Source organism: Lithobates pipiens, unplaced genomic scaffold, assembly GCF_037356315.1.
Source record: "Lithobates pipiens isolate NorthernLeopardFrog02 unplaced genomic scaffold, aLitPip1_a1.2 Scaffold_19, whole genome shotgun sequence".
In the NCBI taxonomy this organism is placed as follows: Eukaryota; Metazoa; Chordata; class Amphibia; order Anura; family Ranidae; genus Lithobates; species Lithobates pipiens.
The window spans coordinates 154,503,652-154,575,740 of NW_027507764.1; the positions used below are offsets into that span (position 1 = coordinate 154,503,652).

Here is a 72,089-nt window from a genome sequence, read left to right on the forward strand (position 1 = left end):
ATAATTGTTCCTACCAAGTAGGAACAAGAATATGTCTCCTCATCCAGTCAGTCCTATCCCCTTACAGTTAGAACACACCTAGGGATACACATTTAACCCCTTGATCGCCCCTTAGTGTTAACTTCCCTACTAGTGTCATTTACACAGTAATCAGTGCATTTTTATAGCACTGATTGCTGTATAAATGTCAATGGTTCCAAAAATGTGTCAAAGATGTCTGCTCTGTCCATCACAATGTCGGAATACCGCTAAAAATTGCAGATCACCTACATTACTACTAAAAAAATTCAAAAAATAGTAAAAATGCCATACAAATGCCATAAATCTTTCCCATAGATGCTATAAATTTTGCGCAAACAAATAAATATACGCTTATTGCTATTTTTTTACCAAAAATATGTAGAAGAATATATATTGGACTAAACTGATGAAGAAATTTGTTTTTCAAAAACATTTTTGGGGGTATTTATTATAGCAAATATGAAAACAAAAAAGTTTTTTTTTCAAAATGTACGCTTTTTTGTGTATAGAGCAAAAAATAAAAACCACAGAGGTGTTCAAATAGCACCAAAGAAACCTCTATTTGTGGGGCAAAAAGGATGCAAATTTGTTTGGGTACAGCATTGTATGACTGCACAATTACCAGTTAAATTTACCGTATATACTCGAGTATAGGCCGACCCGAATATAAGCCGAGGCCCCCAATTTACCCCCAAAAAACTGGAAAACTTATTGACTCGTGTATAAGCCGAGGGTGAGACATGGCTGTCCATCCCTGTGTGTGTGTCCGTCCATCCCTGTGTGTCCATCCATCCCTGTGTGTGTGTCCGTCCATCCATCCCTGTGTGTGTATCCATCCATCCATCCATCCATCCCTGTGTGTGTGTGTGTGTGTGTGTGTATTCATCCATCCATCCATCCCTGTGTGTGTGTGTGTGTGTGTGTGTGTGTGTGTGTATCCATCCATCCATCCATCCCTGTGTGTGTGTGTGTGTATCCATCCATCCATCCCTGTGTGTGTGTGTGTGTGTGTGTGTGTGTGTGTGTCCGTGCAGCCTTGTGTGTGTGTGTGTGTGTGTGTGTGTGTGTGTGTGTGTGTGTGTGTGTGTGTCCGTGCAGCCTTGTGTGTGTGTCCAGCCTACCTGTGTCCCAAGCCTCCGTCCCGAGCCGCCGTCGTCCCGAGCCTCCTCCGACCCGTGCCGTGCCTCCTCCGTCCCGTGCCTCCTCCGTCCCGTGCCGTGCCTCCTCCTTCCCGTGCCTCCTCCGTCCCGTGCCGTGCCTCCTCCGTCCCGTGCCTCCTCCGTCCCGTGCCGTGCCGATGGATCGCCGCTCTTCTCGGCGGCCATTCTACAATTCAAAATTCCGCCTCCGCCTGTGATAGGCGGAACACTCAATTTCCCAGCAGCCTGTGTTCCGCCTATCACGGACATCCTCTCATACTCGTCCGTAGTATGAGAATGAGCGGATGTCCGTGATAGGTGGAACACTGACTGCTGGGAAATTCAGTGTTCCGCCTATCACAGGCGGAGGCGGAGAAGGAGGCGCGGCTTTTAAATTTTAATGTCCGCCGTCTGTCTGCTCGATACGCTGATCGAGCAGTCAGACGGCGATGACTCGAGTATAAGCCGAGGGGGCACTTTCAGCCTCAAAAAAGAGGCTGAAAATCTCGGCTTATACTCGAGTATATACGGTACGCAGTGCCAAATTGTAAAAAGTGCTCTGGTCAGAATGGGGGTGAAACCTTAACCCGGCTGAAGTGGTTAATGTAGGCCTATAATGCAAGAAAGTCATAACACTTAGCATACAGATGTAGCCTAAATCTCTTAGACATAACATCAAACGTATTTTTCTCTTTCTAATTTTAGAACATTCGATATGAGCAACTGCACAAGTAACTAAAAGGAAGAGTAGCTGCCTTTGTAATTTATGAGCAGCCTGGTCTACTGAAACAGAAGGTCTGGTCAACTTTTCTATTGCTCATATTATAATTATTATTACCATTACTCAGGATTTGCACTTTGATTTTTAATATAAAGGGAGACAGAACAGTTACAATACAATGCAAGAAGGTTAGGAGTGCCCTGTGTCAGTACTAGAATCCCTTTAGGACCCAGCACAACTCACCTGACACAGCCTGTGTCTGGGAAACAACAGTGATTGGCCTGCTCACGTTTAAATCACCTGTATCAGCATTCAGTCAGGGCTCGTGTTAGAGTTCACTCGTGTTTGATCCAGCTGATATTTGCTCTGTGACTTTCGTGTTTGACCCGGCTTGTTTGACCCTCCGTACTTGCTTCTGATTCTGTACCGTTTGGATTCTGATCTACCTGTGTATGACCCAGCTTGCCTAGACTACGCTTTGCCTGATTCTACTAGTACCCTCATCTGCAGCAGTGAACCACAAGGTCCAGCAATCATCTATCCTCATCTACAGCAGTGAACTACAAGGTCCAGCAATCATCTATCCTCACCTACAGCAGTGAACTACAAGGTCCAGCAATCATCTACCTTCGTCTGCAGCGGTGTACTACAAGTCTCAGCTGACCTGCTCTGCTTAGACCTGCTCATGGTATGTGCTTTGAACTCTTTGTATAATCAGCACACCTGAACTGTTACTTGTTATCTGCACCTAGCCTGACATTAACACGAGCCAATACATAAAGGGAAACCTATCATGAATCCTGAACAGGCTCAGTTGTTTACACAAGAACTTTGCCGTTTATCACATCAAGTTCAGGAAATGGCCACAGAGCTCACCAAGGTGCAATCTCCTTCTACTACCACCATTACTAAAACTCCATCTGAACCTAAAATTCCTTTGCCCGACCGGTTTTCTGGTGACCGTAAAGCGTTTTGCAACTTTAAAAACAGCTGCAAATTATATTTCAAGTTGAGGCCATCCTCGTCTGGCCATGAAACTCAGAGGGTTCAAATCATTATCTCTCTGCTACAGGGTGACCCCCAGGCTTGGGCCTTTAACCTGGAACCTAACCATCCAGCCTTACTAACAGTAGATGCCTTCTTTGAAGCCCTTGGGTTGCTATATGATGATCCAGATCGTGCTGCTACTGCAGAATCGACCCTGCGTAACTTAAAACAAGGAACTACCACAGCTGAAATGTATTGCTCAGAGTTTCGCAGGTGGGCCCCGGAATCTGGCTGGAATGATGCAGCTCTCCGCAGCCAGTTTAGAATTGGCCTTTCAGATGCGATTAAAGACGCTCTGGTCAACTTCTCCTACCCAGCCTCACTGGAGGAGGCTATGTGTCTAGCTATTAGAATTGACCGCCGCCAGCGAGAGAGGAGGCGAGAACAAACAATGGCTGTGGCAAACTGTATACCTTCCTTACCACCTGATTATTCCATCTCCAGTGCCAAATCTGAGGAAGAACCTATGCAGTTAGGCTCCACCCGGTTATCTGCCCAGGAACACAAACGCAGGCGTAATATGGGACTCTGCTTATACTGTGGCCTCAAGGGTCATATGCTCCGTTCGTGCCCTACACGTCCGGGAAACGCCAGGACCTAGGTGATTGCGGGGAGGTCACCTTAGGTCTACTCTCATCTCCCCAGGGGGACAATCGTATACTTTTACCCGCTGTCATTCACTTTGGGACAGGGGCTCATGAACTGCTGGCCTTGGTGGATTCTGGAGCAGCTGAGAATTTTATTGATAGAACTCTGATCACCTCTTTGTCCCTGGAAACTCATGCTCTAGATTGTCCAGTCCGCCTGATCTCTGTGGATAATCGGCCTCTCTCACAAGACCTGGTGCTCAAATCCACCAACCCTTTCCAGTTACAAGTAGGGGCTTTGCATTGGGAGAAGATTTCTTGTCTTGTCATTGACTCTCCATCCACTCCTTTGATCCTAGGCCTTCCTTGGCTTCAGAAGCACAATCCTGTAATTGACTGGCCAACAAGAGATATTCTGGCTTGGTCCAATCAGTGTAAAAAGAGCTGCATCCAACACCTTGTTCGACTTGATACCTGTCAAGTGGGAATAGAACAGATTCCACTTTGTTATAAGGACTTTCGGGATGTGTTTTCTAAAGGAATTGCTGACACTTTACCTCCTCATCGCAGTTATGATTGTCCCATTGACCTCTTGCCTGACACTACACCTCCTCGAGGGAGAGTCTTTCCACTGTCTGAACCAGAGAATCTTGCTTTGCAAGAATACATCCAGGAAAACCTAGCTAAGGGTTTCATCCGTCCCTCCACTTCTCCCGCAGGAGCAGGATGCTTCTTTGTCCCGAAGAAGGATGGAGGACTGCGACTTTGTGTTGATTACAGAGGTCTAAATAAAATAACCATTCCCAATCGGTATCCTCTCCCTCTCATCACAGAGTTGTTCTCTCAAATCCAGGGAGCCAAAATCTTCTCCAAACTGGATTTAAGGGGAGCCTATAATCTGGTGCGAATCCGTGCAGGCGATGAATGGAAGACGGCCTTTAACACCAAGGATGGTCATTACGAATGTCTTGTCATGCCTTTCGGCCTCAGGAATGCACCAGCCATCTTTCAGAACTTCATGAATGACATTTTCCGTGACATGATGGGTCGCTTCATGCTTGTTTATTTAGACGATATTTTGATTTACTCTCCCAATCTTGAAACACATCAGAAGCATGTCTGCTCGGTATTAGCCCGACTAAAGACTCACTCCCTTTTTGTAAAGCCTGAAAAATGTATTTTCCATGTTAAACAAGTACCTTTCCTGGGCTACCTAATTTCTGACACAGGCCTCACCATGGACCCAGCCAAAGTTCAAGCCATTCTAGACTGGGCACCACCTTCAGACCTGAAGGCAGTTCAACGCTTCCTGGGCTTTGCAAATTTCTATCGAAAATTCATTAAGAACTTTGCCACCATTGCACATCCCATCACCTCTCTCACCAGGAAGACTCCTAGTACATTTAAATGGACTACTGAAGCCCAGGCAGCCTTCACCCAGTTAAAGAAAGCCTTTACCTCTGCACCAATTCTACGCCATCCTGTTCCTGAGCTACCTTTTATTGTAGAGGTAGATGCATCTGAAGTAGGAGTGGGGGCGCTTTTGTCACAAAAAGATCCTGTAAGCGCTGCCATCCACCCTTGTGCCTTCTTGTCCCGTAAATATTCCCCAGCAGAACGCAATTACGATATAGGCAACAGAGAACTTTTAGCCATAAAGCTAGCTTTAGAGGAGTGGAGACATTGGCTGGAGGGAGCTCGCTATCCATTCATAGTTCTGACTGACCACAAAAACCTTGAATATATCCGTTCTGCTAGAAGACTGAACTCGCGTCAAGCCAGGTGGTCATTGTTCTTCTCCAGATTTGACTTTACAATTTCTTATTTACCAGGTCCAAAAAACATTAAGGCCGATGCCTTGTCTCGTAGTTTTTTATCAGAGTCTCCTCCTCCGCTTCCTCCTCAACCCATTATCTCTGAGGATAGGATTTTGGCTTTTACCCAGACTGACATCTCTGAGGCATTGTTACCAGCACAGGCTGAAGCCCCTCCCTCCACTCCCCCTGGTATGCTCTTTGTGCCCCTGGCTCTTCGTTTGCAGGTATTGCAACAAGTACATGCATCAAAACCCGCAGCACATCCAGGGTTTAGACAAACTTTTGAGATTGTCTCTCGCAACCTCTGGTGGCCATCGCTTAGGCAGGATGTGTTAGCCTTCGTCCAGGCCTGTGAAGTTTGCGCCAGAAGCAAGAGCAGTACCTCTAAGCCCCCCGGTCTCCTTCGTCCTCTACCAATACCTACCTGTCCCTGGACCCATTTATCTATGGACTTTATCACAGACTTGCCTCTGTCCCAGGGATGTTCCACGATCTGGGTGGTGGTAGACAGGTTCAGTAAGATGGCCCACTTTGTTCCGCTTCCGAAGCTTCCATCTGCTAAAGAACTGGCATCTTTATTCATTAAGCACATTTTCAGGCTCCATGGGGCACCAGTTAACATTGTCTCTGACCGTGGCTCTCAGTTCATAGCCCAGTTTTGGAAGGCCCTTTGCTCTCAGCTGGGGATTAAATTATCATATTCTTCAGCATATCATCCTGAGACTAATGGCCAAACAGAAAGGACTAATCAGACTCTAGAGAAGATGGTACGTTGTCTGATGGCCAAAGATGAGGTGGAGTGGGTCAACATCCTTCCATGGGCAGAGTTTGCCTTTAATAATTGTGCCAGCACATCTACAGGGACCTCTCCTTTCTTTTGTGTTTACGGGTTGCATCCTCGTGTGTGCTCCTTTGATCTTCCGCCCTCTGATGTTCCAGATGCCAACACCACTATTGAACATTTCTCCAAAATCTGGTCCGATGTAAATCATGCTATTTCCCGCTCTGTGCAGGCTTTTAAGAAAACTGCTGACAAGAAGCGCTTAAAGGCTCCAGAATATAAAGTTGGTGACAAAGTGTGGTTATCATCTCGGAATCTGTCCCTGCATGTTCCATCTAAAAAGCTTGGCCCAAAATTCATCGGGCCTTATGAAATCTCGGAGATTGTTAATCCTGTGTCCTACAGATTAAAACTTCCCCCATCCATGCGCATTCCAAATGTCTTTCATGTTTCATTGTTGAAACCTGTTCATTCCAGCCTCCTAGTAAATGAACCAGAACCTGTGGATATGTTGGACAGTCAAGAATATGAAGTGGCATTTATTCTTGATTCCAGACGAGTGCGCAATTCCTTACAATATCTTGTTCATTGGAAAGGGTTCGGTCCAGAGGATCGATCTTGGGTACCAGCTCGTGATCTTCATGCTGACCGACTTAAGAAGAAGTTCCATCTCCGTTATCCAAGTAAGCCTGGGGGTGCAGGAGCAACCCCTCGAGAAAGGGGGGGTACTGTCAGTACTAGAATCCCTTTAGGACCCAGCACAACTCACCTGACACAGCCTGTGTCTGGGAAACAACAGTGATTGGCCTGCTCACGTTTAAATCACCTGTATCAGCATTCAGTCAGGGCTCGTGTTAGAGTTCACTCGTGTTTGATCCAGCTGATATTTGCTCTGTGACTTTCGTGTTTGACCCGGCTTGTTTGACCCTCCGTACTTGCTTCTGATTCTGTACCGTTTGGATTCTGATCTACCTGTGTATGACCCAGCTTGCCTAGACTACGCTTTGCCTGATTCTACTAGTACCCTCATCTGCAGCAGTGAACCACAAGGTCCAGCAATCATCTATCCTCATCTACAGCAGTGAACTACAAGGTCCAGCAATCATCTATCCTCACCTACAGCAGTGAACTACAAGGTTCAGCAATCATCTACCTTCGTCTGCAGCGGTGTACTACAAGTCTCAGCTGACCTGCTCTGCTTAGACCTGCTCATGGTATGTGCTTTGAACTCTTTGTATAATCAGCACACCTGAACTGTTACTTGTTATCTGCACCTAGCCTGACACCCTGCTCTTGAAAACGTACAATCTAATAGTTACACAATCCAGAAATTTGTTTTGAATGCAAAACTTCTGAGTAGTAAAGAAATGACCTTACATATGTTGGCTAATCTTTGTCACTAATAATTACAAACACAAAAAAATCCCCTAGTGATGTAGGGGTCAGCAGGAGAAAAAGTGTGTTGACAGTTGTAGGCATTGAACAAACCCAGAAGTGTGTTGAATGGGAAGATTCTTTGGTTGGCTTTGCTCAGCAACAGACTAAAGATTCCAAGAATTGAGCAATCCCACTGTATCCTCCCAGCTAGTTTATTTTCAAACTTCTCAATTTTTGTGGTCGTGATCTAATACTGTGTGAGACACGCACTCAAGTGGAACTGTGGTATGAAAGATTCCAAGAATGGCTACCAGGACAGGTAAGTCTGTCTTCTTTTATATGTGTTTTCTGTATTTACATTTTTGGCTACAGCTGATCTTAAGTCAACCCAATTAAACATATATATTTATGTTTCTTACATCCACTAATGTTGTGTTACTAAATAGGGATGAGCTGAACATACCTGGGTTTGATTTATAAGATGTTTGTAGAAAAGCTCACAAGCTGGAATGCTAATCAAAACCCTGATGAAGAAGCAAATCTTTAAAATCAATCCCGACCATTTGAAAGGCTAATAGACAAGGGCTTGTCAAATAGGCATCAGTGGATTGGCACTGCTCTGGGGTACATGTACTAATGTAAAATAAAAAAATCTTTGCAGGGAGTAATTTCATAATGAATAAAGTGAAACATTAAAAAATGCCCAATTCTTTTAATAACATGCCCGGGAGATGTCCTAAACGCTAAACCCTCATGTGGAGTTTCTCACTTGTACAATGTATACAATGTACTACAACAAAGTTACATTTAGAAAGAAAAAATAATAATTTTAATTGCTGGTATAAAAAATGTCACTGGCATGTTGGAATTTATTTGTAAAACATAGTATGGGGACTTCCAAAATATATTATTGGGGTTCAATTCTTTTAAAATAAAATGTAAATGAACAACTGTTTTTCTCTCTAAAATTTTACTTTTGATGTAGTATATCCTTCAGCAAGAATGACAAAAAAAATACCAAAAATTTCATATGGGTTACCCCTAAAATGTTAATACAGAATCCATCTAGATGAGGGTTTGTTTGGGATTTTAAGGGTGTTCCCCAGGCAAAAAATAAATGATGTGGGCTTGCCTCAAAATCCATACCAAACCCTCATCCAAGAATGAAATGAAAGCTGACTGGCTAGGAAAGGGGGAGACAAATGCTGGCCCCCTCCTAAAACAGATCAGGCCACATGTACTCAACATCAGGAAAGTATCATGCCTTGTCTCACCAGGTAACAAAAATGATCTTGGGTGATCTGCCTTCACAGCGCAAGCATCAAATGTTCATGTAAAAGAATGCAATGCCATTAGAATTTTTAGTGAATGCAAACCTGTAAAAAAAAGTTGCCATCATACTAATTAGTATGATGGCAACTTTTTTTTACAGGTTTGCAATCACTAAAAATTCTAATGGCATTGCATTAATTTACATGAACATTTGATAACTTACTTGTACCCTGATAAACCTTACTTAATCTTATCTTGAAAGAGGATTAAAGTTATCTTAAAGTAAAACACATATCTTCACTTTGAGCTTTACCATTACCATAAAAGTTATACTATTGTTATATAATATTAATCAGCACAATTTATTAAGTATATTTTGTGGAACATATATGGGGATGTAAGTATTACATTAACATTGTCTTAGGACAAAAACAGGAACATGCAAAAAAGAAGTAGAAAAAATGCATCCAAATTTGCTACCAACTTAAAGCCCAATCTATCTCTAAAGCATACAGTATGTATAATATAATATTGTAGACAACAAAATGTATATTATAGATATTATGTGTGAAACAAAATCATTGCCAAAAAAATAAAAAATAAACATTATGAGACTCAAGGGAATTTAAAGAGAAAAGAGCTGGGCCTCAAGGCTATAAAGGTAAAATATTAACATGAACTGATCAAAATGAAAACAAAAGTCTAGCTGTATTTCATTTTCTAAATTACAATTCAGCTTTAAAGGAAAGACCCCTCGAGTGGGGCTGGCAGCCCAGTCTTTCCAATGGTCACCATTATGCTGAAAACAATTCGATTACAAATCTAACACAGTTGATCATTCAGTAGTTGTAAATATTAGGCCAGATACAATGAAAATGATATGCTAATTTTAGGTAATACTTTGTAGTGAAAAAAATATAGGATAGTCTTTCTTCACAGTCCATACAATAATCTATTAATTCCTTACTACTGCACTTAAGAGAGTAAAATAGGAAAATATTTTACCTGATTGGGGTTTTAACGAATGAACAAAAGCCTGGATTTTATATAATGATAGATAATGTGAATTTTACATTTTTACTCCACAAAGTTGCTACATTGCTTAGAATTACTGCATTGCAGGTATAAAAGATGAAGGGCTGGAAAGTACCTTCAAAACCACCTCCGTCTATATTCCAAAATGTGTCTGCTGGGAGTGTGGATTAAAATAAATGTCTGGTTATATAATTCGCTGAATTAACTTGACTTGTGCTAAAATTCAAGCATGTGCAAGCACAGATAAGATACAACTACCTGTGAAAATTAGATGGGATTTATGGCAAAGCAAATGTAGAAAAAACTTTGCAAATCCTTTGGAATTACCTGAATTTCTGCATAAATGACTCCTAAAATGTGGACTGATCTTAAATGAAGTCAGAACAAAACACATGCAACCTTAAACTAAAATGCAGTTTTCATGTTTTTGATCAACATTTTGTACCCAATAAAGTATAGTTTTTCTGACTTTTTTTGGCACACGTATAATATGTACTTAACATGTATCAAATAAACATAGTATGCCCGTGTTTATGGGGATTTGCAACATGTACACCAAAAGAAGAGGAATATCAAAAATTTTGATTTTTTCATAGGAATGTCAATTTCTATGCCCTGTAAACGAATGTCTGCGCTTAGATCTCCACCTGGCTGGCTAGGCACAGATCTGCACCTTGGGTTAGCTCCCTCTAATAAGTGTGTACAGACGCTTACCAGAGGGAAACTAGAGCTGGAAAAATCTGCCTCCTCTCTCCCTTTTCCCTCGGCCTTACTGCCCTCTGCCTTGTAGGAATTGTACAATTCAAGCTGGAAAACATATGTGAACTATTTAATTTTAAGTATATGTAAGCCCTCACCTTTCAAAACAACACATTCAGTTTAAAATAGAAATGAATGGCAGAAAATTTGTGTATACTGTAGATATAAAACATTATATATACCTTTTTCCCTTTTTTATAATTGATCACATTTCCTCTGTTCTCAGCTGCATAAGAGCTAGGAGAGGAGAAACAGAAGCACAAACAACTTCCCAGTGAAAGGCTGTGTGTTTGTGTTTGTCAGGACAAGTTCCTAGCACAGGTAGAGAATTGACCACGCTGTGTTCTCCTGCTTAGTGCGGTCAGTTTGTAATAGGAAAGTAGAGGAAGTGGCAGAAACACCAGGGATTCAACACAAAGGAAGCAATACAAAGAGAACAGGATGCCTTTTCATTCAATTACATGGTGCAACAGGCACATATCAAGAATATGAAATGTAGGGTTTACATACTCTTTAACCACTTGCCGACCGGCTCACACTGATATATGGCGGCAAAGTGGTTCATTCACGCGAATCGCCATATGGGTTCATCTGTACCTTTAAGGTCGATAGCAGGCACGCGCCCCCAAAGGATCGCCAGCCACATGCGATTGCGTACATCAGAGCAAGAACAGGGATTTGTGTGTCTAAACACACAAATCCCTGTTCTGTCAGGGGAGACTCCTCCCCCAGTCAGTCCTATCCCCTCACAGTTAGAACACACCTAGGGATACACATTTAACCTCTTGATTGCCCCCTAGTGTTAACCGCTTCCCTGCCAGTGACATTTACACAGTAATCAGTGCATTTTTATAGTACTGATCACTATAAATGTCAATGGTCCCAAAAATGTGTTAAAAATGTCCGATTTGCCCCCTGAAATGTTGCAGTACCGCTAAAAATCGCAGATCACTGCCATTACTAGTAAAAAAAAATAATAATAATAAAAATGCCATAAAATTGCCATACATCTTTCCCATCGTTTTTAGATGCTAGAACTTTTGCACAAACCAATTAATATACACTTATTGTGATTTTTTTTACCAAAAATATGTAGAAGAATATATATTGGTCTAAACTAAGGAAGAAATTTGTTTTTTAAAAACATTTTGGGGATGTTTATTATAGCAAAAAGTAAAAAATATATATATATTTTTTTCAAAATTGTCACTCTTTTCTTGTGTATAGCGCAAAAAATAAAAAACGCATAGGTAATCAAATACCACCAAAAGAAAGCTCTATTTGTGGGGAAAAAAATGACATAATTTTTTCTGGAAACAGCATCACATGACCACGCATCTGTCAATTAAAGCAACGCAGAGCCGTAACGCAAAAAATGGCCTGGTCATTAAGCAGCCAAATCCTCTGGTCTGTAAGTGGTTAATATCTCCTTGAACCTTGGATAACTTCTATAAAAGTTTTCTTGAAGCTTATTAGATTTGCATAATTATAACATATGATTTTGGACCATCCCTCCCTATAAAGCTGTCTCACTAATATTTCTGGGATTTCTTGTATGGTTTAAAGTTAGGGCTAATATTTTGTATCAGAAGGGAATAAAAGACCACACATTAGGGTCACTGAGCCAGGTTTTTCTCCATTAATATTTGTTGATAGAACAAATATAAGATTATTGTAAGTAGAGGTCATAACCATGTATATTGGTAAAATGCAAAGCCTACAACCTTTGGTACCATTACTCTGAATTGCATGGTCCTTTAGAAAAATCAACTATTTCCATCTAGCCACCTGAAATAAAGGAGTCCAGAAACTCGTTGCTATGAATTTTTTCTTTGTCCATACTTTGGGCAGCTAATCTTTTGGGCATACATTTTTATAGCCAGAGTTGGAAGATTTTAAAGTCTAGCAAGAATTTCTATATACCACAGGGAACTGTAATAAATACATTAAAATCTTTTTCTTTTTCTTTGCCATTGACAAATGATGAATGCCATATTATGAATAAACACATGCACAATTCATTACATTAGCAGCAATGATAAGACTTATATAAACATAAAGGTTGCTTGTGGATTCTGAAAACCTGTGTTTGTTAATAGATGAATGTGAGCATGCAAAACAATGACAATTACTGAGCATCACATTTATTTTTATTGAAAGGCTTGCTGTCAAAGCTGATGTTTGTACTCTGTGTGATGAACAACTTTTGTCGACTGGCATTGACTAACATTGCTGAACTTGCTCTGCTTGAGGTTTAGCTAAAAGCACAGAACTGTTAACAGGCATATCAGTTGAATGACATTTTTTCAGTATCGTTAAAGGCCAACTGCCAGCGGATGGTGCTTTATCATGCCCATGCTAATTTGTAAGCTTTTTATGTTCACAGCAGTTGAAATATTTCTTAGCCTTTATAAAAGGAGAAATACAAATTAAACTAAATACCACTGGTAACATTACGAAGATGATAGCCATTTTTTAGCCAAACCAGTTTTATAGTAAAAACAATACCCACAAAACTACGGGGGGATAAACAGTGAAAGAGAAGATTTATTTTTATTTTATTGAATACTGCCAAATCCTTTTAAATTCATATTTAACATTTTAATGATGCTATTAGTGATGGATGAACTTCCTATGGGACGTTTCACAAACGTGATCTGCGAACGTGCCCATAGGTTCGTGGTGGACCCCATTCACTTCAATGGCAGGCGAACCTTAAAAACCTCCAGGTCATATTTTCAGCCACAAACTACTTACTAGCTGTGCACACATAGCCCCACAACATGGACACTGACATACCAGAAGTATTAAGTGAATCTGGGATCGGCAACGACAAGCATTCTTTTTTTATCTGTGAAATGTTGTTAATTCAGGAGCGCATGAAGGCCATGGAGGAGAGGCAAAGTCAGGGCAGGCTATGAAGGGGGTGCAGGAGATGATCAGTGCCACAGTCAGGGCAGCGCAGTCCTGTGCCAATGTCCCAGTGTGCCAAGCTGTGTTTAAACCCCTGACCCCTCCCTCTGCCCAGCCCTTACCCCCACCTATGCAGGGCTCCACTGCTGTGGTCCGGAGGTGCCAGTCCAGTGCGAATCCTCAGCCATGGTGCTGGCACTGCCTGCTGATTGGCTTCTCCGCTATCTCCCTCACTGACACCAGCACTGAGATAGAATACTGACACCAGCAATGCGATAGAGACTGAGCACTGACACCAGCACCGAGATAGAGAGCACTCACACCAGAACTGTGATAGAGAGCACTGACACCAGCACCGAGATAGAGAGCACTGACACCAGCACTAAGATAGAGAGCACTGACACCAGCACTGAGATAGAGAGCACTGACACCAGCACCGAGATAGAGAGCACTGACACCAGGACCGAGATAGAGAGCACTAACACCACACCAGTACTGTAATAGAGAGCACTGACACCAGCACCGAGATAGAGAGCTCTGACACCAGCACCGTGATAGAGAGCACTGACACCAGCACCGAGATAGAGAGCACTGACACCAGCACCGAGATATAGAGAACTGACACCAGCACCGAGATAGAGAGCACTAACACCACACCAGTACTGTAATAGAGAGCACTGACACCAGCACCGAGTTAGAGAGCTCTGACACCAGCACCATGATAGAGAGCACTGACACCAGCACCGAGATAGAGAGCACTGACACCAGCACCGAAATAGAGAGCACTGACACCAGCCCCGAGATAGAGAGCACTGACACCAGCACCGTGATAGAGAGCACTGACACCAGCACAGAGATAGAGAGCACTGACACCAAACCAGTACCGTGATAGAGAGCACTGACACCAGCACAGAGATAGAGAGCACTGACACCAAACCAGTACCGTGATAGAGAGCACTGACAACAGCACCATGATAGAGAGCACTGACACCAGCACCGAGATAGAGAGCACTGACACCAGCACTGAGATAGAGAGCACTGACACCAGCGCCGAGATAGAGAGCACTGACACCAGCACCGAGATAGAGAGCACTGACACCAGCACCGAGATAGAGAGCACTGACACCAGCACAGCACCGTGGTAGAGAGCACTGACACCAGCAACGTGATAGAGAGCACTGACACCAGCACTGAGATAGAGCGCACTGACACCAGCACCAGCACCATGGTAGAGAGCACTGCCCACCCAGTAGTCCAGGGGTTCATCACTTCTCAGAGCGTACACATCGGCCATTAACCCGATGTAGTCGGACACCTGTCGGTCTAGACGTTCCCTGATGCTGGATCCGGATGACACCTGTCGATGGGTCGGCTGAAAGAATGATCTCATATCAGAAGTGACCAACACATCTTCAAACCGCCCTCTTCTTGCAGGTGCTGTTCGATTGGTACCCACAACTCTTTCTCTGGGAGTGGGAATACCTCTTCCAGCGCACGCAAAAGCAGAATGCATAATTTCTCTAAGCAAGGCCTGGAAGTGCTCCATTCTGACAGCCCTCTGTGATGGTGGTAACATTTCCGCCATTTTGTGTTTGTACCAGGGTCTAAGTACGTTGTCATCCAGTACTGCTCCTTGACCTTTATGCTTTTTATACGGGGGTCCCTGTTAAAACACTGGAGCATGAAGGCCCCCATTTGCACTAAACTGGAAGCGGTGTGGTGGCCTGGCTCCTGCCCATCATCCAGGATAATGTCATCCTCCTCGTTCTCCTCTCCCCATCCACGGACAACAACACTGAACCCAGAAAGGTTTAAAGCATGCTCTTCTTGCTCCTCCTCATCTGCCCCGGCACCATCCTCCTCTGACTCCTCTTCAGACTCCTGTTGTTGACTTGTCTCAGATAGAGTAGCCCCCCTGGGCATTCATTCAGCACTGCGACTTCCTCATCTTCCTGCTCCTCCACGGCTTGATCAATGACACGACGCAATGCACGCTCCTTAAAGAAGGCATAAGTTATGATGTCACTGATGGTGCCATGGCTGCTACTGACCAGTTTGGTGATCTCATCAAATGGCCGTAGAAGTCTGCATGTGTCACGTATGAGCAGCCACTGGCGTGGTGAAAAAAACCAAGCTCCCCAGAACCTGTTCTGCCGCAGAGTTCATACATGTAGTCGTTAACTGCACGTTTCTGCTGGAGCAGCCTATCAAGCATATAGAAGGTTAAGTTCCATCGCGTTGGGCAATCGCAAATAAGACGTCTGACCGGCAGATTGTGTCGCCGCTGAATGTCAGCAAGGCGAGCCATGGCCGTGTAAGATCTTCTGAAATGGGCCAAGATTTTCCTTGCCTGCCGCAAGATGTCCTGGACCCCAGGGTATTTGACAACGAATCGCTGCACGACCAAGTTTAAGAAGTGTGCCATGCATGGCACGTGTGTAATTTTGCCCTGTTTCAATGTGCTAAGCAGATTAGCACCATTGTCACACATCACTTTACCAACTGTCAAATTGAGCGGTGTTAGCCACTGATCTGCCTGTGAACACAAAGCTGAAAGGGGTGCAGGGCCAGTGTGGCTCTTGGCTTCCAGGCACAACAGACACAGCACAGCATGGTAATGTCTCACCTGGCATGTTGAATAGGTTCTGGGGATCTTGGGCGACGCAGCGGAAGAGACGCTAGCAGCAGAAAAAGGAGGAGTCGGCCGAAGAGGATAGGGAGGATGGAGAAGCAGGAGGAGAAGAAGAGCCAGGCCTGCATGCAATTTGTGGCGGTAAAATCAAATCTACACGGGTGCCACGGGTTACATGCTTGACGGCCATTGGAAGGTTCACCCAGTGGGCAGTAAAAGTTATATACCTTCCCTGCCCATGTTTGCTAGACCACGTGTCTGTGGTCAAATGTATCTTGGCACCGACACTGTGTGCCAGAGATACATTCACTTGCCGCTAAACATGGCCATATAGCTTTGGGATGCCCTTCTTTGAGAAATAGGGACCTTCCATTGTGGTGTTCCAATGGCCACAAATTTTCCAAAAGGCCTCCGAATCCACCAGTTTATATGGCAGTAGTTGGCGGGCTATCAGTTCGGACAAGCCAGCCGTCAACCATTGGGCAAGAGGGTTGTCCCGTGTCATAATTTTTTACGCTCGAACATTTGGCCCACGTAAGCCTGCCTTTTTCAAGAAAAACGTGAGGACGGCATGATGGAAGGTGGAGTGGAGGACAAGTGTGAGGAGAGAGGAGAAGGAGAAGTAGAAGACGAGGCTGGACAGTGAGAGCCTGGAGTGTGGCTTTGTAGGTTCCGTTGCTCCCACTGGGCTCGATGATGGCAGCTCATGTGCCTTCTTAAGGCAGTCGTTCCTAGGTGAGTGTTGGGCTTACCGCGACTTATGCGTTCACTGCAAAGGCTGCAGATGGCAACACTATTGTAAGCAGTGGACACGTTAAAAAATGCCTACACTGCGGAGCCATGTGCTGGCATCCTGGGAGCACCAGATGTGGCCGTACATGGTTGATGCCTCGCTCCTGATACATTAGCAGTCTGGTTTGTCCCTCCTGTGCAATGTAAGTTCCACCTGCTTCTCCTCCCTATCTGCTGGTCCATATCTCCCTCTGAACTCCCCTCCTCTTCCTCTCTTGTGGGCACCCACGTGACATCACTAGACACATCATCATCGACGTCACCTTCCCCACCGATATAATTAGAGATCCTGGAGTAGGCAGCAACACCGGGGACCAACCTCCTCCTTGGGCTGATCTGGGTACTGTCGTCAGACTGCTGAGTGGCGGTTGTTGCTACCTCCTCTTCCTGATCCAATGCCAAGAGTGGCTGCGCATCGGCAATGTCTTGTGATGGATCAGAAAATAATTCCTGTGACTCAAGCGGAGGGTATATGGTGGTGTTGGTGGTAGTGTCTTTGGGGGTGCACACAGCAGAGAGTGAAAAAGAGGGTGCAGAACGAGAGGATGAGGAGGGTGCAGAAGAGTAAGGCTGAGTGAGCCACTCAACCAAGTCTGGTGCATCCTTTGACGTAATCAAACACACCTTCTGCAATTTCCCACTTTGGCTCAAGCCTGTTGCTCCTGCCCTACCCCTACCACCCCTGCGGAAGGGCCTGCCCTTTCCTCTGCCTGTCATTTTTTAAATGGAGACAAAAGTCTCTAGAGAAGTGCAGTATGTATGTGGAAGAAGGTATATAACACCCCGCTTCAGTCGTTTTGGGGGGCCACTGGTCTATCACACCAGTTATAATACTTTTTTCTAATTGCGTTTGTCACTCTTTGTAGTATCGCTGCAGAACCGCTCAGCAGTCACAATGCTGCACAGTGGAAATGCACTATACTATGCTTTCTATATTTGAAAGTATTTTATACGTGTATTACACCACTATATACTGCACACCAAATAGTACACCTATACCAGTCCTTAAAAGGACCTTTGTGGACCTAATAGTAGCTAGCTAGTAGTGAATTGCTGACTGTCCCTGCTCCAAAAACCAAATGGTCCCTCCCTACACTGAGAAACGACAGCTGCAGAATCGGTCAGCACTCAGCAGATCAGCAGTGCAGTATAATATGCTTTCTATATTTGAAAGAAAGTATATTATACGTGTATTACAACCCTATATACTGTACACCTATACCAGTCCTTAAAAGGACATTTGTGGACCTAGTAGTAGCTAGCTAGTAGCTAGTGAATTGCAGACTGTCCCTGCTCCAAACACCAAACTGTCCCTCCCTACACTGAGAAATGACAGCTGCAGAATCGGTCAGCACTCAGCAGCACAGCAGTGCAGTATAATATGCTTTCTATATTTGAAAGAAAGTATATTATACGTGTATTACAACCCTATATACTGTACACCTATACCAGTCCTAAAAAAGGACCTTTGTGGACCTAGTAGCTAGTGAATTGCAGACTGTCCCTGCTCCAAACACCAAACTGTCACCTATACAAGTCCTTAAAAGGACTTTTGTGGACCTAATAGTAATAGCTAAGCTAGTGATTAGACTGACTGTCCCTGCTCCACACAGTATCCTTTCCCTACACTGACAAAAGACAGAATGTAAAATGGCCGCCACCGCCTGTAAAAGAGCTAGAAGAAGGCGCGGTGGCCCGGCAGACGAACCGAAGAGGGGGACAAGACCCCCGAAGTCGGAAGAAGAGGGCGGCGGCGAGGAAGAAAGCCAGGCTCCTCCACTAGCAAAAGAGCTAGCAGAAGATAGCGGAGGAGTCCGGCGAGAAGACCCCCGAAGATGGAAGACCCCTGAAGCTGTGCAATAAACTATTTTATCTTGTGTGTTGTGTTTTTTTTAACTTTATTTTACAGGTGAATGGGTAGGGGTACATTGTACCCCATACTCATTCACATAGGGTGGGGGCCGGTATCCGGGGCCCCCCTATTAAAGGGGACTCCCGGATTCCGATAAGCCCCCCGCCCGCAGACCCCGACAACCAACGGCCAAGGTTGTCGGGAAGAGGCCCTTGTCCTCATCAACATGGGGATAAGGTGCTTTGGGGTGGGGGGGCGCGCGGCCCCCTTCCCCAAGGCACCCCCCCATGTTGAGGGCACGCGGCCTGGTATGGCTCAGGAGGGGGGGCGCTCGCTCGTCCCCCCCTTTCATGGCCGGCCGGGTAGCGTGCTCGGACAATGGTCTGATGTGGACCTGGGGGACCCTCCACGCCGATTTTTTCGGTGTTGGGGTTCCCCTTTAAGTCCATACCAGGTGGCGGGGTCAGCGACGTCTCCTTCGTGGGCCCCGCCTACCTGGAGACCCGCTCAAAATGAGCGGACTTTTCTCCGGGCGGGAAAAGTCCGTTCATTTCAAAAGTACGGCGGACTGGCATACACACGGCCGGATTGTCTGCCGAAATGCAAGTCCGGCGGGAAGATTGGAGTGCAAAACTACTTTCTAAGTCCGCCGTACTTTCTGGTCAAAAAAGTATGCCGGAGGCTACACACGGGGGGATTGTCCAGCGGACTTGAATTTGCCGGACTTTTCCACCCGATTGTTTGATCGTGTGTACACGGCATTAGACACACTCCTTTAGTCAATGAACAGTCTCTTGCTTATTTTTGTTATTTTATTAGGGATTGAACTTGGTTGGGGAAAAGGGACATGGGATGCCCATAGGATAAATTAGTATTTTGAAGAATATATGTAGCACTGACCCCCGCAGGAGCTGCTGGTTTTATTGGGCCTACCGTTACCTTCTTGACTGCTTCTCCATCTCGGGTTTCCCGTGGTAGATGGCCCAAAGAAATATGGAAACTGACACTGAATATTCTTTTGGGTTATTTATTTGAAGTAGAAACAGAGTCTTTCAGTTTCAGGTAGAGGGTTAGGAAAAAGTTCAGGTACTTTGGACTGCAAAAATGGAAAGTCTCTTATAGAAGAAATCCAGAGAATAACCGTTTTACAGCTGGATTTCAAAACCCCCGGATAGACCTCCTCTCACTGGTCCTTGCAGCTGGTAGGGTGTTAAGTAAAGTAAAGTCTCTGCCACAGACTTGTATGTAGAATACTTGAGAAAAGTCTCTGCCACAGACTTTAATATAACTGAGGGACATATACAAATTTAAAGAGCTATCATACGGTACCGGTATCTCTCAGCCGGTCCAGCGATATGAGTGTAGATACATGTAGTGTCCTTCAACCAAGCCTCCAGGCTCCTTCAGAGAAACCAACCTTGTGCCTCTCCTGAAGAGTCCTCCCCTGGTTGCTTCTCCAGTTGCTGGCCTCTCCTTAGATGAGCACCGGACCACCTTTGAATCAATAAGCCCCGATTTCCATTCAGGCCTGTCCCTGCAGTTGCGTCGCCTCGAGCTAGCCAGCCCTGAGACCTGGAAATGCATGGATCCGCACCCTAGGCCAGGAGGGCCATGGGGGCTGGTCAGGAGGACCAGAATCAAAATGACAGAAAATATCTTCTGGAACGGAACCCCGAAGCACGTGATCTCTGTACCTTAAATACCACCTCCCAGAATGCACAGCGGGAGAACACTCCCACTGGGCTGGTTACGAAAGAAACATGGCATTCAATACACCCAGCTAGACTGCGTTCTCACACTTGCCGGCAGTCACAACGACACCTGCGGTCAAGGAGAACCCAGTGCAACCCAGCTGGACTGGCACTGAAACCATAATTTAGTAAAATTAGCCCCAAAACCCAACTGTGGTTTCAGGAGATTTAACTTTGAAAAAACATATAGCGCATGCTCGTCAGGAGCCAGCGCTACATATAGTAACTACGTCACACTTCTCAGAAGGACAAGATGGCTAAACTTGACAGACTTTTACCTAAGAACACTTCTTCCTCCAGCGATGACTTTCTGTTACAGTCTTAGTAATCCTGTCACACCATCAGAACATGACTAGGCCTCACTCTGAATAAGTCCTAGTGAGTTTACTTGATGACCCTTTGTAGGCTGGGGCCTACGGTATCCCTTTATGGCAGCAACCGTTTACTTGAGAACATTAATTGGTGATGGACTACTAATCCCAGCAAGTCCCAGCAAGACTTGGCTGCATTTGATCTGACACAAACTCCACAGTCTCTCCCTCTGGCTCTACATCCAGCTTGTAATGTCTGATCCATCCACTGGGGGCTCCGACATCTATCCTGTAAAGTATTAAACAGAGCCCCATTTTCTACTCTTCGTTTGGGCCAGACAGAGCCCCCACGTACTACTCTTCGTTTGGGACGAACAGAGCCCCCACGTACTACTCTTCGTTTGAATGCCTCACCAACCTCTCTCCACGAAGGCTACCAGAACATCTCTTCAGAAGGCACTGAGTGTCCCCATCATTATATTTCTACTCACTGCAAGTATACCTGTTCACTCCCAGCCATCCACATGCCCAGCGATTGAATGCTAGCTTGGCTAAATTGCTAGCACTTCAACTGCTGTCTTTTCAGTTGGTAGACTCGGCCCCCTTCTGTGAGTTTGTGCAATGTGCGGTTCCTCAGTGGCAGGTTCCCAAACGCCACTTTTTCTCACGGAAGGCGATTTCGGCTCTCTACCGGCATGTGGAAGGCAATGTCCTTACCTCGCTGGACAGGGCGGTCAGCGGTAAGGTGCATATTACCGCTGACTCATGGTCCAGCAGGCATGGACAGGGACGTTACCTGTCTTTCACGGCCCATTGGGTCACTCTTCTGGCAGCTGGGAAGGATGCAGGACAAGGTGCAGTAGTGTTGGAGGTGTTCCGCCACCACGCCTCCAAAATGCTACTATTGGTTGTGACACACCTCTCTCCTCCACCCCCTTCTCTTCTTCTTCCTCCATGGCCTCTTCCAGTGCTCTGTCCTCAGAACCAGTGGTGCTCCGTAGGCGTTCCAGGGGCTACGCAAGTACGCAGGCAAAACAATGCCATGCCGTGCTTGCGCTGGTTTGTTTGGGGGACAGGAGCCACACTGGGGCGGATGTTTTGTCAGCTCTGCAGAGGCAGGCCGAGAGGTAGTTGACGCCACGCCAGCTTAAGCCAGGAATGGTGGTTTGCGACAATGGCACCAACCTCCTCTCCGCCCTCCGACAGGGACAACTGACCCATGTGCCCTGTGTAGCTCACGTCCTTAACCTGGTGGTGCAGCGGTTCTTGGGCAGGTACCCGGGCTTACAGGATGTCCTGAAGCAGGCCAGGAAAGTCTGTGTGCATTTCCGCCGATCATTTAATGCCTGTGCTCGGCTGGCTGAGCTCCAAAAGGAGTTGAACCTGCCCAAGAACCGCCTTATATGTGACATGCCCACCAGGTGGAACTCAACGTTGGCCATGCTGCAGCGGCTGCACACGCAGCAGAGGGCCATCAATGAGTACCTGTGCGACTACGGCACCAGGACAGGGTCAGGGGAGCTCGGTTTTTTCTCACCACGCCAGTGGCGCATGATGAGGGATGCATGCACTGTCCTGTCACTGTTTGAGGAGGCCACAAGGATGGTGAGCAGTGACAGTGCATGCATCAGTGACACTGTACCTCTTGTCCACCTCTTGGAGCATACGCTGCGTGGAATAATGGACAGGGCACTTGAGGCAGAACAGAGGCAGGAAGAGGAGGACTTCCTTGCCTCTCAAGGCCCCCTTTATCCAGACAGTGTTCCTGCTGTGCCACCCATCACACAGGAAGAGGATGAGGAGGAGGAAGAGGAGGGGGAGGATGATTGTGTCAGCATAGAGGTGGAGGCTGGCAATCAGCATCAGCAGCAGCAGTCTTGTAGGGATTATTTACAGTCCCAAGAAACACGTGGACTTGTACGTGGCTGGGAGGAGGTAGCTGCGGATCATGTTGTCCTTAGTGACCCAGAGGACTCCGGACCGAATGCCTCAGCTAACCTACGCTGCATGGCCTCCCTGATCCTGCAAAGCCTGCGGAAGGATCCTCGTATTCTTCGGATCAAGGAGAGGGACCATTACTGGCTGGCCACTCTCCTTGATCCACAGTACAAGGGTAAGGTTGCCGACCTTATCTTGCCATCGCAGAGGGAGCAGAGGATGAGACATCTCCGGGAGGCCTTGCAGAAAGGTCTGTGCAACGCGTTCCCAGAGACTGGGAGGTTACAAACTCCTGGTCCTGGACAACATGTTGCTGAGGCATCGGTCAGAAGGAGCGGTGGAGAAGGTGGCCGTCTGACTGATGCTTTCAGACAATTTTTTAGTCCGCAGCCCCAAGGTATGATCGGTTCCAGCAACCATCGCCAGCGTCTGATTTACATGGTGCAGGAATACCTAGGGGCAAGGTCAGACTTGGACACCTTTCCCACCGAAAATCCTCTGGCTTACTGGGTCTTGAGGATGGATCACGGGCCAGAGCTTGCACAGTATGCAATTGAGCTACTGGCCTGTCCTGCATCCAGCGTTCTTTCGGAAGGCACCTTCAGTGCTGCTGGTGGCTTTGTTACGGATCACAGGGTGCACCTGTCCACTGAATCAGTTGATCGACTGACCTTCATCAAGATGAATCAGTCTTGGATCACCCACAGCTACCAAGCACCTGAAGCTGATGTAACCGAATAATTTTTTTTGAAATATCACATCCCTTCAAGACTGCCTATGCTGATGCTGAGTGACTGTCCTGTTATGTTGATTGTCTATCCTCTTCCTCCTCAGCTGATATGTTGGAAGAACATTTCTGGTTCTGGGTGATGCCATCAGCCCAATTTTTCTGCCTCTGTTTAACAGGGGCGTTTAATAACAATTTTTGATGCAATGCTTTGCAGCAGGGCTAATTCCTGCAATAAAACTAGAGTAAACCCTTTTTAAGGACAGTATCTTGCATATTAGCCGTTAAAATTAGCACTTTTAATTTCAAACGTTCGAGTCCCATAGACTTCAATGGGGTTCTAAAGTTCGTACGAATTTGGGGTCCGTTCGAAAGTTCTGGTGCGAACCGAACCGGGGGGTGTTCGGCTCATCCCTATCCAGGAGGCCTTGCAGAAAGGTCTGTGCAATGCGTTCCCAGAGACTGGGAGGTTACAAACTCCTGGTCCTGGACAACGTGTTGCTGAGGCTTCGGTCAGTCACAGAAGGAGCAGTTTTTTAGTCTGCAGCCCCAAGGTATGATCGGTTCCAGCAACCATTGCCAGCATCTGATTTACATGGTGCAGGAATACCTAGGGGCAAGGTCAGACTTGGACACCTTTCCCACCGAAAATCCTCTGGGTTATTGGGTCTTGAGGATGGATCACTGGCCAGAGCTTGCACAGTATGCAATTGAGCTACTGGCCTGTCCTGCATCCAGCATTCTTTCGGAATGCACAAACAGCGCTGCTGGAGGCTTTGTAACTGATCACAGGGTGTGCCTGTCCACCAACTCGGTTGATCGACTGACCTTCATAAAGATGAATCAGTGTTGGATCACCACCAGCTACCAAGCACCTGAAGCTAATGTAACCGAATATTTTTTTTTTTAAATGTCACATCTCTTCAAGACTGTCTATGCTGATGCTGAGTGACTATCCTGTTATGTTGACTGACTATCCTCTTCCTCCTCAGTGATCCTGCTGATAGCTTGGAAGAACATTTTTGGTTCTGGGCACCGCCACCAGTGGCTAAGGCCCAATTTTTCAGCCCCAGTTTAACAGGGGCATGTAATTACAATTTTGGATGCTATACTTTGCAGCAGGCTCATTCCTGTACTCCAACTAGAGTATCTGTGAGGGATTGCAGTGTCGTGGCAACAGCACCAGTGCCTAAGGCCCAAATTTTCAGCCCCTGTTTAACAGGGGCATGTAATTACAATTTCCGATGCAATACTTTGCAGCAGGGCTCATTCCTGCTCTCCAACTAGAATACACGGGCTGGTGTATTCACAGTTTAAAAACCTCTATGTGATGGAACACAGACTTTAGTTTGGGTATGAATTTCACATCACTTTTCACTGTTTTTATTCAATAAAATTATTAAAATAAAACAGTGTGCCAGCTCTGCAAGCATGTTAGTGCTGGAGGAAGTAGAAGAGTGTATATAGAGATTGTATATAGGAAAGTTGTCCCTGAAGATGTTTGAAGTCAAGTGGGAATCCCATAATTTCCCAATCCCTATCCAAGTTCTGATCCCTCAAATAAAATAAACTAACAAAAAAAAAAAGCACTGGGCTATTCTTTGACTCAGGTGTGGCTCTGAAAATTCAATGTGCCTGGCTATGCAGGGCAGGGGATCCCAGTTCTACTTGTGGCTCCCTAGGGGATGCGCTACAAGTATAACTAAAGGTAAACTTTTTGTTTTAATTTTTGATAGACTGGAGAGAAATTAGCACCCCTATCAGTTTTTACTGATGTCTGTGCCCCCGTTAGGGAGATTCTCCCTCTCTATTTGTGCTGTTTACCATACTTTTATCATCAAAAGTGAAAGTAAAAGAAAATTCCAAATTTTGGGTTGAGCTCAGAACAGGAACAGGAATAGAGGGGAAATCTTCCAATGGGGACACTGACTCTGGTGACAACCAGAGATTCCCTCACTTTGCAGGGAATTCTTCTCACTTCCTGTTTTGGCTATGGGACAGAAAGTGAAGGGAAATCTCCCCAATGGGATATGCAGGGCAAAATAGAACCTAACAGGGGTTATCCCTTCCTTACTTATTAAAAAATATGTTTTGCCTTTAGTTCTACTTTAATCCCAACTGAGTGACTCAAAGTGTTGAGCAAGGGAGTTGGAAAATCAGCCATAAAAGTAACATTTTCACAAGGAGGACAGCCATGGCAGCGCCTACATTTCCATTATGATGGGTGCCGACACCTAGGGTTCATTGACTGTAATGAGACGGCAGAGATGATGAGGAGTGGCGTGCCTCTTGGTTTCAAGAATGGGTGCTTTTGGAAGGTCTGCATTGGTGCAGGACGTTTAGGAATATCTCAGTGGGGACACAGACATTGTCACACATTGATGTCTGTAATGCAAATGGTAATGGCGCAAAAAGGAAGAATTCAGAGCCCCTAAGTATATGGTCCATGTGATAAAAAGTACAATAGTATCTACAGTAGGCTTAGCATTAGAGGCAACGGTCCCAATATTAACCACTTCAGCCCTGGTCATGCGATGTTGTACCCAAACAAAATTGACGTCCTTTTTTTCCCACTAATAGAGCTTTCTTTTGGTGGTATTTGCTCGCCTCTGTGGTTTTTACTTGTGCTATAAACAAAAAAAGAGCAGCTAATTTTTTCTCAGTTTAGGTCGATATGTATTCTTTGACATATTTTTGGTAAAAAAAAATAAGCTTATATTGATTGGTTTACACAAAAGTTATAGTGTCTAAAAAAATAGGGGATAGATTTATAGCATTTTTATTATTTTTTTAATTATTATTATTATTTTTTACTAGTAATGGCGGCGATCTGCGATTTTTGTCATGACTGCAACATTACGGACACATTGGCCAATTTTGACACATTTTTGGAGCCATTGTCATTAATACAGCAATCAGTGCGATTAAAAATGCATTGATTACTGTAAAATGTCACTGGCAGTGAAGGGGTTAACACAAGGGGGTGATCAAGGGGTTAACAGTGTTCCCTGGGAGGTAATTCTAACTGAAGGGGGAGGGACTAACTAGAGGAAGTGACGGATCGTGGTTCCTAGTTATTAGAGGGCTTTCACACTGAGCCACGGGGGGGCATCGGCGGTAAAGCGGCGCTATTCGGCTGCTAGCGGGGGCGGTTTTAACCCCCCCTCTAATGGCCGAAAAGGGGTTAAATCCATCCACAAAATGCAGCCGGAGCAGCGCTTTGTCGGGGGTATCGCTGTGCTGCCCTGCCCCATTGATTTCAATGGGGAGCAGCGGCGAGTTCACCGCTCCTAAGAAGCTGCTGGCAGAACTTTTTGTGATGCCCTGCCAGCGCTACACTCCAGTGTGAAAGCACTCAGGCTTTCACACCGGAGTGCATGGAGCAGCTTTTTTCAGGCGCTATACAGGTGCTATTTTTAGCGCTGTAGCACCTGAAAAATGCTGGCAGTTTGAAAGGGGTCTTAGGAACACATGATCTGTCACTCCTCACAGAACAGGGAAGTGTGTATTTAAACACAGTCATCCCTGTTCTGTGTCTCCTGCTCTCAATCGCTTGTGGCCAGCGGTCATCGCGACCGCCAGCCACGAGCATCGGCACCCCGCTATCCGGACCCCGCTAGCCGACATATAGCTACGTGATTTCCGCGCAGGGGAGCCAACCTGCCACAGTATAACTGTGGCGGTTGGTCTGGAAGAGGTTAAGGCTGGGTTCACACTAGTGTGAATTTGATACAGACTTCCTTGCATCCTGCGGCTTGCACAGGGGTCCCGTGTATTTTGGGCTCCATTTCAGGTCCGAATTCAGGCAAAAATTCAGCCTTGATTCATCCCTGAAACAGAAAACATGGACGCACTGGACCCCTGCTGTGAGCCGCATCGGGATTAGATGTGAATCCAGCCTAAGCCAACTCTGTCATAGAAACACACAGGAGGAAAAAAACTGAAGTGCTTCCTTTATTTCTCCTGTAGATATGGTCTCCAAGATGTTATCTTACTTTCTCTCCTGGTGATCACACAGGAAGTGAGGAGAAATGTACCCACATGACAATAAAAACCTGGTGGGGTGTCAAGTTTTTCTGCTATCTATATAATATATATATTTTTATAATAATATATTTTGGCTGACGTTCCACTTCTAAATGTCTGTGGGTTGAGGCACAGAAATGAGTAATGATGAACATTCAATTTTGGATGGTGATAGTAACAGGTTAATCAGGCTCAGCTGGGGGTGCTTTAAATAAAATTTCCCCAGGTGGTGTAATATTCTTCATGGACACCTTGCAGAAGCTGTAAGGCAAGTGTGATGTTGTGTGGAGGCCTATGCTGCATATTATGTCTGTTGGTTTGCTGCTTTCAGTTGTTTTTAGACATGTCTAGCTTAGGGCTCTTTCACACTGCCGCAACTTTAGGGAATGCTGGTGTAAACTTGAGATCTATGGACCTCAACGCGCATCAAAGTAGTACAGGGACTACTTTGAAGTCGGTGTGACTTGACGTCACACAGATATGAATGTACTCATTGAAGATCTTGGGGTATGACTTGTCATGTGACTTTGCAGTCCCAAGTCGCAGGACACGTTGCACAAGTGTGAAAGGGGCCTAAGGCTGCCCACATGTTATACAATTTTCTTGATAATTTAACAATCATATAATATGATGTAAAGCCTAAACACCCTCAATTTGTATGGAGTCAGGCACCACATAGTTGAATGTAAGTCTAAAGGAAATTTGAACAAGGAAATTGTATAATGTACAGCAAGTATTGGTACCCTCTGCTGTGTTGTGTATGGGGGGGGGTCCCTCTGTACCATGTTGGTTGGTTTTTATTAGTGATGGCACTAATCTTAGTCTATTATGTGATCTCTCTCAATCTATGTTCTCTGTAGTCAATAACCTGTGGAAATGTATTGAGCTGAATTGTCTTTCCTCAAATTATGACCAGCTTTTGGGAGAGAGGGAGAGGGAGAGAGAGAATATATACACATACACTCCCCCCCCCCCCCCCCATTGAAACTGATGCTATCATTCACACGCTCTTGTTGGGGTGACCATGTTTGTGTGTATTGTAGAAACCAATGGCCATGAGCCTGCTGTCACATTGTGTGGGTTTTCTATAGCAGTCTTGGTGGGGCAAATAATATTGGGGGGGGGGGGGGGGGCTCAATTTACTAGAGGTTACTGCTTTTGATCTGAAAGTCACATGGCTGATTTTTTTTTGATTTTTTTTTTTTTTTTTTTTTTTTTAATATTGCATGAGATAATTAACAACATGTGCAGTATTTACCTCACATTTCAATGTTTTACTTTAATGACCGTTAATCTAGTGAGATAAATGCTACAAAAAAAAACTAAAGTCAATTCGATAGACGGTGGGGGGAAAAAAAAAAACATTGATTATCACCTGGTGTCTGCTAGCGGTATTTTTTTAAAATTTAGAGCAACTGCACACTGGCCAGAAAGTGAAAAATATACAATGTATCCTTCTGGTGCAGTGTTGGCCTGTGCAAAGATAAAAAAATTGCGAAGACAAAGGAAAAAATTCAAGTGCTAAAAATTGCAAAACTTAAATGGAGTGAGAGAGAGAGATACATTTATTTTATTTAATTTTTTTAGTTATTTTAACTCAAAATGCAGTATTTATTTTAGTGAGTTAAAGGGAAGTGGGGCGCAGAGCTGGCAGTGTGCTGCTAAAAATGTATACTGTGATAACCGCCTGCGCTACAATCCCGCACAGCTGCCTGCAAGGATGTGCAGAGTGCGCTCCTGCACCCCGCACAAGAATAGGACTCGGTCTTTCCTTCCCTGTCAGGTGGAGCCGTGGAGTGATCTCTGCCCGACGGGCACTTCCGAGTCCCGGCATGACATCACTGGGAGGCGGGAAGAGAGGAATGTAGAGAGCTGCCGGTGTTCTGGCAGATAGTGTCCTGCCATCATATAGTGTCCGCCCCGTACTGCGCAGGCGCAGTACGGGGCAGAAGAAGCTTCAGAAAATCTCCGAAGCTGAACGGCGCCTGCACTGTGAGTGGAGGTGGTAGCCCCACCATCCAAGCGGACATAGGGTTGTGAAAATTAGAGGGCCCCTCGCGGGCGAGCTTCGCTCTCTACGCTTCGGGCTCGGCCTCACTGCGCTCGGCTCCTTTTTTTTTTTTTTTTTTTTTTTTTTTATTCCTACTCTGTGTCCACTTGGATGGTGGGGCTAGAACCTAGACTCTCGCCGCAGGCGCCGTGAGTCCTCGGCTATTTTCGAAATCTGTGTTGCTGTGTACTGCGCACACTATCTGATGGGGGACCTTTATATGATGGGACACCGGGCACCGCAGTGAGTGCGACCCAAAGGAGAAAGTGGAACCAACCAGGCAGTGGATGAGAAAAATATATGTGCATCAATAGTAAGCAGATGAACATGTACAGAACCGGCTAACTCTGGGGGGGAGGGGAGAGGTGATATTATATACCAATGATATCAGTAATATGCAGCACGAAGGGGGTTAATGTGTTGCCACTGGTCACTAATGCATTAGTAACCATTGTCAGTTAACTCCTTTTGTGCTGCATTAGTGACACAAGTATTAGTGCTATGCTGCAGCATACAGGGGTTAATGAACACTGATACTTGTGCCACTAATACAGCACAAAGGGGTTAACTGGCAATGGTCACTAATGCATTAGTGACCAGTGGCAACACATTAAGCCCCTTCATGCTGCATATTACTGATACAATTGGTAATTAACCACTTCGGATGGGCTTGGGCGTTTTCAAAATCCCACCAGGAAGCCAACACTGCTCAGCGCTAATCATAGGTAGTGAGATATTTCCCGATCCACGGCTGCACAGATCGTGAAATGTCTCACTGCCTGTGATTAGCGCTGTGCAGCGCTGGCTTCCTGGTGGAATCAGGTTGAGGTTGCATAAATATACTTGGAAGTATATGTAATGCAGCATGGACAGGGGTCGTGTGCAGGCCTTGCAATGTCCACTGCCGCCACTGACTTTTATTTAAAAAAAAAAGACTTCTTTCACACTGGGGTGGTGGGTCCATTAGTGGTAAAGTGGCGCTTTACCACTATTTAAGAGGTACTTTTGGGCCGCAAGCAGGGAACATTTAACCCCCAAGAAGGGATTAAAAGCGCCCATGTTGCTAGCTGTGGGTGGCTGAGGGGAGGTTAACTACAATGGTATTTCATTTCTGTAATATACAGCATGGAGAGGGGTTAATGTGTTGCCAGGTTGGTGACTGATGCATTAGTAACCAGTGGCAGTTAATTCCTTTGTGCTGCATTGGTGGCACCAGTGTTAGTGTTAATGCATCTATGACCAATGGCAATACATTAACCACTTAAGGACCACGGCACGTGCTTATACGTCAACAGATTTGCAAAGACATGCAGATGGGCGTACAGGTACGTCCCCTTTAATTTGGCACCATGTGATCGCACACTCCGTGCCAGAGGAACCCGCGGACTCTGTCTGCCGGTGTCCCGTGATCGTGTCATGGAGCTGAACAACAGGGAGATGTCAGTGTAAACACAACTTCTTCCCATTCTTCCTAGTGACATGTCACTGATCAAATGCTCCACCCATTTGGAGCAGCGATCAGTGACCCGTCACTCGTAGCCACGCTCCCTAACAGAAAACTTTAGTATGTGCACATGGGCCTTGACAGAAAAAACAGTTAACCAGGCTTTTCTACAAGCACATTAGTTGCATTATTATTTCAAAGTGCCTCCGATAAAAATACATATAATTAAAATGTGTGAGTGAACTCTATTTCTATCGCATTAAACCTAATTGAACTTGTATTGTTTTAAGTATATTCTTGTTTTGAAACAACATTGATTCTTTCTTAAAAACGGGGGGGGGGGGGGGCACAGTTTGCCATCTTCGCCCTCGGCCCAAATAGCCTTGTCCCAACACTGACTTATGTATGCTGATGTGGCACTCTTACAGGCCAGGTTGACTTGGGTATGAAAATGTCCAAGGGTGTTTTATTTAAAAAAAATAAATAAAAAATAAAAAAAAAAATGTATTAAGTAGACTAGATCCCTCTTCCAGCGTTGCTGATTGAAAATAGATATGCAAAAACAATACTAGCTAAGGTTTCAGGTCAGCAGGTATACCAGCCAATGTATCTTTCATCTGTAAACTGACAAATTTCTTTTACTTTTCAGATGAATTTTAAACTGGTTCTGGTGCTGTCCATAGCAGCTGCTATTAGAGGTAATGTTATCTTGGGGTGCACACAAGTCACATATTTGGTACATGTCTTAAATCTCCTCTCCAGTTCAACTTCTTTATCTTTTGGACAGAGCGGGAAAGGATTAGTCTGCTAGCATTTTTTTTTTTTTTTCCCCATCTGTGTGGGGAATTTAGGATGAGTAGCCGGGTAGAGGCTTAACTAACAAAAGATGTCCACCTAGGTGCATGATGACCCACTAGGGAGGTTGTCTAATGTCTCTGTTCTAGGAGAGTAGGCATTGGATGGACAGGATCATGTTTCTTTCTAGCCATGGACTAAAACATGCCATTCTCAAAAAAGCCAGTTCATAGAAATTTTGCAACTAATCCAGTGTTCAGCACTTGCTGGCTAGGGGGGGGTGGAGGGCTTAGAATTTTACACTAAAGTACTAAGCATTTACATATACTCAACAAAGGTGCTGAGAAATGGCTGGTGAGCTATTGCATGGATCATTAATTTACGTTTTAGTAATTGACTGACTACTAATCCAGTGTTCAGCCCTTGCTGGGTAGGGATAGACATGGAGGGCTTGGAATTTATACTTGTGCCACCAGGTTATTTTATCTACAATCACAAAAGTGCTGGGAAAATGGCTGGTGAGCCACTTCCGGGCATAGACTCCCACGGGAGTCTATGCTTCTTCCTGTCCCGCCGCACTGTCTGCTGGGACACATGGGTCCTGGAGACAGCGCGGACCATTCCCATTGCGCTGTGCGACTCGCGCATGTGCAGTAGGGAACCGGGAAGTGAAGCTGCAACGCTTCACTTCCTGATTCCCTCACTGAGAACGGAGGCAGCAGCAGAGAGCCGATCGATCGGCCTTGGCTGCCGACATCGCTGGACCCTGGGACAGGTGAGTGTCCATTTATTAAGTCAGCAGCTGTAGTATTTATAGCTGCTGGCTTTTAATTTTTTTTTTTTTTTTTCAGTGGACTTCCTCTTTAAGATAAAAAGCCTTCTGCGTGCAGCAGTCCCCCTAATACTTACCTGAGGTCCCTTTTAGATCCAGCAATGTTGCAGGAGTGTCTCAGCTGCCCAGAATTCCTCTCCCCTCATTGGCTGAGAAAGCAGCGTCATGCCATTGGCTGATTTACTTTGCAGCAGTGGGAGCCAAAGAGAAAAGACCGGGGATGAGCCAGGCCCTAGCTCCATGTGTAAATGGACAAGGCTCGGGTGCCCCATAGCAAACTGCTTGCTGAGGGAGCGGCCAGGAGCACCAAAGAAGGACCCGTGAAGAGGAGGCTCTGGCTACTCTGTGCAAATCCATTACACAGAGCAGGTAAGTATAACATGTATGTTGTCTGTTCGCTGTGTATCCTTTCCCCATTGTTTGGATGGAAATGAGCCAGTATCTAGAATTTGCTCTTTACACTTAACTGGTAAAGAAGATATTTTCCCCAGTTGTCTCCCAGGACAGCCCTTGAGAGATGGAGTCCCTCCCATCGACCCAGGCAACAATTGCCAACCATTCAAAAAGGCGGTCCTTCAGGTCCCTGGTCAGTCATTTGTGTTTCCTCCGGAGGAACATGTTGCCAGGAACCAGGAGAAGGACTACATCTCTCAGGGGCTGCCTGAAGGATGTGAAGCTGCGCAGGGGGACTGGGTCCTATCCGGCAGCCTTCAAGCTAGTCCACAGATCAGGTATTAGGGCTCGGGTACAGTACCGTGGTTAGGAGCAGACCCGCTCCCTTCCTCTCTCCAGCGCTGAGTTGGCCAAGGTCAGGATGGCGCTAGTTCCCCCCCGAGAGCAGCGTAGCTGGTCCATTTTCTCCTCTGCTCTCTGCGACAATAGCGGTGGGGGTTGGAGACGCTGTTGCGTCATTTCCGGAAGAACTACGTCATTACTGTGTACTGAGTCTTCCGGGGTCTCTGAAGGTACAGGGAGGAAGAGGAAAGCCAACGCTGTGCCTGTATGATCCCGCCAGCGTCCAGCTATACCGGACTAGCGGTGGGATCCCGAACTCGAGGGGGACCATGGAGGCTAATCCCCAGGATGCTCCGGTGGAGGCAGGCATCAGTCAAGTCCAGGTAGGCTGCTGGGCATGTCATTACTCTGGTAGTTTGGTGGTAAGGCTGGGACCTGTAGTACACCATGGTGGTGGTCACCTGACAGGCCAGGAGATTTTTGTGGTGGTGCAGCACAGGTGTTTCTTTAGGAATTAATTTAAACACTAAGGATGCCTTTTTCTTGTTTCAGGCTAAGGAGGCCCCAAGGGAAGATAAGTGAGGCCGCAAAAAAATGCCCTAATTGTGGAAATAGACTGTCCTCAGGCCCTGGTAAAGCCTTATGCAAACAGTGTATTGCAGGCATTCTTACAAAAGAGGCAGACTCCCCCTTGGCTCCTTTAACGAGGAGATGGCATCGACTTTTAAATCTCTCCGGGATTTAATTACGGATGTAGGTACAGCTGCTTCCACCAGTAGGGCGACTACAATCTCCTTCTCACCATGCCTTACAACACCCAGTTCCGGGGAGCCCAATATAGAAGGAGCATAGCCCCGCGTTAGTTAGTCCTGAATCCTCTGATGTAGATTCAGGCCAGGATGAGGCTCCGGCTGTAGCTTACAAGGGCGCAAGATCTAAGCTATCTCTTGAGGAGGTAGAAGAGCTATTGAGCGCCATTTATGATACGCTGGAAATTGATGAAAAAGAGACTCAATTAACCAGACGTGATCTAATGTATGAGGCTCTGGGGGAAAAAGAAAGTGAAAGTTTTTCCCCATACATAAGGTCCTTTCTGACCTGGTCCTTAAGGAATGGTCTGAGCCAGATAAAAAGGTATTTTTTCCCAATTCACTAAAGATTCCCTTTTGATGAGAGCCCAGAGGCGGTCTGGAATAAGAATCCTAAACTAGACGCTCCTCTATCCAAGGTCTCAAAACAGTCTGACCTAGCCTTCGAGGACATGGGTCATTTAAAGGATCCAATGGACAGAAGGGCAGATGTAGCCCTAAAAAGGGCCTGGGATGCCTCCATGGCAGGTTTGAAACCAGCTCTAGCCACATCTAGTGTGGCTAGAAATCTGGAGTTTTGGTCATGACAACTGCAGGAGCATCTTAAAGCATGCACTCCTAGGGCTGAGCTATTAAAAACCTTTCCTATGCTTTTTAAAGCCACAAGTTTAATTTCTGATGCCTCCACTGATTCCGTTAAATTCACGGCTAAGATGGCAGCACTCTCGGTTGCAGCTAGAAGAGCTGTATGGATGAAAACTTGGGGTGGAGACACGGTGTCAAACTCGCCTGTGCAGTGTCCCTTTTTACAGGAGATCTAGTCTTTGGCCCTGAATTAGATACCGCCTTAGACAGGACAGCGGATAAAAAGAAAACCTTCCCCACAAAAAAAAAACCTTTTCCAAACAAAGTTCAAACCCAAGAAGCACTTGACGGGACAAAAAGGGAAAGGAAAAGGGGCGTACTTTTTAACCGCCCCAGTCAGACCCCCAAGCCCCAGTGACGTCAGGTTCCCTGTGGGGAGAAGGTTATCTAACTTTCTTCCACAGTGGGAAAAGATAACCTCAAACAAGTTTGTACTAAACGTAATAAAAAAAAAAGGTTATGCGCTAGAGTTTCACAGCTGCCCACCCTCAATTTCTCATAACAAAGCTCCAGAGTCACTCAGAAAAGGCCAGGGCTTTGCCATTACTGATTGGGGAGATGGTGGATCAAGAGGTATTGAAACCAGACCCCATTCAGGAGCAGGGAGACTGTTTTTACTATCATATTTTTGAAGTTCAGACTGATCATGAACCTCTGCCCTCTGAATCTCTCCACCTGTTACAAAAAGTTTTGGATGGAGTCCATTTATTCAATAAAGAATCTTCTCCCAAAAGGAGGTGTTTATGGCTACCCTGGACTTGAGGGACGCCTATCTGCATATCCCTATAAGGAAGGAATGCCAGAAATGTATTCGGATAGATGCAAAAGTTTTATCATTTTCAGTGCAGAGCACTTCCATTCGGACTGTCATCCTCCCCGAGAATCTTTACCAAGGTTCTTGGGGAGGCACTAGTTTCGTTAAGACTTCAGTCGGTCTCGATCATTCCATATCTAGATGACTTACTACTAACAGCCCACTCGGGAAAACAAGCTCTCTCGGGACCTAGAGTTAACACAGCTCAGTCTGAGTCAGTTAGGGTGGATTGTCAGTCGCGAAAAATCCAAGACTATCCCTACACAGGAGATCCTGTACCTAGGCTACAAGGTCAGGTCTGTGGATCAGACGATAGTGCTACCGTAGGAAAAGATTTTGAATCTGGCACAAAATCTCCTTTCTCCAAAGGTGTCCCAAGTGTACAGCAAGAGAGGTCATGTCAGTGCTATGTCTCATGACGGCAGCCATTCCGGCTAACAATGGGCCAGGTTACATCAAAGGGACCTTCAGAGGTTCTTGTTAGAACACTTAAAAGGCAGGGATCTGGAGGAACAAGTCTCTCAATCCTCGAAAAAGTAAAGCAGTCTCTCTGGTGGTGGAAGGACGCAGAGAAGCTAAACAAAGGGTTCTCTGGGTCTTGCCTATCACATCCACTCTGACCACGGATGCGAGCAGTTGGGGTTGGGGAGCCCATCTCAACTCAAACTGGGCCCAGAGCGGGTGGACTCAGGAAGAGGGACATTTCTCCTCCAATTGGAGGAAGCTAGCAGCAATCCTCAGAGCTATACTAGCTTTTCAGACCATGATACGGGGCCACCATCTACAAGTTTGCTCAGATAATATGATGGCTGTAGCATATCTAGACAAACGGGGAGGTACCAGGAGTCTTCATTTAATGTCGGTGGCCAGGCACATTTTTCAGTGGGCAGAATCCAATCTAAGGTCCCTTTCTGTAATACGCTTGAAAGGGGAGCTGAACAACACTGGACTTCTTGAGTCTGAGGAGTTTTGAATCAAGACTGGTCACTACATCCAGAAGCGTTCAATCTCATAGCAACTCACTGGGGAAGGCCAGCAGTGGATCTTTTTGCAAACAGGGAGAATGCAAAGGTTCCCAATTTTTGCTCTCTATGCCCAAGGGATCTCCCCTTGGCAGTAGATGCTTTACAAACCCCATGGACTTTCAGCTTGACATATGAATTTCTTCCACTTCACCTCATCCCAAGGGTTCTAGCAAAATTCCTTGCGGAGGAAACTGGCTTAATTCTGGTGGCACTCAGGGTTTTCCCAGGAGAAGAACTACAAACTGCTTTCGAGGTGGTACAGGGTTCCGGTCTCGGTACACAGGATGTTTCCGTCAACCACTGCCGTGGGTTGGCGCTGTCACAGAGCACAGGGATCATACATTCATATTTGGTGGGAGTGTGATAGGATTCGTCCTTTTTGGGATAAGATTTTCGCGATTCATAATGATATGTATCAGGCTTCGTTGCCTCCATCGCCTCTGTCGGCACTTTTATCCATTCTCCCTGAGTCGATCCGGTCTCAGAAATGTAGTCTTCTGAGATTCTTTCTCTCAGCAGCTCGTCATACCATCTCCTTATACTGGAAAAAGGACTCCACCCCCCCATTTTCAGCTTAATGACACTATGCTCATGGAGGAATTGCAGGCGAAGGCGGACGATGCTTACGATAGGTTTACCATGTTGTGGTCCATCTGGCGACACCATTCTCAGACGGAATTATTTCTCAACAATCTCAAGATCTCCTAAGCAAACTTCCTGCCAAGATTGGGCGAGGAATGGTGTCGTTATGTGGACCGCTGGTGACATTAGTGGCTGAACCTTGATTACCTCTGCCTCTGTGGTGAACATTTCTGATGTAACACACGTGAACAACAATGGTGCATATCCTGCACATATTCGTTCTGATAAATGCGATTGCTGTGCTCCCCCCCTGTTTTTCCCCACCCTACTTTCTCTCTTTCTCTATTCGTACTGGCTTTCTCTTCCTCCCTCCCCCCCCCCCCCCTCTTTTTTTCCTTGCTGTACCCACTACCTCTAATCCCCCCCCCCCCCCCCCCCCGTTGTCCTGTTTATATTGATGTGCCTTATTTGATGTCAAAGGCGACGTGTGTGATGTAGTTGCCTGTTTACAAGTGTGTTATTTTACCCTGTCTGGCATACAATAAAAATATATTCAACCTTAATTCTGGTGGCACCGTTTTGTCCCAAAAGACCATGGTTTACAATGCTGCTACAGTTGACAGACCAGCCTGCCCTGAGACTTCCCGTCAGACAGGACCTCCTGTCACAGGGACCTCTTTTTCATCCTCGAGTAGCCATGTTGAACCTCTCAGCATGGTTACTGAAGAAGAAATTTTGAGAAGTAAAGGCCTGACAGAGTAATTCAGACCTTATTACAGAGTAGAAAGCCAACCATCAGATATGTGTATGTGTGTGTGTCTGGAGGAAATGTAATAGTTGGCTGGATGGCTGTGGGGGGAAGAACAGGGACACAGCTAATATCCTTCAGTTTCTACAAGAGGGGATAGACAAAGGGCTAACTCCTAGTACTATTAAAGTTCAGATAGCTGCTCTAAGTGTGTACCTAGAAAAAACATTACAGGAAGATCCTTTAATCTCTTTGCTTTTCATCTAGAGATTGCTTTACAAAACCTAATCGGTCAACAAAGTTCCATCCTGGGATCTAACTGTTGTACTGAAAGCATTCTTAGGTTCACCCTTTGAACCTATATCAGAGGCTTCTCTAAGACTGATTACATTCAAGACGGTACTTCTTTTGGCTATCGCTTCATCCTGTAGGGTTAGTGAGATACAAGCCATTTCTACAAACTTTAGAAGACAGTTGTTCTAAAGACAGACCCTGGGTTCTTACCAAAAGTAACATCCAGTTTCCATAGGTCACAGGACATTGTTCTTCCTTCTTTCTGCCAGAATGCATCAAATGGGAAAGCGGAAAGATTTAATTTATTAGATGTAAGGCGGTGCATTTTAGAATACCTTAGGGTTAAAAATCCATATAGAATGTCAGATTCTCTGTTCTGTCTTCAGGTCAACGTAAGGGACAGAAGGCTTCAAAAGCCACCATAGCTAGGTGGATCAGGTTGGCTATAACAGAGTTATAGAGCAATGAACAAAGACCCTCCTGGGGGTATTAGAGCCCATTCCACAAGGTCATTGGTGGCATCCTGGGCAGAAAAGGCTGGTGCCACCCTGGAGCAAATATGTAAAGCAGCTACATGGTCAAGCTTTTCCACCTTTACAAAACATTATCGCCTGGATCTAATGTCCACTGGGGAAAAAACTGAGTTAGTACTCACCGGTGGTCTTCCAGGACAGCACGATTCCACCCCCCCCCCCCCCTTTTTTTTTTTTTTCTCAGAATGTTGACATATTACTTGTTGTGGTTATGTTTTTGGGTTTTTACAGTTCCAGCCTTTTGGTTCTTGGTAAATGACTGGCCAGGGACCTGAAGGACTGCCTTTTTGAACTGTTGGCAATGTGTTTCCTGGGTCGATGGGAGGGACTCCATCTCTCAAGGGCTGTCCTGGAACTCCACTGGAAAAGGAGTTACCGGTGAGTACTAACTCCGGTTTTTGTAATAAGCATCCTGCATGTGATGTACTATAGAGAGGCGGTGAGAGCTAACCCGCTCATGCACCAAGTTTAGTTCTTCAGTTGGACTCCTGGAGCCCTAATCTAGACCAGGCTGATTTTAGGACTACCAAAGTTATCCAGGCATAAAAGGCGTTTGATATGGACAGACTAGAAGGTCTAGAACCCACATCTGTGCATGTATAGAGTGTGAGCTTGGGTGGAGAATTCTAAGGAGTATCCATGTGGGGCCCAACTGCATGTGCCGGCCATGTGAAGGGAAACTGAGCAGTCTGCTGGCACCCCTAGTGTAGGGATTTCGGCAAAATTGATATGCTGAGTAGGGATGAGCTTCGAGTTCGAGTCGAACTCATGTTCTACTCGAACATTGCCTGTTCGCCTGTTCAGCGAACAGTGAACAATTTGGGCTGTTCGCAGCAAATTCGAAAAGCCGGAACACCCTATACAAGTCTATGGGAGAAATGTAAAGTGCTCATTTTAAAGGGTAATATGCAGGTTACTGTCCTAAAAAGTGTTTGGGGACCTGGGTCCTGCCCCAGGGGACATGGATCAATGCAAAAAAAAGTTTTAAAAACGGCCGTTTTTTCAGGAGCAGTGATTTTAATAATGATTAAAGTGAAACAATAAAAGTGTAATATTCCTTTAAATTTCGTAGCTGGGGGGTATCTATAGTATGCCTGTGAAGGGGCGCATGTTTCTGGTGCTTAGAACTGTCGCTGCACAAAGTGTCATTTGTGCAGGAAAAAAAGTCTTTTAAAATCACTTGCGGCTAAATTGTCGGGTCTCCGTAATACAGAGAACACTCAATGAGTGTTCTCTGTATTAGCCGACAATTCATTCATTCATTGATTAAAAAAAAAAAAAAAAAAAAAAAAGCGTGGGGGTTCCCCTAAATTCAATCAAAAGGCCCTTCAGGTCTGACATGGATATTAAGGGGAACCCCGTGTCAAATTAAAAAAAAAAATTGACGTGGGGGTCCCCCCAAATATCCATACCAGACCCTTCAGGTCTGATATGGATATTAAGGGGAACCCCGCATCAAATTTAAAAAAAAATTGACGTGGGGGTCCCCCTAAATATCCATACCAGACCCTTTATCCGAGCACGCAACCTGGCAGGCCGCAGGAAAAGAGGGGGGACGAGAGAGCGGCCCCCCCCCCCTCCTGAACCGTACCAGGCCACATACCCTCAACATTGGGAGGATGCTTTGGGGGTCTGTGACCCCTCAAAGCACCTTGTCCCCATGTTGATAAGGACAAGGGCCTCATCCTCACAACCCTGGCCGTTGGTTGTGAGGGTCTGCGGGCGGGGGGCTTATCAGAATCTGGAAGCCCTCTTTAACAAGGGGACCCCCAGATCCCGGCCCCCCCCTGTTTGAAATGGTAAGGGGGTACAAAAGTACCCCTACCATTTCACAAAGAAAGTGTCAAAATGGTTAAATAAGACAAACACACTTTTGAAAAATTCCTTTATTAAAAAAAAAAAAAAAAAAAAATTCCAGCGGTGCTAATCCACTCTTGCTATCCAGCGACGGGTCTCCGGGGTCCAGCGATGGATGATCATATCCAGCGACGGGGGATCTCTCAGTCCAGCGCTGTCCATACCTCCTTCTTCTGTCTCCACTGCGGAGACACTGCAGAGAGCCGAGCGCTGACATTTCTTATATTGGGAGGGCGGGGCCACCCGTCACCTGACCCCGCCCCTCTGACGCAGGAGAGGGAAGCCAGGGGTTCCCCAGTGACGTGTCGGTGACCCCGCCCCCTCTGATGTAACGGAAACCTGCGTTACATCAGAGGGGGCGGGGTCACCGACACGTCACTGGGGAACCCCTGGCTTCCCTCTCCTGCGTCAGAGGGGCGGGGTCAGGTGACGGGTGGCCCCGCCCTCCCAATATAAGAAATGTCAGCGCTCGGCTCTCTGCAGTGTCTCCGCAGTGGAGACAGAAGAAGGAGGTATGGACAGCGCTGGACTGAGAGATCCCCCGTCGCTGGATATGATCATCCATCGCTGGACCCCGGAGACCCGTCGCTGGATAGCAAGAGTGGATTAGCACCGCTGGAATTTTTTTTTAATTTTTTTTATTTTTAATAAAGGAATTTTTCAAAAGTGTGTTTGTCTTATTTAACCATTTTGACACTTTCTTTGTGAAATGGTAGGGGTACTTTTGTACCCCCTTACCATTTCAAACAGGGGGGGGGCGGGATCTGGGGGTCCCCTTGTTAAAGGGGGCTTCCAGATTCTGATAAGCCCCCCGCCCGCAGACCCTCACAACCAACGGCCAGGGTTGTGAGGATGAGGCCCTTGTCCTTATCAACATGGGGACAAGGTGCTTTGAGGGGTCACAGACCCCCAAAGCATCCTCCCAATGTTGAGGGTATGTGGCCTGGTACGGTTCAGGAGGGAGGGGGGGCCGCTCTCTCGTCCCCCCCTCTTTTCCTGCGGCCTGCCAGGTTGCGTGCTCGGATAAAGGGTCTGGTATGGATATTTAGGGGGACCCCCACGTCAATTTTTTTTTAAATTTGACACGGGTTCCCCTTAATATCCATGTCAGACCTGAAGGGCCTTTTGATTGAATTTAGGGGAACCCCCACGCTTTTTTTTTTTTTTTTTTTTTTTAATCAATGAATGAATGAATGAATTGTCGGCTAATACAGAGAACACTCATTGAGTGTTCTCTGTATTACGGAGACCCGACAATTTAGCCGCAAGTGATTTTAAAAGACTTTTTTTTCCTGCACAAATGACACTTTGTGCAGCGACAGTTCTAAGCACCAGAAACATGCGCCCCTTCACAGGCATACTATAGATACCCCCCAGCTACGAAATTTAAAGGAATATTACACTTTTATTGTTTCACTTTAATCATTATTAAAATCACTGCTCCTGAAAAAACGGCCTTTTTAAAACTTTTTTTTGCATTGATCCATGTCCCCTGGGGCAGGACCCAGGTCCCCAAACACTTTTTAGGACAGTAACCTGCATATTACCCTTTAAAATGAGCACTTTAGATTGTGAACGTTCGAGTCCCATAGACTTTAATAGGGTTCTAAAGTTCACACGAAGTTTAGGTCTGTTCGCAGGTTCTGGTGCGAACCGAACAGGGGGGTGTTCGGCTCATCCCTAATGCTGAGAAATGTTACATAACTGGTACGGTTGATTTAAATTCACCTAGCCACCCAGCTAAACTTGATTGTGCCTGTGTCTACAATTTCCCATACCCCTGTACATTGTGTTGGCTAAAACACTTTTTTTTTTTTTTTACAATTTCTACACTCTCTCTTGACTGATACACCAACTGTGGGAGTGAGTGGACATCCTTAATGCACTACAGTAAAGAACCCCTTACACCATTAAATACTTCCCCTCCGGAAGGTTTTACCCTTCCATGTAGGCTTACTGCCTAAACTGATATTGGAAGGGACATTTTTTGAATTGAAACATGGAAGCTTCCACTGCTGACTATTTTCAAAATTCATTCTGGAGGTTGTCATCCCATTTTACTGAATTACTAACAGTGATTTTTACGTAAGAAAAGCATGGGTGTCAACATTCTCAAAAGGAAGGAGGCTTTCTGGCTGTCAGGCTAATGATTGGACTTCCGAATCTCTTCCTGGGTAAGTTATGGAGATTAGAAACAACCACTCCATTAACTGCATGCATGTTTTCAGGTCTGACTGACTGAAGTAGAAGCCATTGTATGTACTGTCCCTTAACCTGTAATCCTATGCCTATATTTACTCTATTGTATCTCCTTGGTGATGGAGCTATTTATTCCAGACCCCAGGCTTTTTGGCAATGGCCATTTCTGTACCTTCTTTGGTTATTAACTTGGTATGGGGGACAAAAGACTTATGGATTGCATGCTTATTATGAGACAGCATTTTGAAACCTATCCAAGCTAGGATGAGGAGACTCTCTTGGAAGAATTCGACATATCAAGCACCTTCGCGTTTTCTTGAGTGGGTTCCACTTTTAGCTGTGCTCAGTAAATTTTTTTTTTTCTCCTGATGGTATCATGAAAGACCAGTCCATAATTGCATGAGTTTTTTTTTTTTTTTTTTTTTTTTTTTTTTTTTCTCCAGCTGCTCAAATCTGCTACGACAGGCTGGGATGTTTCACAGATGAGGCCCCCTATTTTGTCTCACTGGCCAGACCTATCAGTCCCTTACCATGGGCACCAGAGGTGATCAACGTTCGCTTCCTGCTCTATACTGTAAAGAATCCTAACCAGTACCAAGTAAGTCCCCCAACTGTTGTGTAGTTAAATTACTGAAAGCTGTTAGGTCTTATTGCTGTCTGGTCATACTGGGTAGCTGACCGCTTTTGTTTGTCACAGGACATAAAATGAGACAAATAAACCCCTCATACCCCTCAGGAGCCAATTAAAGCCCATTGCACCCTTGAAAAATAAATAAATAATGCTCTTCTCCATTCCCAATGACAATCCCATTTAGCTGAATAGCCAAATTTAGGCACAGAACAAACTCCATTTTAGCTGATCACATCATTGTAGCTGATGTAATATCATTTCCAGGTGATCAGCGCTCTCAATGTCTCCTCAATCTTTGGCACCAACTTTAAACCCAGCCGGAAATCCATATTCCTCATCCATGACTTGGTGGAGACGGGGGACAAGCTGTGGTTGGTAGAGATGTGTCAGGTCAGTGGGGCTGCAAGAAAGAGGACCTAGCCAACTTTCCTATGAATTATGACCCCTCTTGCATACATTCCTCTGTTGTAGGCTCTCCTGAAGGTGTCAGATGTGAACTGTTTCTGTGTAGACTGGAGTGGAGGATCGTTTGCCCTGTACACACAAGCATCCAGAAATATCCATGTGGTTGGCGCTGAAATTGCCTATTTCTTGCGCTTTGTACAGGTATGCACCATGCCAGCAAGTTGTACTTGAGCTGAAGCTCAAGCTGAAGCTCATTGCTACACTCTACCTTTTCAACTGAATTCTAAAAACCTCACAATGGGGTACATTTACTAAAACCAAAGGGTGCAAAATCTGGTGCAACTCTGCATAGGAACCAATCAGCTTGTAAGTTTTGTTGCCAAAGCTTAATTGAACAAGCTGAAGTTAGATGCTGATTGGCTACCATGCACAGCTTCAACAGATTCTGCGTTCTCAATTTTTAGTAAATCTACCCCAATATTTCTTATTGGTAACAACTAAAATAGAGGTGGAAAGTTGCATTCAACACATTTCAAAGCCTGGCAGATAAAATGGGTTCATCTTTCTCAGGCAGTGTTTGACTATCAAATGCATGACGTCTACCTGATTGGGCACGGTCTGGGGGCACACATCGCTGGTGACGCTGGAAAGAGCCAGAAGGGAATTGGAAGAATTTCTGGTAGGTGATGTGGAGTTCTGGTGCTTTGTGAATCCGATTTTGTAGCATCTGACATTGCCAACAAGTATACACAACAAACTTCAATTGGTTCCTGATGAACCAGCTGAAATTTGCTTAGTGGTTGGCCCTGTCACAGACTCTAACCTAATATCTTTTGGCTTGAAAAATTGAAGGAACCAGGCAGAAAATTGTCATCTGAACCATGTCTTCTCCCAATCAGATGCAGCAACTGTTTGGCTTTTCTGATGGGCGGCAGCAGTTGTCTGAATATAATCACCCTCGTGTGTCGTCTTCCCCCCCCCCCCCCCCCCCATCTGGTGATCCAGCCAGTAAGTCTGTTTATTCTTTTGAAGGAAAAAAATATGAAATCTCTTCAGCAGCCTGAAATGAAATTAACACTGGTAGGTGTGCTTCCATTGATTAGCATTTATTCATGTAAAACCTTTCGCCATTAAATAAAATGTGAAACTGCTTGTAAATTGTTAACCTAGAGTTTGTCTTTAATTTGTTGGTGTACTTAAATCTGCTAGTACATCTAACACTCCCCTACCCCAAAACTGACTGACTGGTGTCCAAAGGAGCTCCTTAAACCAGATTATGGGCACGCTAATGCAGGAGGTGTTACTGGCCAGATCACCAGGTGAAAACTGAGAGAAAAGAAATGCAGCCACCACATATGATTTAGTAAGTTACAATATGCTAAATCTCTGGTTTTGGGTTTCATACCACTTTAACATTGGCAAATCTCCAACTTTACCCAGCCTATGAATGACCACCAATGAAAGGAAGCAGTGGCCGAATAAAGTTAACCTCTGTTGCGTGCTCCTCCTATCGCCATGTTCTTTTGAGCACTGCTGATTACACTGCTTTTCCTGGCCCTCAGCTAAACGCAAGCTGAGGCCCAACAGCATCTCTTCTTAGTAATACACATTGGCTGCCACCCAGGGGGCAGCAGCCCCAGGAGAGTAACATGTCTGAAGAGGCTTCCCAAACATTTATCTTCTCCCCAGCCACCTTCTAGGTGCTCCTTCCCAAGGATTGGCTGAGGTTGGATAAATAGTCATAACTTCAGTGTCTGACCCTCCTAACTATTTATGGAAACTTCTTCCAAAGGGAGAAAAGAGGAATCGACCACCAAGCTTGGGTGGGGGGGGGACCTAACCAGACCAAAAAAAAATACACTTGGGCTGACTGACTAGGGCAGGGTGCTATGTGGAGTATTTGTAAAACCTGTCAAAGATTTTTTTACTTGCCTATTTAGGTTTGGATCCAGCTGGTCCCCATTTTGAAAACGCCCCACCTGATCTGAGACTGGACCCTACAGATGCAGTTTTTGTTGATGCCATTCACACAGATGTGTCTTCTGATGCTTTTCATCTTGGTAAGGTTTTGTCTTCTGCACGGTGTTGAAACCATTGTAGAGTGTGTGTGGTGGTCCCCCCTTCTTTTTTTTTTTTTTTTTTTTTTTTCCCCGATGGGGTGATGTGAGTTATATACATTTCTTGCTTTTTGGTCTTCTGTAATTGGAAGCAGAACATTGGCTCTTTAGAAATTTTCTCCAGGGGAAGAATGATGGTCTGTAATGATACACCACCCCCTTCTGATCTTTAGTTGACCTTCAGAAAGTATATCTGCTAGATGTAGGTTTGTCTTTTGGCAAAATGCATTGTCGTCACAGGGAAGGCTAAACTTTTTTTGTTTTCTTGAGCAAAAAAGCTGCTCACTGTAAATATATGGCTTTGGATACAATTGCGAAACAACATGGGATGATGTCAAAATTGTTAATTTTTTATTGTCTGCATACACTCAAATCACTGTAATTTTAATATACTGTTTGATTAAGGCCTCATTCACACCTATGCATTTATAGTGCATTTTGCAGATTTGCACTACATTCCATTTTTACATGGTTTCCTATGGAACACTTTCTATATTGCAAAAATGCATAGGTGTGAATCAAGCCTTGGTTGACCACCCAATGACTTGCCATTATTTCTCTGTAATTGTGCAACTGCATTTCAGTCAGACTCCAATTAGCATCTGTAACTTGCTTTTGTGTGCTTAGGTTTTGGCATGAAGCAGACAGTTGGCAATGCTGACTTCTTCCCCAATGGTGGGGAAAGGATGCCTGGCTGTGACAAAATGTCTTTTAGATTTGAAGATCTCGATAACCTAATTTCAGGTAACATAATGGTTCCTAATTTACTGTACACTGTTGTAGTGGTCAACAATGGCTTACAATTGTACAACTTGCTTTTCAGAGCTTCATGAGAAGGTCTTCTGCAACCACCAAATGAGTGTCAAGTTCTTTACAGGGAGCATCCTGAAGCCTGACGGTTTAATTGGTTACCCTGCTTCATCATACAGTGCTTTTCAAGAGGTTGGTCTTAATGCAGCACCCCACCCCCACCAAAATGGCAACACTAGTTAGGCCGTCTTTAACAGAGCCAAGTAACATATTAACAGCAACTGGTTTCACTGGAGTGCTATTTAAAGTGGTTGTAAAGGCTCAAGGTTTTTTCACCTACATGCATGAAGGTAAAAAACTTCTGTGTGCAGTAGTGCCAGCCACGCCCCCCCCCCCCAATACTTCCCTGATCTTCCTCCAGCAAAGTGCACAAAAGCCTCGGCTTTCTGGGGACTCTCCCTCATTGGCTGAGACAGCAGTGGGAGCCATTTTCTCCCACTGCTGTCAATCACAGCCAGTGAGAGGGGGTGTGGGCAAAAACCACGTGTGTGTGTGTGTGTGTGATGACACGCAGAGTCACAGTTCATGAACAGCAGGAGGGAGGGGCCAAGAGTGACGAGGAACCCGAGAAGAGGATTGGGGCTGCTCTGTGCAAAACTGCACAGAGCAAGTTAGTATGACCTCTACTTTAAGTAGACTGAAGATCTTGCCCATTACCCCCTTATTTCACCTAGAAAGTATGTAAAGCCATAATGTTCATTTTGAAGGAGGAAGGGTTAAACTGACCTCACTGGAGTGCTGGGCTGTAGGGTTAGGTTGAGGCTGGCTCAGGCTCTCAATGACTCATTGAGCCAGGTGCCGGTTTGAGCTCCTGGGTGGATCCAAGCCATATGGTCGCAATATTTCCCGAGCCTTGACCTGCTCTGTTGACATTGGGCTTAAACCCACTGTCTGCTGAAAATGAATCAAGAGTGCAGAACAAACTGCACTCCCATGATCAGCAGGGGGAAGTACAATCAAACAACCTTTGGCTGTACTTCTCTAAGTTGTGCTATGTGAATGGGAACATATAACAAATGGTATTGTTATCCTAGCTGCAAAAGGTGATCTTTATCAGCTATTTTTTCTTTTAATCGTACAAGCTTTCTGGAGGACATGGATCCCTTCATCAGACCTGCTAGGTTTGAAATTCAGAAATGATAGTCTGACAGAGTTGCATTATTCAGAAATGCTTGCATCTTGACTCAAATTGGCCAAAGAGAGGTATTTCTTCTCTCCAACTTTATGCATTAATCAATGGATAATGGATCATAATACTTCACTGCAGCAGAAGTGGAAATGCTATACATTGAGTATGTGTGCTCAACACTTGGTTTCAGTATAGAGGAATAGACTGTTTAATGCTGGTATTAAACACCCCCCAATCCTAAAAAGACCTAAGCAATTTTAAATTTAACGATTGTCACCAAGACAGAAGGGTGATTTGGAGGGGGAATCTTTCCAATGGGACATGGATGTCAAAAAGTCTTCTACAAAAGTTTTGGATCTAGATCAGTGTTTTTCAACATTTTTGTTTTTTTTTTATTTTATTTTTTCCAGTCAAGGCATCCTTTAAAATCCTACACAATCAAAGGGCAACTTATTCTAAAATGTAAAAAACTAAACATTTTAAATGTTGCTGTGATATGTAAAGCTCAACACCCAACATGAGAAACAAGTTATTCTTCCAAAGTATATATACCATCGCAGACTGGTATTGACTAATAATGCAATGTTTCTCTTCTTCCTTAGTGCTGACTGAGAGGAGTGGGGGTGGTGCAAACAAGGATGCCGTGCAGGCACTTGACATCATCCTAATCAACCGATACTGTCATTGGTTGTTAGGACTCCAGCAGTTGGAAGGTTGTATTAGTGCACTATGAAAATCTATGGCTTTGTGTAACCAAAAGGCAGGCTTGATCCACCTGAGGGCTTGTATGCAATTTTATTGGGCATTTTGCCAAGGCACCCTAAGGGTAATCCACCTTAGTTGAAAGTCTGCTCTAGATCACATTAATCCTGATAGAACAGATAGGATGGTAGTAGAAACTTCTCAAATCTGGCAGTTTCTTTATGGCTCCCCCCGATAAGCACTACAGTTCAAAACATGCCTTCTGAACTTTCCTCCTAGGGATCTGGGTTCCCATGCACCAAAATAAGTTGTGCCTTCATGGGGTACAAGGCAGATGAATATGTGCTTGGTCATTTTCAAGACTCTACAATCAACCAGGTTTTTTCCCTGAACACTGGAGACCGTTCAAATGTCCTGCGTAAGTAGGTTCATTCTAGGAAACTATGTTTTATAGTTTGCGCAACACATGGCAGAAACCTTCAGACCTGTTGTGTTTGAAATTCAGGCTGAGCTGTTTACTGTAGATCCGCTTCTAGTGTCAATCCTTAAGTTTCATTTTACATAAATGTACCCTTCCTGGGAACTAGAGGGTTCAGATGACCAAAATGATTAAAGCTGGAATTACAGTAGGGAGGCTGTTGTAGCCTTGCTCTTATACAGACTGTGAAAGTTTGTATGTTGCATGTGTAATACCTACCATAAACTAGCTAATGTTTTTACTTTAATGTAGGTTATACCTTGATCCACCTTTTTTATGCTAAAGAACATGCAACAGCATGTATGTGTGAAATTTGATCAATTTTTTTTTTTTGTGACCAACGAACTCCAGTCACATGTACACTAAGGTTGGAAGCGTCTCTTTTGAAGGGTGGTGCAGATATTGAGGGTTTTCCATAATGCCAAGAGTGATATTCCTCTAACAGAAAAATGTCTTATTCCTAGGCTGGAGGTACAACATATCTATCACAATCATGGGGTCGAAATATGTTTTGGGGTCTCTTTCCATATCTCTTTGTGGAAAGGTTGAATGTTCCGGTCTGTATAAAATTTACAGGTATGTTGGACTGCTGCTGGTCTTGGGCATAGTAAAGGGGACCTGTGAGAATTTATTGGCCTAGCATGCATTCAATTATATGTAAACTCCTTGTTGATGCAAGTCCTTGCCAATCTCCTAAATCTTTCAGCTGTCATTAAAATCCCTTGTGATTCTGCCATGAAGGTTCTTGCTCAAGCACTTCCAGTTACAGGGCAACACCACCCTGTCCCTGCATAGTCACATGGGCTTCCAATGGAGAATATAAGTGACAATTTCAACACACATTACGTACATAGGCATGATCGGCCACTGTTGTCATTATCCATTGCTGATGTGCCTGTAGACAGGAAGCTGATGCAGAAGATGACCGTTCTCAGTTTTTTTTTTTGGGGGGGGGAAGGGATGGCTTTTCTTCTCCCTACCCATAGCAAGTTAAAGATTGAGTTTACCCTATAGTAAGGTGAAGATTCTGGTGTGAGTTTACATCTACTAGATGTCGATCTTATCTGACCCTATCTCCCTAAACATTGGGTGCTGATCATCCATGGACAAGATGCTAGTTGCAGAGCTGATGTACCTCTAAGGCATATGTAATGTGCATGTCTGACAGACCCCAAATATAAAGGGTTCATCCCTACCTTTTGAAATAAGGACATTTTGAGACTATTTATGTTGGATATTTTTAAATAAATTTATGACTTGTATTTAACTTGTCTTCACTTATCAGAGGGATTGCCAATTAACGTTTTACTTTTTCAGTGGACTCCTTCGATCTGGTTTAACCTACTCCTCTCTTGTTGATGTGGAGCTAGATGTGAATCCTGTCCAGACGGTGGAATTTGTCTGGCATAAAAGTATCTTCACCATCCTGCATCCCAAGCTGGGTGCCTCAGCTGTCACATTGGTATACGGACCAAGTGGAGATATGTATGTATTAAAATTGAATTTTGTGCAACCTGTTGAGATAGAAAAAAATTGAAAGTTCTACAATGATATCCAAATTCGGGTGTAATTGTGTCTTAAAATAAGCCAACCGGGGTCTATAATGTTTCTGACTTTTGAGAATCTTACCGATTTGTACCTAATGTGAAATCTTTTCCCCTGAAGAGGGCATTCTAAGAACTCTGAAATGTGTTGGCTTCACATCAGTAAAACCTTTGGCTATTCTTTGGCATTCTTAATTTTTTACCTCAAAGGAAGGCATGGTAGGGCAGTTTTTGTTTTATCAGAAATCCTTTCCCTTATGCCAATTTGGCCTGTAAAGCCAATAAGAAAAACGGATAAGTAACAAGCTGAAGCAAAAAACAGCTTTTATTGCATAGGACCTGGAGTTCCATAGATGTTAAATCACCCAAGACTCTGGAATAGTGTGTAGGGCATAGCTCTCAGACACTTGGAACTGGCTTTTTGGACCTGTTCAGTGGCGGCTGATGGCAATTTTTTTTTTTTTTTTTTTTTTGGGGGGGGGGGGGGGTGTAAACTCAAATACTGACCCCCCCCCCATCAATTGCAGCCACGTGTGCCCATCATGCACAGCCACTTGTGCCCATCAAATGCAGATTAGTGAAAATGGCAAATTTATTCACTATAGTCACACAATTGGGTGGGATCAGGGCACATTCTCTGTGCCCCAAGCCCATCCTATTTTTGTTTACAAACCTTTTTTATTAAGGTAAAACATAAAAATAGGGTGTACAGGCACCAAGAGAACAATAAGTACAATTGTGAGATAGGATAAATCTGATGGCATGCACATCTCTCATGTCGTCTACGAACAGAATATAAGAATATTGTAATAAGTAGTCACCCCAATAATTAGGGAGGAAAATAAATCTAAAATAAAAGGAAGAACTAGAAACCTTGATATTTAACCACTTCAGGACCGCCGTATTGCCATTGTACGTCAGCACAATGGCACAGGCAGGCACAATCACGTAGATGTACGTGATTGCCTTCCAGCGGGTGGGGGGTCCAATCGGACCCCCTCCCGCTGGATACGACGGTCCGATTCGGTCCAGGAGCGCTCCGTGATGAGGGGATGGCCGTTCGTTTTCGGCCACCCCCTCTGGATCGCTCCTGGCCAATGAGAAGCTTCCTCCCACTGTGTATTGTTTACACAGGAAGGAGGAAGTGATGTCATTCTCCTCGGGGCGGTCTTTTTGACCGGACTACGAGGAGAAGACTAATAGTAAGTGTGCACCAACACTACACTGACATGTAGGTACACACAGGCACACAAACCCCCCCCCCCCCCCCCCAGTCACAGTGTCACTGATTGCATTGATCATTTCTTTACTGATCAATGCATTCAGTGTCAGTTGTGACAGTAAAAACTGTCAGGACAGTTAGTGTTAGGTCCAGGGTAGCCCCCTATCACCCCCCAATAAAGATTTAACCCCCTGATTGCCCCTAGAGTTAACCCTTTCACCCCCTTTTGCCAGTGTCACTAAGCGATCATTTTTCTGATCGCTGCATCAGTGTCGCTAGTGTCGCTAGGTAGCTAGTTATTTTTTTAGGTTCACCGCCAGGTTTTTATAGCGCTAGGTACTCCGATATACTACCCAATAATGGTTTTAACCCCCTGATTGCTGCTAGTTAACCCTTTCACCCCCTTTCACCAGCGATCACAGTATAACTGGTTAGCCAGTTAGTTATTTAGGTTCCCCGTCAGGTTTTTATATAGTGCCAGAGACCCCCATATACTACCTAATAAAAATTTGAACCCCCTGATTGCCCCTAGTTAACCCTTTCACCACTGATCACCGTATAAGTGTTACGGGTGACTCTGGTTAGTTTGTTTTTTATAGCATCAGGGCACCCACCATTTATTACCCAATAAAGGTTTAACCCCCTGATCACCCGGCGGGTGATATCAATTAGGTTTTAGGGTCAGGGTCTGCGTCGCCCCAGGCAGCGCTAGGTTAGTGCCAGTACCGCTAACACCCACACGCAAAGCATACACCTCCCGTAGTGCTATAGAATCTGAACAGATCAATATCTGATCTGATCAGATCTATACTAGCGTCCCCAGCAGTTTAGGGTTCCAAAAAAACGCATTGTTAGCGGGATCAGCCCAGATACCTGCTAGCACCTGCGTTTTGCCCCTCTGCCCAGCCCACCCAAGTGCAGTATCGATCGATCACTGTCACTTACAAAACACTAAACACATAACTGCAGCGATCGCAGAGTCAGGCCTGATCCCTGCCATCGCTAACAGGTTTTTTGGTAGCATTTTATATTTAAATCCGGAAGGCAGTGCTTGGTTTTCGGGGTCCCGTACGTGGCTAGGCTCCCAAAAAGTCCCCCACATGTGGTATCCCCGTACTCGGGAGAAGTAGCAGAATTTATTTTGGGGTGTAATTTGACTTCTGCCCATAGCATGTGTGAGCAATATATCATTTAGTGACAACTTTGTGCAAAAAAAAAAAGTTTGTAATATTCCCGCAACTTGTGGCAAAATATAAAATATTCCATGGACTCAACATGCATCTCAGTAATTAGCTTGGGGTGTCTACTTTCCAAAATGGGGTCATTTTGGGGGGTTTTGTGCTATTTTGGCATTTTATGGCCTTCGAAACTGTGATAGGTAGTGAGGAGTTAAATCAAAAATTTGCACCCTTAGAAATCCTGAAGGTGGTGATTGGTTTTCGGGGTGCCGTGCGCGACTAGACTCCCAAAAAGTCCCACACATGTGGTATCCTCATACTCGGGAGAAGTAGCGGAATATATTTTGGGGTGCAATTCCACATATAACCATGGCATGTCATTATTCAATCCCTTAGGACAAAAAAAATAAATATTCAATGGGCTCAACATACCCATCAGCAATTTCCTTGGGGTGTCTACTTTCCAAAATGGGGTCATTTGGGGGGGATTTGTACTGCCCTGCCATTTTAGCACCTCAAGAAATGAGATAGGCAGTCATAAATTAAAAGCTGTGTAAATTCCAGAAAATGTACTCTAGTTTGTAGACGCTATAACTTTTGCGCAAACCAAAAAATATACGCTTATTGACTTTTTTTACTAAAGACATGTGGCTGAATAAATTTTGCCCTCAATGTATGACTAAAATTTAGTTTATTCGATTTTTCTTATAACAAAAAGAAGAAAATATCATTTTTTTTCAAAATTTTCGCTCTTTTTCCATTTATATCGCAAAAAAAAAAAATCGCAGAGGCAATCAAATACCATCAAAAGAGAGCTCTATTTGTGGGAAGAAAAGGACGCAAATTTCGTTTGGGTGCAATATTGCATGACTGCGCAATTACCAGTTAAAGCAGCGCAGTGCGAAAGTGGAAAAAGACCTCTGGTCCTTAAGTGTTTATTGGTCCGAGGCTGAAGTGGTTAAACACAATTGTAGGGGTTGTAACATAATTCGACCAGAATATAACTTTCAGCAGTGTAATGTGCCAGTCAAGGTGCTTATCATAAACGTCAACTGTAGAAGTCCTTTTCAAGCAACCTAATCCATTTGGGTAGATGGAGCAGGGACTGAGGGATCCTCAAGTCCTGCGCTAAGCAGGTGGGCTGTCCATATGCCCCATTTCCGGTCAAAGATGTGCATGGCATCCAGGAGAGCATGGTGTTTCCTTTCCATCAATCTAATGGACTCCATGCGTAGGAGTACTTGCGGCCATGACACTGAGGGGCATTTCCAGTTCAGTGCGACTGCCCATTGAATGGCACCAAAGAGTGTGTGAGCTAATTTCTGTTGTAGAGGGGGGACTCCTGGGAGTTCAGCATACAATATACACATTTGGTAAGTCAGGTTAACACACTCCAGTTAGCTGAGTTATCAGTGTGGCAGTTTTATGCCAAATGGGTCCTAATACTTTGCAACTCCAGAATGTATGTAGGAGTGTGCCCCTGTCCCGACACCCTCTAAAGCATGTGTCAGGAACCAGTGGGTACATCCTGTGTAGGCGATCTGGGGTATAATACCAACGGTATGAAGTTTGAGGACCGTTTCTTTAATGGATATGGAGCGTGTGCATTTGTGCATATTGTCAATCATGCCAGTCTTCCTTTGGGAATGCCTGAGCTGTCTCAGCCTCCCAGCCCACCATTGCTACCGATTTTAGAGTGGTATTATAGTCATTGCAATATCTGTATAGAGTTGAGATAGTGCTCTTCAAATGGTGTTTTTGTCAATTCTACTCTGCCCCTCAGGGCAGTAGAGAAAAAGTCCCTTATCTGTAGGTATTGGTAGAAATCTGATGTGCCAAGGGCAAACGTTTGCTGTAAGTGTGCGAATGAGCAAAGGGATGTTTCCTGTAGCAGGGATTCTAAGTCTACCAACCCATGTTCATTCCAGTTGTGAAATGATGCACCTGTGTTAAAGACAGGGGGGAATGAAGGTTTACCTATGAAGGAAGACGGGAGTGGAGTGTCAGATTTAAACTTTAATTTCTTCCAGTAGAGGGATCTGAGGTAGAGAGACTGGCCCACAATATTTAGTGGAGTGATATCTTTAGGGGATATTGACCCTGACCAGAGAAGACCTGGGAGATGGTATTGAGCCACTGAGATCCGCTCAAATTGCAGCCATGGTATGGATGTAGGAGAAGCGTGCCATTGCACCATTTGGACAAGGCGGGATGCCAGGAAGCATTTCCATAGATCCAGGCATCCCAAGCCACCTCTTACTCCGGCCCTATACATTACTGGGTGACTCAGTTGGGGCTTCTTATTTTGCCAAATAAATTTGAGCAGATCTGATTGGATTGTTTGTAAAGTAGAGGGGGGAAACATATAGGTAGGGATCTAAAGAGGAACAAGAGCTTTGGGAGGATAGACATTTTGAATGTGGCCTAAAAAAATGATATACGGTCATTGATTAAGAAGGTGTTTAACATTGGAAAAGGCTTGTAGGTAGTTTGAGTACATCTGTTTACGTGAGGAGCTAGTTTTATTCCTAAGTATTGCAGTGAGCTGTGGTTCCAGGAGAATTTATACTTGTCTTTAAGTGCTTAAGGACCGCCTCCTGCACATTTACATTAGCAGAATGGCACGGCTTGGCACTTAAAGAGCAATGTACCTGTACGTGCTTGTGCCCAGCCGTGCCATTCTGCCAATGTAAATGTGCAGGAGCCGCCCCTCTAGATCTGGACTCATAGGTGGAAAAGTAACATTGTTTAAATGATTTATCCAAATAGGGTGGGTGGTTATTGGTGGAGAAATGCGTCTCCTGCAGTAGGAGGATGTCGGGGGTCCACTGACCCAAAGAACAATGTCAGTGTGGACCATAGAGTCCAATACTCTGTTTATAGACTAAGTACATGCTTTAACCACTTTCAGACCGGACCATTTTGCTGGTAAATGACCAGAGGTCTTTTTACAATTTGGCACTGCGCTGCTTTAACTGGTAATTGCGCGGTCATGCAATGTTGTACCCAAACAAAATTTGCGTCCTTTTCTTCCCACAAATAGAGCTTTCTTTTGATGGTATTTGATTGCCTCTGCGATTTTTATTTTTTGCGATATAAACGTAAAAAGACCGCAAATTTTGAAAAAAAATGATATTTTCTACTTTTTGTTATTAGAAAAATCCAATAAACTCAATTTTAGTCATACATTTAGGTCAAAATGTATTCAGCCACATGTCTTTGGTAAAAAAAAAAGTCAATAATTGTATATTTATTGGTTTGCGCAAAAGTTGTCACATCTACAAACTAAGGTACGTTTTCTGGAATTTACGCAGCTTTTAGTTTACGACTGCCTATCTCATTTCTTGAGGTGCTAAAATGGCAGGGCAGTACAAAACCCCCCCCAAATTTTGGAAAGTAGACCCCCTAAGGAAATTGATAAGTGGCATGTTGAGCCCATTGAATATTTTATTTTTTTGCCTCAAGCGATTGAATAATGACATAATGAATTTTTTTTTTTTTTTTTTTTTTTTTTTTTTTTTTACACAAAGTTGTCACTAAATGATATATTGCTCACGCATGCCATGGGCATATGTGAAATGACACCCCAAAATAAATTCTGCTGCTTCTCCTGAGTACGGGGATACCACATATGTGGGACTTTTTGGGAGCCTAGCCGCGTACGGGGCCCCGAAAACCAAGCACCGCCTTCAGGCTTTCTAAGGGCGTTACAGTTTTGAAGGCCATAAAATGCCAAGATGGCACAAACCCCCCCCCCCCTCCCCCAAATGACCCCATTTTGGAAAGTAGACACCCCTAAATTTAGGGGTACACTAGTGAGACTAGGTAATAAATGGCGGGTGCCCTGAAACTATAAAAAAATAACTAACCAACCAGCGTCACCTGTAACAGTTATATGGTGATCACTGGTGAAAGGGTTAACTAGGGGGCAATCAGGGGGCTTTATGCGGTAGTATATGGGGGTCCCTAGCGCTATAAAAAGCTGCGGCGAACCTAAATACCTACCTGCCTAACTAGCGTCACCTGTGACACTAATACAGCGATCAGAAAAACGATCGCTTATTAGGCTGGGTTCACACTGGAGCGATGCGGGAACGCCACGAATCCGCGGCGGGTTCCCGCATCGCATGCCTCCCGGCGGCAGTTCACACTGCCCTATGCGAACTGCTGGGAGTGTCAGTGAAATGTTAATGACACCCCCAGATCAGTTCGCATATCGCAGTGCGATCTGCAAACTCGGATCGCATGGTGTGAACACCCATGCGATCCGATTCTGCTGCGGACCAAAAAAGGGTCCCGTGCGAGTTTGCGGCGGGTGCGACACTAATTCAGCCATACTATCTGTATGGCTGAACTCGAATCGCACAGAGATCGGATGTGATTTGCAGTGCGGTGCGAATCACATTCGTTCTCATAAACCGCTGCAATGTGAACCCAGCCTTAGTGACACTGGCGACGGGGGGTGATCACGGGGTTAAACCTTTATTGGGGGGGTTAGGGGGGTACATTAGAACTAAAGGGGGCTAACCCTAACAGTTATTACAGTCACAAATGACACCAATGCAAAAAAAATAAAAAATAAAAAATAAATAAAAAAAATGACATTGGTGTCACTGTGACTGGGGGGCAGGGGTAATTGGGGGGGGGGGGGGGGGGATCGGGGGGGTGTGAGTGTGCCTGGCATGTTCTACTGTGAAGTGTCGTGTTGGTGCAACTCACCGATCCTCTCTCCTCGGTGTCGGAGCGAAAAATACCGACACGGAGGAGAGATTACATCACTTCCTCTCCTGCGTTTACATTACAGGAGAGGAAGTGATGTCACGAAGGATTTCTATTCGTCGGGAGCGATCGCGAGGGGGTGGCCATGAATGAATGGCCGCCCCCTCATCCCGGATCGCTCGCGAACGAATACCGACCGCCGCAGGCACCGGGCGGAGGCCCGATCGGGCCCCCGACCCGCGGGAAGGCAGGGACGTACAGGTACGCCCATATGCCTGCCCGTGCCATTCTGTCGACGTACATCGTCGTGCGGCGGTCGGGAAGTGGTTAAATTGTTATGTTTAAATACCTGCGGGGGGCCCACCAGCTTGGGCATCACCGAGCAGATGAGACCAACAGGCCTCAACTGGTGTAGATTAAGGGGACAAACAAGCGAACGCAACTGGAATTCAGTTTTGAGCTGGGAGTGTCCAGTTGCTGTAAAGCATGACGGGAGTTCTCCATTTTCCGTAACCTAGAATAATCAGAAACCAAACAGGGAGAAAAAACAAATTTAGTCTCGCCGTAAATTCTGGCGATCTCTTCTGGGAGGTGGGGTGGTCCAAATGGCAGAATGACAAGGAGTGGATGGCATTCTGGGTAAGGCCGCCGCATAGAGGAGGCCTAGTTTCACGAATAGTTCCTTGCCCTCTGTGAGAGTGGTAACAGTGTAATTCTGCGGGGGTTTTCTTTTTGGTCCCGTCATGCGCTGAGTGTTCCACCAGGGGTGCAGGGAGGAATTGGAGAGAAAAAAGTGTCTTTTTAGCCCCGGGGAAGTGTCGTTCGTCTCCGGCTCGCGGAGCTCTCAGCTTTTGCTTCCTTCCTGGTTTGTGCCACGAATGCGCCCCCCGAGCCCACCCTATTTTGAAGTCTATTAGAGCCTCTAGCTCTAATCAGGTGCTTCAAAAAATACCGGCCCCCACCATAGGAATCCATGGGGGCGGTGCCCACAGTGCATGGAACGCCACTGGACATATTCTAATATTTTCCTTTGGAAACTTGGAGATTAAAGCTTTAGCACCTATTTAAGTTATTATTGACTCTTAACTGCCAGACTTGCAGACTAAGGTATTTTTTGTTTGGATTCAACAACTGCAGAATACAATGCTTTTTGTATGTCTTTATGCAGGTACAAGTTCTGTGGAGGTGACCTGACTGGAGAAGATACAAAACAGACTCTGGAAGAATGTTATGTTTTATAGATTCAATTTTATATATTGGTAATAAAATAAATGGAAGAAAAAAAATTCTTGGTGGGGTGTGTTTGTTTGTTTGTGTTTTTTTTTTTTTTTTTTTTTTTTAATATATGGGGGGGGGGGGGGGGGTTGAGGGGCAGCCCTCAAGCTGAGGTGTTGAGTATTCAAAATCTCAACCCTTAACAACCCTCCCTGTTTAATGTGATGAATACTTTATTAATTTAATAGGAGGGAAGAGAAGAGAGCGGTCCACAGCTAGGAATTCCGAGAGTGATGGCATCACCCATGGACTATCATATCCATGCTGTTGTCTACGCTTCCTTCTCGCCCTTGCAGCTGGCTGACACAGAAGTGCATCAAGTGACTGGACAAGAGGGGGGGCTGATAATAGACAAGTACAGTGCCTTAAAGTATTCATAACCCCTAGACATCACAACCAAAAACGTAAATGTATTTTATTGGGATTTTATGTGAAACCTAATCGTGAAATGGAAATAAAATGATAAAGGGTTTTCAACATTTTTAAAAATATATGTGAAAAGTGTGGCGTGTATTTGTATTCACCCCCCCCCCACCCCCGAGTCAATACTTTGTAGAACCGCCTTTCTCTGCAAGTCCTTTTGGGGATGTCTCTACCAGCTTTGCACATCTATTGAGTGAAACTTTTGCCCATTCCTCTTGTCAAAATAGCTCAAGCTCTGTCAGATGGATGCAGATCATCTCTGAATAGTCTTACCACAGATTTACAATTGGATTTAGGTCTGGACTTTGACTTGGCCATTCTAACACAAGAATATGCTTTGATCTAAAACATTCCATTGTAGCTCTGGCTGTATGTTTAGGGTCGTTGTCCTGTTGGAAGGTGAACCTCTGCCTCTCAGGACTCTAACAGGTTCTCGTCTAAGATTGCCCTGTATTTGGCTCAATATATCTTCCCATCAACTCTGACCAGCTTCCCTGTCTCTGCTGAAGAAAAGCATCCCCACAACATGACGCTCTACCACCATGTTTCACAGTGGGGATGGTGTGTTCAGAGTGATGTGCAGTGTTAGTTTTCCACCACACATAGCGTTTTGTTTTTAGGCCAAACGGACTGGAGGGCACCTTCTTCCACATGTTTTGCTGTGTCCCCCACATGGCTTCATGCAAACTTTAATTGGGACTTCTTATGGCTTTCCTCTTGCCTCTCTCTTCCATAAAAAACAGATTTGTGGAGAGCGTGAGCAGCCCCAAATGTGACACCCCCCCCCCCAAAGCCCTGAGTGTCAGCTCTGCAGGGTCTCCATTGCTAGCGCTGCAGCGAGTGCCAGGACCAATCTGATCCCGAGCACCTCTGAGTGCCATAGCAGGTCCCGCCTTCTGGAGCCTGCACGTCTATGATGGACATCCAATGGCGGGACGTGTGATGTCCATCATAGGCACTGTTGGATCCAGAAGGCAGGAATTGCAAAGCAGCTGCCGCGCCACATCCCCGCTTGCCACTCAGCCGAGCCGCTCTCCTCTCCTCCTCTGAGGCCTGGCTACTGTGACACCGCACACTGAGGTAGGGGACAGTGTATGTGGGTCAGTGTGTGTACTTGTCCAGGCAGGTGAGTGTAGGAAGGTCACTACCGTCAGTGTCACAGCCCAGCCAAAAAAAAAATCTCTCCCAATTGATTCCTGTGTAAATAGTAGTGTAGGGGTTAAGTGTTCCTAGGGGCATGTTACTAACTGTGGGGGGCTGGGCTTTGTGTGGACGTACCTGTACGCCAATATGCGCGTGCACTGGTCAGGAAGTGGTTACTATATACTAGTAATGGGACTGATATTGTAGTAATAATATTTTTAATAATTATATATATTTTTTTTTTTACATTTATAGAGCGGTCAGTGCTATAAATAGCCACTGATTACACCACCAAATAACACCACGGGGCGATCAAGAGGGTTAAATGTGTTCCCTTACTGTGTGTTCTAACTTTGGGGGAGGAGACCGATCAGTGTTCCATAAGAACACACAATCTGTCTCCTCTCTCCTGACAGAATGTGGATTTGTGTGCTTACATACACAGATCCACGTTCCTGCTCTGTCATGAGTGATCACATTCTATGCAATAAGATGAAAAATCTTCTGTGTGCAGCAGCCACCCCAGCACTCTCTAATACTCACTTAAGCCCCATCTCTCTCCAGCGATGTCCCTCAGCTTTCCGAGACTCTCCCTCCTGATTGGCAGAGACACAGCAGCGGTGCCATTTTGCTCCCGTGGCTGTCAAAGTTAGCTAATCAGGAGAAAGAGGGGGCTGATTGGCAGCTCAGTGTCTGAGGCTGGGTTCACACCAGTGTGTGGTGTGGGATGGCATGTGATTCACAGTGCAAATCGCATGTAAAATCTGCGCAATGTGATTACAGCCATACATATGGTATGGATAAATTTGCATCGCATTCACCCATGCGATCCGATTCATGTCTAAACTGTCAGTTCGCAGGGCGATACGCGAGCTGAAATGAGGGTGTCCTTAATATTGTATTGATACTCCCAGCAGAAGTGTGAACTGCCTTGTGAGTCGGGTGCGATGCAGGAATCTGCAGTGGATTTGCAGTGTTCCCACATTGCACAAGTGTGAACCAGAACTTGATAGACACACGGAGCTGCAGCTCAGCTCGGGTCCTGGTAAGCTGCTTGCTGTGGGGACACTCGACAGGAGGGAGTAGCCAGGAGCAGTGACGAGGGCCCCAAGAAGAGGAGGATCCGACCTGTCCTGTGCAAAACCAACTGCACAGAGGAGGTAAGTATAACATGTTTGTAATAAAAAAAAAAAAGAGACTTTACAATCACTTTTAAACATATGTGTCACACTTACCCCTAGTGTTGGTGGTCGGACTCTATAGCTGGCTCTGTGTTCTACACTTTTATAGCAGGATTGGGTGAAAGTAAAGGTCAAGGCAGGGAAATGGGGAGCTTGAAACACGTGTTGCAAATGCTATCACAAACATGACACTAGGTTAAAAACGGGTATGGTCTCCACCCAGTGGCCGTGTCCACTCCAGTCTACCTGCAGGTGGACAGTAAGACAGAGTACAGCTCATCCAAAACCAGGATACTGGCATGAGACCATCAGCTGCCATGGTAGGCAGGGCTGCTGTGCTGTTAGAAATCACGGGCCCCCTACAACCTACCTAACCCCCCCCCAGAAATCAAATCACTACTTTGCAGCCATGGCAGAAAATAGAGCCTCCCTACTGCTATCTCATGACACCTGTTTTTTTTACTTTTTTAAATTGCTGCAATTTTACCTTGAGACTGCATTTCAGCTGTAGGCCAAGTATTTGGAGACTGCAGCTGTCTCCTTCTGCTACAGATCCAGACACTTTGCCAGTAAGTAGAATCGATTCCTCCTGCAGAGCTGATGGAGGGAGAAAGCTGGCAGCGCTGCAAGGGGGTCCACCGGTGTCCGAAGGCAGTTCAGCTGGCTCTCCTGCTCCTGCAGGAGCCCAGGCCCCTCTTCTGAAGTGACAGAGCTCGGCCCGGTTCAGGAGGGCTGCCTGTACTGCCCTATCAGTGACCCTGGGTACAAGAGCGTTACACACATCTGACAATATGGATGCCTTTTTTAGACAGAATTTAGAATTGCCTACCGATATGTTGTAACTCTCTCTGAAAAAATAACCTCTCTTCTTCTTTATGTTTATGATTCTCCTCCTCAGCGTGGATAGGGTTGAGTGAAGTGATTTTGCAGAATTTGATTATACAGCAAAACGGCCAATAAAGCCTTCAATAATGTTTAATTAAAAGTAGCCTCACTCTTTCGCCATGTGGACTGCTGTGGTGAAAATTATCTTGAAATAAAACTATTTGGCTTTTTTGTAACAGTTTTAGATCAATATGTCAGTGCCAACATGCAATTAAGTAGCTTTCTGCTGATGCTTTCGCAAGGGCACAAGTCAATGGCCTTAATCACAGGATGTGGGTGGAATAATCTTGGATGCCCTGTCCCCTCTTTACTCCTGCCAATATTAAACCAAGAAAAATATCTTGCAATTTATACAAAGTTTGACTTGGCTGATTGCCTCTTAAATGTCAACTGGTGCCTCTTTCTCTTCAATGAGACCATTACAGATTCTTCAACTTTGACACTTTCTACTCTCTTTGCCAAATGTCAAATTGTTTGGAAGCTCACTTACAACATTTGAAAAGGAATGCCAGGCAACAGATCTCCTTCACTATGCCTTATTATTCTCCTATAAACTCTTAATTTCTGATATAAAACACAACACGCTCACAGATTTATAGAGCAATGGGAACAGGATCCTAATTAAGGTTGAGCCGAACCCCCCCAGTTTGGTTCACAGCAGAACATGTGAACAGGCAAAAAGTTTGTGTTCGTTAAACTTTATGGGACACAAACGTGAAAAATCAAAAGTGATAATATTTTTAAAGGCTAATATGCAAGTTATTGCCATAAAAAGTGTTTGGGGACCTGGGTCCTTCCCCAGGGGACATGTTTCAATGCAAAAAAAAGTTGTAAAAACTGCATTTTTTTTTTTTGGGAGCAGTGATTTTAACCACTTCAGCCCTGGGGGATTTGGCTGCCCAATGACCAGGACATTTTTTGCGAATCTGCACTGCGTCGCTTTAACTGACAATTGTGCGGTCGTGCAATGCTGTACCCAAACTAAATTTGCGTCCTTTTTTTCCCACAAATATAGCTTTCTTTTGGTGGTATTTGATCACCTCCGGCGGTTTTTATTATTTGTGCTATAAACAAAAAAAGAGCAACAATTTTGAAAAAAAGCAATATTTTTTACTTTTTGTTATAATAAATATCCCCAAAAAATAAAAATAAACATGTTTCCTCAGTTTAGGACGATATGTATTCTTCTACATATTTTTGGTAAAAAAAATTTATAAATCGCAATACGCGTATATTGATTGGTTTGTGCAAAAGTTATAGCATCTACAAAATAAGGGATAGTTCTATGGCATTTTTAAATTTATTTTTTTATTGGCAATTGGTAATTGCTGTGGTCAGCGATTTTTTTTCGTGACTGCGACATTATGGCAGACAGATCAGACACTTTTGACACTATTTTGCGACCATTGTCATTTATACAGCGCTCAGTGCTATAAAATGCACTGATTACTGTGTAAATGACACTGTCAGGGAAGGGGTTAACCACTAAGAGGCGAGGAAGGGCTTAAGTGTGTCCTAGGGAGTGATTCTAACTATCTAGGGGCTGGGCTACCAGTGACACGACATTGATCACTGCTCCTGATGACAGGGAGCAGTAGATCAGTATCCTGTCACAAGGCAGAACAAGGAAATGCCTTTTTTAAACAGGTATCCCCCTGTTCTGCCTCTTCATGAACTGATTGCGGGACACTAGCGGACATCGAGTCCACAATGCCACGATTTAAAGGGGACGTACCTGTACGCCCATTTGTGCTAACGTATATTGTTATGCGCTGGTCGGCAAGTGGTTAATGCTTAAAGTGAAACAATAAAAATTAAATATTCCTTTACATATCATGCCTGGGGGGTGACTATAGTATGCCTGTAAAGTGGCACAGGTTTCCCCATGTTTAGAACAGTCCTGCAGCAAAATTACATTTCTAAAGGAAAAAAGTAATTTAAAACATCTAGGTGCTGTAATGTATTGTCGGGTCTGGCAATATAGATGAAAATCATTGAGAAAAACGGCATGGGTTCCCCCCCCACCCCCCCATCCATTACTAGGCCCTATATACTCTGAGCAGCAGTTTACAGTATATACTGTATGGCCTGCCCTTTATACTCTGCAGAAAATTGAGCCTTAGGTGTTAGTGGTACCAGAACACTGTACCCCCTCACAGATACTTTGTTGAGCAGAGGAACGGCCCCTGCTGTGAAATAATAGATCAAAAATTGTAAATACATGCCCCCGTAAAACAGGGGCAGAACATTTTGGCCTTTGGTTTTGGTGGCGCCAGAACACTGTAAGTCCTCGGTTACTCTTAGGCGCAACTACGTTTCTAGGAAAATATGTAGAACTGGATGGGACTTTAATTGTGCCTCTGAGAAGTATAAATAAATAGAAAACAGTTTATGAAAAAATACATAATTTTATTCAGTATAAAAACAATTACAGTTAATACAATTGAGTTGGATTCAGGGTGTGCAAATCCTCAATTTTAACAGAGTTGTGGCCTACGTGTTTCACAGACGAGGCCGCTTCATCAGGGCCTTGAAAATGGCACAATATGATAACGTGTAGATTCTGTTGGTGAAGGACATTAATATGTTTGCCAGGAAACAAAATTTCAAAACTTTTTGGCACAATCAAAATAATAAATTAGAGAGAAAATCCAGAGACCAATTGGTCTCGTATGGATTATAAAATGCTAAAGATTTTGATACAATTGGAAAGAGAAGGAGGGGTTTGGGATCACCCTAAGATAATGCATCAAATTTGGACAGATGGAATCCTCATCATTTGTACCACTCGAATATAAAAAAAAAAAGTCACAAAATTTTCCCACCCTCTTTAACCCCAATCTCAAATTATGTGTTGATCACACTACTCAAAACATTCGCAAAATGAATACCATTTCAACACAATCCAATTTAACCCACAATCAAAGAGCAGTTTTGAACAATTAAAAAAAAAAGAGAGATGATATAGTAATTAAATCATCCAATAAAGGAGGAAACCTTGTCATCCAAACCACAGAAGGATACATGTGTTATAGGATTCTGGAAAACTCCTCTTGGTACCGTCGGATCTCGCCCATGAGGATCCACAATTACCAACAGGAGTTCTTCAGAATCATAGATACAGCTTTTTCAAAAAACCTTATTTAGTTTCAAATATTTTATTGATAACAAGCGAAGAAAAAAACAGTCACTGTTACAAACGTTTTCACATAAATACATTTTCTAGCAGAGCATTTGCACAGAAAATGCAAGGACTATATGCAGAAATACAGGTTATATATCCCGTTAAAGCACAAGGTAAAGCTTAAACAAATAAACAACAATAGTATTAGTAACATGGGGGCGTAGGCCCAAAAATTATAGTAAAACGGTCAATAGAGGGGATACTCTGCCCGGACAAACTGGGTAACAGTAATGGATACGTAATGTACAGTATAGGCTACATTATCAAAAGGACTTAATGAGTGGAAAGAAAAGTGTGAGAAGAAAGAAGAGAAAAAGGAAAAAGGAAGGGGGAACCAAAAATTAAGATAAAGAAAAACGGTAAAAATAAATAAGGAAAAAGAGAGTGAAGTAAAGAGAGAAAGGGTACTGGCCAGGTGGCTCACATGTGCTGTGAGGGGCTAAGATCTGCTTTCAGCCTCTGCGGGTAGGGTTCAAGGCTCCAGGAGATGTCTGTCAAAGTCAGGGGGGAGATAGTGGTCCGACCATGGACGCCAAATTTTAAGATGTTGAGTGATCCTATCCAATATTGTGGCTTCAATTTTACTGTGTATCATGGCCTGGGTAACTCTATTTTTAACTTCCGCAATGTTCAGGAGTGGGGTCTTCCAAGCTTTCGCTATGGTCTGCTTGGCAGCCGTGGTGAGTTGAAGGAGAAGGCGCAACTGTGCCCTAGAGAAGTCTTGTGGGGGAGGTTAAGCAAGGCGAGGGCTGGGTCAGGGACAAGGGTTGTATTAAACAGGGTTGAGGCCATTCGGAATATTGTTGCCCTGAAATACTATAAGTATAAGTTACTATAAGTATAAATACTATAGTATAAGGTCTCTCTTCTTGTGCATCAATGCATACATGGACAAGCTCCACCTTATCTTAAGGAACTTCTTAGATTGCAAAATCTACCGCGTTCTCTTCGCTCAACTAATTTGAATTGTTTAGAGGTTCCAAAAACGAGGTTGAAAACCATGGGAGATAGGGCCTTTTGTGCTGCTGCCCCACGTCTGTGGAATGCTTTGCCTGATAGTCTGAGGGTTTCTCAGTCTACTGAAAATTTTAAAAAGGGGTTGAAGACTTTTCTTTTTAGCAAATGTTTTGTAAATTAAGCGGTTTGTTTCTTTTTATTGTAATTATGTAGCACTTTGAGGTCTTTTGATGGAAAGTGCATTATAAATAAAATTTATTATTATTATTATTATTACTTCACCACTGGGCATGTCCACCATATATGAAGGTGATTGCCTCCTGTATTGCAACCTCGGAAGCAATTGGGAGAGTAAGATGGAACGTATCTAGCGATCCTGGTCGGAACCAGGTACCACCTCATGAGAACTTTGTAACAGGCTTCTAATGCGACAACATTCTGCGATGAGAGCTTGGTTGTTGCCCATATACTTGTCCAATCGTCCACATCTAAATTTATGGCCAGGTCATTAGACCAAGCTGAGGCATATGATGGAAGTGAGGACGGGGGGGGTCGTGAGATGTGCATAGAGGTTGGAGATTATTCCTGGAGCATGTGGGTCCGAATCACATACACTCTCGAATATAGATAGGTTGTTCATTTCTCTATGGGGGCCCATAATTGTTTGGACAAAGTGAGGGATTTGGAGGTATCTAAAGCACTCCCGCGGAGAAATACGCGTCTCTGTGACTGTAAAACTGGAAAAGATTTGATGGCACCGTTCAAGGTGAAGTCAAGTATGCGTTCCAGGCCGGCACGAGTCCAGGCCTGGAAGGAGACAGGCTGGGTGAAGGCTGGGTAAAAGAGTGGTTGGCCAAATAAGGAGAGTAAGGGTAAATGCGGAGAGATCAATTTAAATGGTCTACATAGCTTGTCCCAAATTTTTAGGGAGTGTTGGGTTATTGGGTTAGATATAAGGCCCTGAGCTGAGGCAGGGAGCCACAATAGATTGGTGATGGAAATAGGATGTAAGTCTATAGCCTCCAGGGCGACCCAAAGAGGGATCTCTGTCTTTGCATGATAGAGAGTTAGTTGTGCTAATTGAGCGGAATGATAATAACGGAGAACGTTGGGAACACCCAGGCCCCCATTAAGTTTACTGCGAAGTAAAGTGGATCTGGAAATTCGGGAGGTCTTAGTGCCACAAATATACTTATATACTCGACTCTGGACCGCCCTGTGGAAGTAAGGTGGGATTGTGACCGGAAGAACCCTATAAAGGTATAGCAACTTAGGTAACAGGGACATTTTCACAGCTGCGATGCGCCCAAGCCAGGAGACGAGGAGGGGCAGCCAAGTATCGAGTAAGGAGGACAAGTATTTTAGCACTGGGAGATAATTAGATTGGAATAAGTGGGCGGGGTCCCTAGTCAGTTTAATTCCTAAATAAGGGATTGAAGAGGAGGACCATTGAAAGGGAAAATTCGTCTGTACGAGTTTAAGTTCAGCTAATGGAAGGGACACATTAAGGGCTTTAGATTTCGCCTGATTGACCTCTAGTCCAGAGATGCTTGCAAACTTGGTTAAAAGTTGTTGGAGGTTAGGCAGGGAGATATGTGGGGAGGTAACAAATAATAGAGCGTCGTCAGCAAAGAGGCAAAGTTTATGAGATGTGGAAGCTATTTCTAGGCCATGGATATTTGGGTTTGATCTAATTAAAGCTGCAAGGGGTTCGATTACTAAGGCAAATATTAGCAGGGATAAGGGGCAGCTCTGTCTCGTTCCTCTCTGAATGGGGAAGCACTCTGAGCTAAAACCAGAGTATTTTCAAAAAACCTTATTTCAAAGAACACACGTGATTATTTAAAGGTACAACACCCAATCACCCCCACGTTTTATAACCTCCCGAAAACCCATAAATCGTTCTCTCAGCCTCCAGGTAGGCATATCATTTCAGGGGTAGGATGCCTTACCCAGCAAGCTAGCTGTTTGATAGATGACTACCTACGTCCCCGCGTTTGAAGTCTATCCACTTATCTTAAAGACACTATCCACATTTTGACAGTTCTAGATGGTTTATCTGTTCCCACCAAAACCATTCTTGCATCTATAGATGTGGAGGCCTTATACTCCAGTTTTCCACATAACCAAGGCATTGCTATGACATCTATGTTTCTAAATGAAAGGGAATTTGATGCTATTCCCTATAATGCCTTCATTACTGAAATGCTACATTTCATTCTGACCCATAACTCTTTTATCTTCGATGGCTCCCACTACCTCCAGGTACAAGGCGTTGCAATGGAGACCAAATGTGCCCTGTCATGCGCAAACTTGTACCTAGGGGGGTGGGAGCGAGAAGTTTTCGCCTTGGATGCTTCTTCGATATACCTGCACCACACCTTACTGTGGGGCAGGTATATCGATGACATCCTCATCCTATGGACAGGTACTCCTGACTGAGTTTGTGGAGAAACTCAACCATAACAATTACAATCTATCATTTACTTTTAATTGACATAGGGAAACCTTCTCTTTTCTTAATCTGAATATACATATCACTACCAATCTGCACCGAAAAGACACAGCATGTAAGTCATTATTACATTCTACAAGCTCCCATCCTTCTCATTTAATCAATTCTATTCTCATGGGCAGTATTTACGGGCCTGATGGAATTGCACCAATGAAGAGGATTTTAAAATTGAGGCCTCTGAATTGCAAAAACGATTTTTAGATTGTGGGTATAGTAAAAGATCTCGTAAGAAAGCATATAAAAACGCCAGCCTTAGCCCATGGGACCTCTTGTTATTTCAAGGCGAGAAAAAAAACATACCCCAACTGCAGGGCATCCGCCCCATTACCAAATTTAATAATCAAGCCACAACCATAAAAAGAATTTTGAATATTCATTGGCATCTTCTAAAGGATGATGCTGTTTGAAATTATTTGTTGAATCCCAACCACATGTGATTTACAAACGCAACCAGTCTCTACCAGACATTTTAGTCTCAGGTCATTTTATGCCACAGGGCCCCAGGGACCCCTGTGGCACTCTACCAAAAGGCACCTTTCAGTGTGGCTTTTGCAAGTATATTGTCACAGGTAACAATGTTACTCTACCCACTGGCGAGAATTTAACCATGCAACATTTTGTTAATTGTGACACCATCGGTATTGTAGATTCACTAGAAAACGAAACAACTATTGTTGATAATGGTGGACTTTTTAGGCATAAACACAGATTTTACAAATTTTCAAAAAATAATAAATTTAAACAATGTTTTATTTCTAAAAAGTGAAAAAAAAATACATTCAGTGCCTCAGAGCATAGTGATTACACTGTCTAGTATGGTCTAGGTACATCACAGTTTACATATATTCCCATTGTGTTATCATATAAATACAGCATGGGGACAATTAAAAAAGCCAGCAATACAAAAAAGAAGCGACAAAAATTTACATGACTCAATGCTCTACATGTTACGCGTTTTCTAAAACGCTTCATCAGGAGCTTATGACGTTTTTATAAAAATAAACAATCAGCATTAAAATAATTTATTAAAGAAGAAACACAAGAAAAAAACATTATAGTTCAAACAAAACTATGTAGAAACGAAAGAAAAATGAGAAAACTTACTTCCAGGTTTGAAAGAAAAAAAGGGGGGGGGAGGAGGAGGGACAGAATGTAGGACTACATAAGAGTTGGGGGCAACATGGGAACGGGTGTGACATCTTCAAGCGTGAAAAAAAAAAAAAAAAAAATATATATATATATATATATATATCAGTAGGAAGATAAATAAATTCATTACTTACATTCCCTAATACATTAAAGGGGGAGGTTAAATGCTCTTTTAAGAGAAGCTAGAGTAGCGAGAGTCTTTTTACATTATTTTAACAAGGTACATGTCACATGTTGGCAACATAACACACTAACATGACCTGTGTGCAAATCTCCTTAAAAAAAACCCCATAAAAGTGAACCAGCGTTAAAAAATAAAAAAAAGTCAAGTTTAGAGTTGCGCCTGTTCAGCCTATGCAAATGCATTTACGTTGTTTGATATTTACTAAGATTTTGCCTAATGTATATGATTTCCTTGGGCTAGCTTTTGCTTATAAAGGGGAACTCCACACTCCAATGCTCTTGTCTTCCCCTTAGAATGCAGATCATTTTCTGTGGGCTACCGTTTGCTTTTAAAGGGGAATTCCACACTCCAAGGCTCTTGTCTTCCCCTTATAATGCTTATTTTTTATTTGGCCTAGTTTTTGCTTTTAAAGGGGAACTCTACACTCCAATGCTCTTGTCTTCCCCTTAGAATGCATATAATTCTTTGGGGCTAGCTTTTGCTTTTAAAGGGGAACTCCTCACCCCATTCTCCAATGGCTGTGAGCTGCTTTCACCAACCTAAACCACATACTTTTTCCAAGCAAACAGGGCCAGCTAGGAAAGGGGGGAGAAGAGTGATCACCCAACTCCCTCCCGAACCATTCAAGGCCACATACACTCAACATAGCTGGCTGCCTTTGGGGCATTTTGGGCTCAGCCCAACAACAACCACAAAGCACCTTGTACTCACTAGTTTAAAGGGGCTTTAGACATTCTGTAAAGCCCCCCTGTCTGAAGCTCCCCACAACCCCAGCCTAGGTTTGTGTGGAAGAGGCCCTTGTGCCCCTACATATGGGAACAAGGTGGTTGACTTTTGGGGTGCCCGAGCCCCTCCTGCCCCCAAGCATTCACCCCCCTTTCATGAGCTGGCTTGCTGTGTTTTTCTAGGGATTTGTTAGTATGTGGGAGGGGCACAATATTTTTAGATTTAGAGGTGGTATTATTCACATGGGGGTTCTCATTTTAAGCCTTTCCAGACCCAAATGGCCTTGTTTGTATTGGGGGGGCTATTTTTGGTTTTGTGTTTAAATCATGCAGCTGCAATGTAGATTTGTACATTTTCTCTAAAGCCGTACATCTTTGAAGCAGCATTTTGGATACATGCTACAGATGCACCACTTTACAGGCAGAGTAACCCCCCCAAGTTACTAGCTTGAGCCTAAGTTCACACTGCGGGAGTGAAGCCGTGCGAGTTCAGTCCATATTTTCAGTCCCTATCACGCTTGTCAGTCCCTATTTTGGCTGTGATTACTGAGACATCTGCGCAAGTTTCTGCACAGATGTCAATGTAAATTGCGGCCCAAAATCGCAAAAAGTAGTACAGAAAATACTTTTGGAAATCAGTGCAGCGCTGCAGATACGGTGTTGTACTGATTAG

The 72,089-nt window shown here is 44.6% G+C and overlaps 1 protein-coding gene across 1 annotated transcript; it reads left to right on the forward strand.

The window, feature by feature from the left end:
- Positions 1–7,645: 7,645 nt before the first annotated feature.
- Positions 7,646–59,068, forward strand: LOC143998225 (pancreatic lipase-related protein 2-like). Its single transcript, XM_077493927.1, has 13 exons — positions 7,646–7,809; positions 31,642–31,690; positions 43,304–43,458; positions 43,756–43,881; positions 43,963–44,097; positions 44,467–44,575; positions 45,837–45,956; positions 46,641–46,757; positions 46,837–46,955; positions 48,934–49,072; positions 49,597–49,708; positions 50,450–50,617; positions 58,964–59,068. The coding sequence occupies exons 2-13, from the start codon at positions 31,642–31,644 to the stop codon at positions 59,034–59,036; spliced, it is 1,422 nt and encodes a 473-aa protein (XP_077350053.1). The 5' UTR covers positions 7,646–7,809; the 3' UTR covers positions 59,037–59,068.
- Positions 59,069–72,089: the final 13,021 nt, after the last annotated feature.

What these genes read in the sequence shown, in the direction of transcription:
- LOC143998225 (XM_077493927.1), top strand. Translation starts at nt 31,642, where the DNA reads ATGAATTTTAAACTGGTTCTGGTGCTGTCCATAGCAGCTGCTATTAGA. An exon ending in AGAATCCTAACCAGTACCAA is followed by an intron (nt 43,459 to 43,755) that starts GTAAGTCCCCCA and finishes TATCATTTCCAG; the next exon opens with GTGATCAGCGCTCTCAATGT. An exon ending in GGGAATTGGAAGAATTTCTG is followed by an intron (nt 44,576 to 45,836) that starts GTAGGTGATGTG and finishes TTGCCTATTTAG; the next exon opens with GTTTGGATCCAGCTGGTCCC.